This window comes from Columba livia, chromosome 1, assembly GCF_036013475.1.
Source record: "Columba livia isolate bColLiv1 breed racing homer chromosome 1, bColLiv1.pat.W.v2, whole genome shotgun sequence".
Classification (NCBI taxonomy): domain Eukaryota; kingdom Metazoa; phylum Chordata; class Aves; order Columbiformes; family Columbidae; genus Columba; species Columba livia.
Genome location: NC_088602.1, coordinates 183,742,529 through 183,814,617, shown reverse-complemented (window position 1 = coordinate 183,814,617; position 72,089 = coordinate 183,742,529). Strand labels below are relative to the sequence as shown.

Genomic DNA, 72,089 nt, shown 5'->3' with positions numbered 1-72,089 from the left:
AGGCTTTTAGGAGATACTACTGTGTACAAAAAAAAAAAACCCAAACACAACTCCAGAGAAACTATAGCTATACCACTGAAAGTTGTTTTACAAACATTCAACTAGTTTGTTAAGTGTATACTACTGCATAACATACTAATAACTGTATAAGTAAAACTTGGCACTTTCATGTTGCTTTCCAGCAAAAAATCTCATAGACAGCAATTAATGAGTTGAATCACTCAGAAATCCTGTGAAGTTATTAACTATTATTATTTGCATTATACAAAGGACAAATTGAGAGACAGAGAGTGCCCAAGATCGGAGAGAAATTCTGGGACTTGTCTGGAAATGAAACAAAAGTCTTCTAAGAGCTGTTCCTGTGCTTTAACCATTTTTTTTTTTTTTCAATAGGCAAACTGTAAAGATCCTGGCAGGTGACATTCCTGTTCTTCTGTCAGTATTGATCCAATCCTGTGTCCAGTGCCAAAAGACACTCTGATGCTGAAAGCGCCGTTTCTTTCCAATGACATATAGAAAGTAAAGTCTTAAACACTTACCCTGTGACTTATTCTCATTGCACTCATATAAGAAAGAGGTGATATTGATTTTGGTGTCTTGTCAAAATTCCAACTTGGGTAATTAGTTTATTCTTGCCTAAACTCCTTGAATTTCCATATCGATGACACTTTTCATATGCCTCCCTGCAGAAAAGAATACCTGAACTATTACAACAGAAAAGTTTGCAATATTAAGTTAACCAAACTGAAGAGCACCATAACATGTCTACCACTTTACAAAATTTTTGTAAAGGACTCCGCAGGAAAACTGATTAGTGGTACACCACTGATTTTAAAAGGTTATAAATAAAATTTAATTTTTAAAATGAAATCTTAATGCAAGACTACTCTATGTCCCAAACCTGAATTTTTATTTTTTCCTCATTTTTGGAAAATTTAGGAATTGCCTTCATGATATGAAATTTCCATTCTGATGGGTATGTTATATGTGGAAGACATGATGCAAATTCAAGGATAAATGGTGAAAATGACACATATTAAGTAAAAATCAGCTTACTGCATTTACAGCAACACAAAAACTGGACTTCCAGCAAGAAAAAAACTAAGTCACATCTGTTACTAGAATTGAACAAAATCAACATAGATTGAACCAACATTATTTTGGTCTTTGATCTCGTGGATGCTTTATGACAGAGATCATAAATCACATAATTATTATCTGATATCAAGACAGCATGAATTAACCTCTTACATTCCTAAGGCAATGAGAGGCCTCACTGAAAGTCAAAATCTGCTCGTGTGGAATAAGTAACCTTGCTGAGGGAAACAAACCCCTTTCTTCTCATTTTAGTCTAATCTGGATTTTGAAAACTTTTTAGTGGTTCAGAGGTGGAAAATATCATACTGAAATTCATTGGGTCACAGACGTTTCCTGTTTGTTTCTGGAAGCTGTGGTTACGAATTGTAAATCACATCATCACTTGGGTTCTGGCTTCTTTTAATTGTAGACTTCCTCCTTCCTTTTGCTCCTCTTCATCACTGGGGGTCAGCTCAAGATGCCTCTATGTTTTGGCTGCTGAAATCCAGGAAAATTTGGAAGGTCTTTAATTCTGACATTTCATTCCTGCCATTGATATGAAACAGCTTACATTTGCCGAGCTTCAGAAAACACTGCAGAGAATAGTACATACTTGGATTTTCTTTTTTGCAGTAGGCAGTATTGAATAAGACTGGACTTTGTTTTTTTTTTTTTTTACCTCCTTGAATAGAAAATTTCCAGGAATACCAGTACTTCTTTCTTTTTAAACATTTTAAAAATTTTTACTGTAAATTGGCCAGCAGGAATGATGGGCACATCATGATTAAAACACCTTATTTTTATGTATACAGCAGACAATCATTTGCAGCAGGAACCATACATATATATTGTGAAAAACAGGCACACAATAGAAGTTCTTTCACAAAAGAATTGTACTTTTCCAAAAGACTGATGTACCTGAAATACTGTATAACAAAAAATATAGCAGCTAGACTAATAACATCAGAACCAGGTCACATAGAACCATGACCAATAATTCAGCATTTCTAGTACAAGAACAAGAAAAGAAGACAATACCTGAGCTTCATAACAAAAAACATAACACAATAAACAGAGAAGATTCTTTTACTGGCAATATTTGGAGCTGAAAGGCAGCCAAAAGGGAGATGGGCTGAGTTTCATGCGCATCCTCACAGGAAGGGCACTGGATTAGGTAGCCCATAGAATGATCTGTGCTTGAAAAACAGTTATGTATTGCTTCTGCCCAGGCAGATGGCAGGTCCAGTTTTCAGGCAGCGTTGCACTGGTGACCCCACCACTGAAATGAAAAGCTAGCAATAAACACAAATTTGAGAATCAGGTGTTTTTTCTAATAGCATGACACCTACACTCTGATCAGTGTCTTTGTGAAAGATGTAACCACTGTTACTGTCAAACGTGGCCAGCCACTTCATTGCTCCACTCCACTTTTTGCTTCACTTTTCACTATGCCTTGATGGTGCAGCATTATTATTTATCTGCTTTTTAAAATTTTGGACTTACAGTAATAAAGATTACTGTTCAAATTTCTGGATACTTGTCTGGAATTATATACAGATACTGTACTAGATAATGCCGTCAGGAAAGCAACTGGCACCATGGGCTTGTGTCCAGCTGGATGCTACAAACTAGACCCTGAGCTCAAGCCAGCATGTAAGCTGTGCAGGGTGAGCTCCCACATGAACCAGAGCCTTAGGCTAACATGGCAGTGCAGATGTAACCAGAAGCTGAGGTGTTGTACAGTCAGGGCCATGCTGAAACAGCCTGTCTCTTTTCTGCATATACTCTGTTGGTCACTGCTTTGGCCTTTGAACAGGATTCATAAGATTTGGCAAAGGTTCCTATTGCACTTTTGTCCTGCATACATGTTGCACTGGTTTGACTGAAAATGAGTTAATTTCCTTCATGCAGTTAGAAACCTTTATTCTCCATAGCTAGCATGGTCATTATTTGGACCTAGTTTGAGAACAAGAGATAACATCCCAGCACAGAGTTAATATTTTTAATTGCTCTAGTCTGAGAGCCAAGGACATTCTGAGTGCTCTGCCCACAGGTGTGAGGCATCAAGGAAGGGGGATCTGCATGGGGCAGAGCTTGACTGATATCCAGACTGATCAATGAGAATATTCCATCCCATTAGCATCATGCTTCATATTTAAGGAGAGTCAGGATCTTCCAGTCTCTCTCTCACTTCTTCGGCTTCTTCGCTCTTTTTGTCAGAGCTGGGGGAGTTCACTTCGGGATGTTTAATTCAGCCTTTTGCTGTTTTGCAGAGGCCTCTGGGCTTTTTTGCCTTTTTTCCCTCTAATGGGATCGGCTGTTTGGGACCGGGTGCTGCTTCCTGGGACTGGCTGCTTGATGTGGACAGAGTTCATGAGGAATTGCCTGAAGTATCTTTTATTTTATACTCTATTTCTATCATATATATATATATATATATATATATATGTATATATATATATATATATATATATATATTTACTAGTAGTGTATTAGTATTTTGTTATTTTATTAAACTGTGTTCATCTCAATCCAAGTTTCTCCCTTCCCTTTCAACTCTCTCCCCTATTTGAAGGGTGGGGAAGGGGGTGGGTGAGTGGCTATCATGGTTGTATTGCTAGCTCGGGTTAAACCACGACACATGTGCTAAAGACAGAGAAAGATACATCCAGCTCACAAAACATCCAGGCTACAAGGCATTGAGTGTGAATAATACATCTAATAATTTACCTCATGTATGTGCAATAAAGACTTAATCAAGTGAGCAAGCACAGTTCACCATTTTGGGAACTGAGACAGCAAAAAGTTTGGACATTTTCCATGATATTGAAAGTTTAGTTCCACTGAGTTAGATGGATAATTCTGACATAACTACTTCATGACTCAGTGTTCCATTCTCATAACAAAGGAAGGGAAAGATAATGTACAGTATGGCATAGGATCAGGCATCAATCAATTGTATCAATGAATCAACTACATAATTGAGTATATGTATTTCATTATATGATGAGATTAAAGAGAAGCTATGCAAATTATGCTATATTATATAGGTTATTATAACCAGCACTTAAACAGACTCACTAAAAGACTGAAATCCTTTAGCAGGAATGCAAACAAAATTAAAAGATTTTGGAAAAGTTCTACCAGCACTATTACCTAGACAAGACTTATCTCTCTTTTGAGCTAAGTCCACATTTGACATATCACTAAAAATTAGGGTGAAATCCCCTGAAAACAGGAGACATATTATTAAAATCTGCTGTAAAATACAAGAAAAACATGATTTAGAGTAGAGCAATGGGAGAATGTAGTAATAGCAGCTCTGTCACGCATATTAATTGTTCTGATCAGGCTGACATTTATCAGTGCAACTTCTTCCTGAGTTCCCACAACTCTACAGAAGGGTGTTTGAAAGTTCCTAATTCTGCTATGTAATCTATGATAAGAGAAAAAAAAAAAGGAAAGGAAATATGTAGGCCGTCTGTATTTGAGTCTGTGTAATGGTAGATCTCAACGTGGAGTGTGATGCACAAGAAGCACATGGCTTCATGCCAGATTTATGTTCTCTTGAAATTGGGGTCGACTCGAGCATCAAGTAAAAATAATTTATCCTTTATGTAAATTGCATTTGGTCCAGCTATAAGTAAAAATGAGACCGAGGGCAGCATTGCTTTCTGAACCAAATATTTTAGAGTGATCTATATCTATCTCCTCAATAAACATTTTTTTGTAAGCTAAGTTGCAAATAATCAGGAATTTCATATGACTTCAGACTCCTCTAAAGAAGATAAACCCAGAGTAGGCAGTGTCTCATGATTAGAATAAGGAATTACCTGAAAGCCCACTGTAAGGTCCGTAGAAATCAACAGGAATCTATTGACTTCAGGGAATTTTAGATCAGGCTCTGGAAGAACTTGGGGAAATCACTCCTCCGGCACATCACTTCATTCATCTGCTCAGCGGCTACAACATACCTACACATTCTGTCACAAGTGAGAGCCTGTCAAATGACTCCCCCAGCATTTTCCCCTTTCATCCGGGAAACTCCTTCATTAGCGATAAGCCTCTGTGCCCTGGCATCCGTGTACCAGCCGGGAGGAGGAACCTGTTTGTAAACCAGATGCTTTGACATAGCTGAAACTTGGAAGGGAGGCAGCAGTACTTGGCAAACAAACTTGTAATAAGTGCACTTTGCTTGAAATGTTTATAATTTGTTCTTGAAAAATATGCTGAGAAGATGGGCACTAGACATACTGCTTGACTTTGAAGTTCAAGTTTGAAGGTGGGGATCCTGAATACCTCCCAAGGAACATTTGAAAAAAAAAAAACAACCTGGTGCTCTGTAAAGAATGTGCTTGTGGAGAGGGGATATGGAGAGTTAATAAGCCCCACTGTCATGCCGTCTGCAGAGAAATTATCAAGGTCCAGAGAAAGGCAGCTTAATTGTAAGCAGTGACATGTTCACACGAAGCCTCCCTAATCTGCTAGTAGGTGTTTAATACTGAGCACACAGGTATACCAAATATCCCTTCCAAACCACATTGATACTTTTAGCTTAGCAATATACTAAAAAATAAATAAATTGCAAATATGTCAAAACACAAAAGGAGTCACATTGGCTGTCTTACATTTTCTCGAAATAAGACACATAAAGGAGTTACTTTGCTTAGCTAACGTGTATGTGATGCTTACTGATGATCCAGACAATATTACTCCCAAGAAAAAAAGAGCAACTAGAGCTCCTCCTGGACACAGTCTGATCAAAGAAGAAAAAAAAAAGACCTCAGGTACTCACCAAGTGAAGGCTAACCTGACAGTTTCTTCCTTGTGACAGTCTCATTACTCTGAGGACAGAAAAGAACTGCAGGTAGAAATATTGAACATGGATGGAGGGTAACCTGAACAATTTTCTGAAATTAGGCTCAGCAATATTACGACACTTAGAATTTGACTAAATAAAAAGGGGAAAAGGTATGGCACTCAAACAGTTTATATCTTTAGAAGGAAATCAACTCAGTTTAGATATCAGGCTGGGAGGGGGTACTAGCACATGAAGGAGAGCTAAGGGATGTTAAAAACCTTCAGGAATTTTCCATCCAATTCCCCTCCTGTCAACTCTTTTCCCTCCCTATCTCCCTCCCTTCCCTGCCTTGCTCTCCTTGCTTCCTAAAAGATCTCTCTCACCTGTAAGTCTGTAACAATTAGTGCAAATCAGTGAGGAGAGGGAGGCAAATGGTGTTCGCATGGAGCTTGCGTAGCAGATGGCTGTCCAGACAGGAGACACCTCCTTGGCAGCGAAGGTGGTTCGTTGTGCCGGGGAGAGAACAGTTTTGGGGGAATGCTGTAAAGTGCCGGTGGCAGCTGGAAGGCAGGGACCGGGCAGGGGCAAGATGATTTAGTTAAGGCTGACTTGGTGGACAAAGCAATGAGGGAGTCCAGAGGACTTCTTCAGTAGCAGGACCCAGGGGAGGACAAGTTGGAAAGCTGGATTGGGGCAGGTTTGCTGGACCTTGAGGTGAAGTTTCAGGGGGGAGAATTAGGCTCCTGTACTCCAGGGATGGTCAGTGTGGCTGACTGCCTTCGTGGCAGTTGGGGACCTAAAATCCCACAGAAAAAGTAAAGGGCTGAACTGCAACAGCTCTGGAATCACTCACTGCTTTAGAGCCCAAGTGAAAAAATAGGTAAGATGGAAAGAGCTAGGGAAAATAATACCTGGGGGTTAATAGTTGCACACAAAGCAAAATAATAATCTTACAAAATTTTGTCAGTGTTTAATTAAGCATGTGAATAGTTTCATTGATGCCTAGTGGGAATACACATGAGTAAAGATAAACACACAAACCAGAAACCTGAAATAGGAAGTGGTGCATAAAACCAGGAATAATTAATATGGAATAGGAAGGGCTGAGGAAAAAAGTCAGTGGCGAGAGAAAAGAGGAGTACAAATGCAATTTTTAAAAGAGGGAAGCAAATTAGATGCAGAAAAATATGATACTTTATAAATTATTTTCTGCTGATGATTTAAATATATAAAACATGTGTAATACTGATATTGCTTTTAAAGGCTCAACCTAGAATGCATTAAAGAAAGTATATTCAGCTTCCTCGGATTAGTAAGCAGGCAAGATTTGCATTTAAAATATGAGTCCAGATCATGCACCCTCCCAGACAGGGTTAAACCAGACCAGAAAAAATTGCAGGGTCAGGGCCAAGGCAGCTGCCTGCATGCCTGTTATGTCTGTCATTGTTTGTTTTGTCTTTTTGGACTTGTAAGCTCTTCGGGCTCGGAACACTCCCCATGGGGCCCATCCAGCCTCTGCTGCCTTCAGTGGGCACTGGGTAAGGCTTTGTTTGTTCAGTGTTTGCCTGAGAGGAGTCAGGGCCTGATTGAGACTTGTAAGTTATAGATATAACACCACCAAAATGAAGCATATAGTCACTGAGACGTGGATGTGCTTGAATGTTGTTTTTTTTCTTATACTGGGATTCTGCACAGCCTTGAAGTTGCACCCACATAGAGCAAGAGTTTTTTGGGCCTTAGACAACATTATAGTTGGTCAATATAGGGGAAAAAACACCCTCAGGACAGAGGAAAAGGCAATTTAAAAGCAGTCCTTAAAAGTACATGTGCTTGTTTTCAAACTAGCTGCCGTGGCTCAAGCCCTGCCGAGCAGCACTCGGAGGAGGAGGGGTCTGGTGGCTCTTTTGGTGGACACAGATGACTTGCCGTCCCGTTTCCATGTGCCAAGAACAGCAAGTATCAGCAGAGCCGAGAAGAGCTAAAAAGGTGCGAGAGACACCCTGCAAACACTGACACCCGAGCCTCGGCACTGCCGAGTACCCCATTCTCACCTCGCCGAAGGGGCGGCCGACAACCCCTCGGCCGCGCCACCTTCAGGAGCCTCGCTCAAGCACCGCGGGCCGATCGGAGGCTCTTCCCCGAGCGGGGCGGGCAGGGCGCGGAGCGGGGCGGGCAGGGCGCGGGGCGGAGCGCGGCGGGCGGCGGAGGGAAGCGCGGCGCTTTGGTGCCACCGCGTGGAGCACGGCGGAGCAGGGCGGGGGCCACCGCCTGCTGCGCCCCCGCACCGCTCCTGGTGTTTAATTACTTCTTGCCGTATTAACGCAGCGCAGCAAGGATGTGTTGTTTGCGGAATGAGGCTGTGCGAGACGCACAGAGAAAAATTCCAGGATTCAACAGCACTCAAAAAGATACTTTATTTATTTATTTATTATTTTTTTTTTGGGAGGGGGGTGGGCAGAGTAGAATTACATGAAACTTTGGAGAGCGGGGCTTGGGGGCTTGCTAATGCCAGAGGAGGAGATGTGCCGGCTGCTGGTAATTGGAAGCCTGCCATATGAAGAAAGGCTGAGAGAACTGGGCTTGTTCAGCCTTCAGAAAAGAGGGCTTAGGTGGGACCTTATGACCATGTTCTGGTAGCTAAAGGTTGGCTACAAAGAAGATGGAGACTCCCTTTTTACAAGGAATCACATGGTGGCAATGGGTACGAGTTACTCCTGGGGAGCTTCTGATTTGACACAAGAGGGAAATTTTTCACTATGAGAGCAATCAGCTGTTGGAATAATCTCCCCAAGGAAGTGGTGGATTCCCCAACATTGGACACTTTTAAGATTCAGCTGGACAGGGTGCTGGGCCGTCTTGTCTAGACCATGCTTTTGCCAAGAAAGGTTGGACCAGATGATCCTTGTGGTCCCTTCCAACCTGATATTCTATAGTTCTGTGATTGTAACAGATTGGGTTGTCATGCAGCCCCACGATGAGGCACCACTCTCTGTCTGCGTGCAGATGATCTGCTACCAGCAGTCTCAGTTTTGCGTGGTTGTTCCTGTGGCGCAGCAGATTGAAGTTGTCTTCTTTGTCTACTTTTCTTTTTACAAACTTCATGTTCTCATTTTTTGTGAAATATGTATTCTCAGGGTGCATCTTTTTACAATCATTAGGTGCAACCTTTCTCTTAACATTGTGACAGAGGTCAGGAATTTCTTATAAAATATTATAAAACTAGAGAACCTGGAAGAAATCTCAGGGTAAATTTTGACTTCTGGAATTGGAAGTCTAGAGGCAGATCAGCTGTGTGCCACCTCCTAAGTGTTTCATCTGGAAGCCTTGAGCCTAATTCAGAGAGTGTATTAAAGGTGGTATAATCTGGACTGTTTCTGCTCCATTTATTGCAATAAACAATGTCTGAATTAAGTCCAACAGAGAAACTAGGAGTAAGTATAATGGTTGCTGGGGAAAGAAGCACAACCACTAATTTTATGCTGCCTCTGTACAAAGAGTAGCAAAGCTTCTCATAGTGCAGCCGTTTACCTGTTTGGCCTAGCTCTTCCTCTTCCTTCATGCCAATTAGTATCCAAGCAGTTTTTTGACCTTCTCTTCACAGTTAGGACATGCAGAAAATCCTGTGCGTGACTGGTTAAAGGACTATAGGGGCCCTGAACACTCTTTATTACAGACTCCATTCTTGAACCTTTAGAGTTGAACTTGAAGTCTGTGTTCTTATTGCTGGAAGTATATTTTGAGTATTACTTGCTGTGCACAAATATTTAGAATGTGAAGTGTAACTCAGGGCTGCATCTTTTTTTTTTTTTTTTTTTTTTATTCCTTTGTTTCTGAGCCATATTTTATGACTATGATCTAAATCTAAGAAAAGGCTAACTCCAACAGTACAATGTAAAAATTGCTGTGAGTTCAGTGGCAAATTTTGTTTCTGCACAGGAAATTCTGGTCCCATTGAAGCCAATGTCGGAAGTTTTAGTGTTTTCAAGAGTGCAAGAATTTCCTGCTATCTTTTGTTTATGTAAAATTGCCCAGAGAGAGTGGCAAACATTGCAGTGTTTCAGAATTACTCCTGGAAATAAACTGACCATAAATTCACAGGTGTTGTGTATGCTCCTGTGTATTATTACAATAAATGAATCATTTTTGGGACTGAAGAAAAAGGCTCTATGTGCCTGATCCTAAGGTTAAAGTTAATGCATAGTGGTGTAAAGGCTAGATATAATACTATCTCAATCCATGTGTACATCTAGCTTATGAACAGAGCCACTTGTCCATAGCAATGGAAAAATGCTTTAAAATATCCATATTGGAAAAAAAATCAAACACTGCAAGCCAAGAGAGAAAGATACCAATGCCACGTATTCGCTCCAAGTGGAAAGCAAGGGCCTGTCATACTCTGCAATTCAACAATGACCCATCTTGCGTATCCGAACATCTTCATGCTGTTTAAGATTTGGCATTAGTGAAGTCGCTTGCTACTTTCAGTTATAGCTCCCTCATAGAGAAGGTATATTAGAAAAATCAATAGAGAAATCGATACATTTTACCCAAGTTATCAGATGTGCTCCAGATGCTTAAGCTGCTAAATAGCTTTTGATTCAAATAAAACGTATTTCACATCCTTTGTATTAAAGCAAGAGTTAGCATATATTTCTCTTCCCTCCCTCTCCATTCCCAGTTGAGTAGCATTTGCACTCCAGCACCAATTTACGTGGAATTTCAATGTGGTTTTGAAATAAAATTGATTAGGATTTTCTCTCCTGAAAAACTGTCTTAACATCATCCCAACAGTTATGGACAATTAGGTTATATAAAAATACTTTTTAGTTTTATTTCCCAAATAAAGAAATAATGCAGCATAATGAAGGGTTGTGCAAGAGATCTCCAGGAGTACTTTGAAAAAGCAACAGTCAGTGAGCTGGAAAAATAAGAGAAAAAAGACTGGATTTCAGAGTAAACTGTTTCCATTGGATTTCGTCTCTAGATATTACATTGATATTTTATGTGCATACAAGTTATATTCCATGGGAACACTAAAGGGTAAATTAACAGTGTATTGCACATAGATTAGACATGCAAATGACAAAAATGGGATGTAAGTATGTAGAAAATCTATCCCTAAATCAGCATGTACTTAACTCTTTGACAAATAAGAGCATCAGGATAGCATTTGAAGACATACTACATTTTGCAGGAAGGTTCTTGATAAATAAGGGTGTTGGTAATTCTCTTCTCAAATTCTCTCACAACAGCATTAGTCTTTAACGCAAGACCAATAAGCACCTTTTTGGCAAGCTAATACTTACAGTAAATCTATGAAAAAGCCCAATCCAGGGCTGTATGGTTTTGTGGTGATAACAGGCCACAGTGTTTCACATCTGTAGGTTAGAATCACACCTTAGTGCCCCATTAGTGAACTTGCAGTGTTGTAGGAGTTTCAGTTGTTTCTGAAACTTAACAACTGTGTCACCAGAGAAAGCCACCACTTCAATTTGCTATGATGATAACCCGTGCTGACAGATCCAACCAAGTCATCAGCACTAGGAAAATCTGAGTGAAAGTTATATACGCGTGTAGTTTACTCATGCAGTAAGAATTGCATCCGTTTAAACAGGGTTGCATCCATGCAGTATAATAGCAGTGGTGTAGCTGACTGATCACTCCTGTGATTTTACTCCACTGGAGCCATCAGAGATTTAGTCTTACAGTAAGTTAGCTTGCACTGATGATTTCTGAGGTTGATATTCACTGTAAACTCTTGCCCTGTCTTGACTAGCTGGTCTGTTTACCCACATGATTTTTACTATTGCTTCATCATGGTGGCTAGAAGTTACATCTCGTGAAGTGTTGTCTCATATCTGTATGTCATATCTGTATTTATGCTTCTGTGAGCATCTTCCAGCTCCTCAATTTCTTTGTAAAAGTAGAGACAAGGAATTAATGAAGTTCAGTGGTACTCACTCAAACATTTTGGAGGAAGTTGCTTACAAAACGGTGCAAAGCCTTCACTGTGATGTCATACAGAGCTGTGCTGAAGTAAAGAATATGAAGATGTTCTCAGAAAAAGCTAAGGACTTGTCATGTTTGAGCAGTTAGTTAGACTGTTGCTGACACAGACTGCCAAGATCAGCCAGTATCTTGTTCCATACGTGATCAATGCACGAAATGATTGTGTCTCCTGTCTCAGTCTCTTGTGTCAGTCTTGTGTCACTTGCCTCCATGAAGGAGACTGGTATCAGGCACAACTTTGGATACCGGGATGTTATTGATCACCCAGACCCAACTGGGAATTTGAAAGATTGACCTAGTATCCTCCCTTCAAACCTAGTGACAATCAGCCTCCTGCCTATGAAAATATCTAATTTTGAGATGGATATCACTGTTGAGAGGACTGAAGAGCATAACTGCACATGCTTTAATTGAAGGTCACAGGTCTGACAGGATATGACATTATCTAATATATAGCTTTTTCTTCAGAGCTACATGTCACCATTTTCTGAACCAGTACTTTTCTGAGCACTGCCTCCAGTTCCCTGACTCACAGCATTGACATGATGGGTGCAAAGTAGTGATGAAACTGTGAAAATGCAGTAGCTCAGCTCCTGCACTCTTCTCACTACCACTCTTTTCTTTTCTTCTGTCTTCCTGACTGAACAGGGTTTTCGAGAGGCAGCTGGAGTCTGTGATTAGCCGGAGACTGAGCAACCTCAGTGATTCAGGAATGGACAGACGTTCTGCCAGAGCCTATCCCTCTTCACCCCACATTGTCTTTTCTCCCCACAGAACAAATGTCCTCAACCCTGCTGCAGACTTGGTGCGGTGGCTCCAGCTATATAAAAGCTTGTTTGTTAGAAGTCCTGTTCTTGGTTTCTTCAATTCTCCTTGTACTGACCATGCTGTACACCATGAGATAACTGCAAAATATTAAAAAAGAAAATACAATAGAATCTTGTGGTGCATTCTGAATCCAAGATCAAAGTGAAGAGACAACAATTCAAAGGATATAGAAGAAAGAGGAAGGAAGAAAGGCTTTTCCCTTTTCCAGGACCTCTTTGTGGACAGTTAGCCACCAGGGAAAGGATGCACCATGTCTTGGTTTTGGCTGGGATAGAGTTAATTTTCTTCCTAATAGCTGGTATAGTGCTGTGTTTTGGATTTAGTATGAAAGGAATGTTGATAATACACTGATGTTTTGGTTGTTGCCAAGCAATGTTTATACCAAGTCATGGACTTCTCAGCAAGAAGGCTGCAGGTGCACAAGAAGCTGAGAGGGAGAAAAGCCAGGACAGCTGACCCAAACTGGCCAAAGGGGTATTCTTTAATATATGATGTCATGCTCAGTATACAAACTGGAGTTGGCCTGGGTGCACATACTGCTCCTTGGGAACTGATGAGCTCTTGGTATTGTGGGCGGTGAGCAATTGCAATGTGCATAACTTATTTTGTATATTCTAGTATTATTTTTTTTCCCTTCTCTTTTGCTGTCTTATTAAACTTCTTATCTCTACCCACAAGTTCTTTTCCTTTCCCCTCTTTAAATTCTTTCCCCCATCCCAGTTGGAGGTGGGACTGAGCGAGCAGCTGCATGGTCCCAGTTGCTGGCTGGAGCTAAACCGGACCAACTACAACCCAGACTAGAGTCCTCCCACAGCATAGGAAAATGCCACAAATTGTCAGAAAGATGCTAGGGCAGTCACACATTTAAGGAAGTATACAGCTCTACATAGCAGGTACAGCAAACCCTTCATTTAGTCTGTCTTCTCTTGTAAGTCACAGAACATAAAAATTCATAAAAGTATATTTGAAAAAAATGTCTCCACTCACGTAGCCACAGAGAGACAGACATTATATCATTGCTGGCCTACACCCTTCAGTAAAATCCCAGACACCATTATTTTGTAATAGGTTTGCTTGTGTACTTTGCCTGGAAGAGTCAATTCCTAATATAGTCAAATCTTATGTATTTCATTAAGATACTATAGAGAAGCTTTCCATCCTGCAGACAAAGGGCTAATTTTGCTTTTCAGAGTAGCTGGTGTAATAGTTTGCAGAAAAAAAAAAATTGCTTTTAAAAAACAGAATTCTATTTTCCAGTAGAATAAAAATTTTGTTTCTTATTTTAGTATTTGTCCTCTGTGAGATATTATTTAAATCACAGCATAAATTCACAGCAACATCCTCTGACTATGTTAGGCCATATTTCTTCTTTGGTCTTTCAAGTGAGAGAATTCTATAGAAGTATAGCTAGAAAAATTAGCCTTTCCACTTCCTTTTCACATGTATACATCAAACTGCCATTCTAGGAAACAATTAATTGGCCTGGCATGTTGGATCTTGGAAACTTGTCTTTGCTTTTGTTTGCTAACAGATTACTTTGTTAATTCTAAAGGTTTAGCAAGCACCTTGTTTTTTTCTGCAGAGTTTCATTCATTTGTTCTTGTTCTGTATGAATAGATGTCTTCTTGTCACTGAGAGATAGGACTTGGGTTTCACATCATACATTCTCCTTTGGCTAATTGTTTGAAATGTTTGGTACCCTAGATGTACAAACAGTCATTGGCCTCTGTGGAGTTTGTCAGACTGCACATTGGCAATAGATTTAAGAAATGCATTTAGACACGTTTTGAATCTGTAAGATGATGTATTCACTGTAGTACATTTGGCCTGTTCTCTGCTGCCCTTCGCAGTCATTCACATCAGCACGAAATTCAGAGCTGACTTCTATGAGTTAAGAATCAGTCTATTAGTGAAAAAACAAACCATATTATATATTTGACAAATGGAATTCTAGTTTTTATTCTCAGAGTTATCATGACCAAAGTAGGGGGCTTTGTGTGTTGGTTTTGTTTGTTTGTTTGTTTAAATTTGCTGTTGCTTAGATTATTTTCTTAACAAGCTGCAGTGTTACTGTAAGTCTTAACATTCACAACTCAGGTCTCCAGAAGGCCAGAAAATTGTCTTGAATATGGTCCATTTTTGATTGTGGTCTGATACAAATAGGGAAAAGAATTGGAGAAACGGCATGAATGAATGAGAATCTGGCTTTGTATGTTTATGAAAGTCCTTTGAGAGGCACAGAACATCTCTGGCCCCTGATCTACTGTGTATTTAGAATAATAGTGAAGGATGTGCTGCAGCAGCAACTGCATTTCAGGGTTCCCTCCTTGCAGGAAGCTGCCCCTTGCAACTGGGCAGTGGGAACATGCAATATCTAGCTATCCTAGGACCTGTTGGGTGGTGCATGTTCCTCTAAACGGAGGTTCAAATCTTCTGAAGGTACTAGGAATGCTGTTAAATGCTTTGAAATTGGTAGAAACCAAATTTTGATTTTTAATTTGAATAAATACACACCAAAAAATAACACTTTTCTCAGCTTTAAAGTACAGCAGGTCTACCTAAGTCCAAATGCTTGTGATGCACAGTAATCATCAAGCTAGCTGCTGAATTATTTCTATACAAGATCATTTAACTTCAAAACTTCATATTATACAGGTCACATGTTCTGGTGATATTCAGAAGGGAATTGTCACTTTCAGACAACTAATATCAGTCATTCTTCTATCTATATTTGGATTGCGGGCTTAGGAAAGTGTGATGGCAGTTATTAACTGCTCTCAAGAAATCCACTTGCAAGATGGATTTATTTCTTGATTAATGATGGAGATTATTCAAGTATTAATTCCAGTTTTTTATATTGCAAACTTGATATCATCCTTGTTCTCTCCACCCTTAAAATTACTATGATTACTCTAATTGTTAGAAAGCTATTATATGATTCAGATTTGCAAAGTAATTATCAGCTAGTAGCACATCTGCCATTTCATACTAAATTTTGGTATGTATTGTTGTATCTCAATTAACAAAAGATCTAGTAACTGAAGCATTGCTGTATGAATTCTAGTAAGGCTTTCAAGCATGACATAAATTTTGTCCTGATTGATTCTGACTCTTACTGTGTGCTGTTTAATTTGTTGCTTTGCATTTCAGAATTGTGCCGTGAACCCGATGCTTGATGTTTTATACAATGATTTCTTTGTCTGCAGATGTACATCTAGAGGTTTTAAGTGATGGAGCATCCTTTATGACATCATTTTTACTTCTGATTTGCAAGTTGTATTCTCATTGCCTTTTTTCTTTGATTGTGTCACAGGCTACAGGGATTAAACAGAATTGCAGTTTTTAATCTCATCTTTCAGATGAAACTACTAACATAATGGGATAATTATCTCCACATGTCTAGCTTCTTTTTCATGAATATGAGGAGCAGTGAAGGCAGCAAACATACCAGCTATTAATACTGGAGCATCATTGATTTGCTTTTTAGAGCAGCTGTACTTCTTCTGTAAAGTGGTTCAACTTGTTGCAAAATTACAAACCATTTAAGAATGAGATTTTGAACATTCGTAAACATACACACGTGCTTGCATGCGTGCGCATATGCATACTGCAAATGTCTGCTCACAATTTCAATAACTTACAACTGAGCTGTTTAAAATGTGTCTGTTACTGAAAAGACATTAATAGGTCAGTTCATGTGCAAAGTTGCTTTCTTAACACTATAAACCCTTCTGGGTTATTAAGTTCAGCATATATATATTTTCTGTAAAAATACATCCATGACCTTTTTTAGAACCTATTATCAGACAAAATCCATTTCAAAGTGTCTGTAGGCTTTTCTCAAACTCCTTCTGCAGCGCCCAGATTTAGAATGATCTCTAATTACATTGATTTTCCTTTACAGATTCTTATTCTTGTAATTTTACTTACTGGTTTTACGCATAACAGTAGCCATGAAAATATTCTTAGAAAGCTAAAAGTTAGAAAGAAAATGAATTTATGGAATCTATATGTAGTTTGGGAACACTGGAGTACATGCTGTTTCAACTGCGTTTAATGGCTGCTTTACTTTACATGTATTACTACTACACAAGAAGAACTCCAGCATGTTGCATGTGTATCAGAATTACTAAATCATTCCCAAAGCCTTGAACAGACTAGGTTGTGATCCACAGCTTCAGAATTTTTATGGAAGAGGAACAAAGAAGGATAATAAATTTTTCTTCTATAGTGGAGCTGTATATCCCAGGCTCTAGAGATGTTGCTTTTTTTGAATTGTTATCTAGACTTTTTGTAATTTGTTGGATATTGAAATACTACAGTATTCTAATTATATATTTTTATTTTTAAATGCTTATTTTAAAATTGAATTTCATATTCTAGTATTAATAGTTCTGGTCTGAGCACAAATGGCCAAGTCTAATCTGTTTACAGTACAGAAATACGTACATATCTGTCAACATCAACACTAGAGGACTGGAGTATTTGAATTGCTTGGAACTAATTATTTCGTTTTAGACTCGCTGTCGAATCGATGTATACAACAGCAAACCACCTGAATTACATGTTAAATCAGTTTATTTAGGGTGAAATTGCGATATCTTGTGTCCAAAATTCTGATGTGTCCCTAGAGTAGCTATTTGGAAGCAGAATTGTGCTCTCCTGGGTGTGGAGAGCTGGGCTCCCCTAGAGAAGACCAGCATGCGGGGAAGGGCTGAGGGTGAGGATTTCTCAGCTCTGCATGACATTCAAGAGATGCAGCTTCTGTTACAAGTTAGGTGGCCCTCTATTTCCTTCCCTCTCTAGTTGCAAAATTAAACATATACACAGGAGGTTATTATTTTTTAAAGAATATATCTATTCTGGCTTTATTGTCTCATATCTTTACTAAGGCTTTCTTTTACACCCATTTGGACATCATGCAAGCATGGAAACACTTTCCCGTTATGCAGATTAATGTCTTTTTTCTTGCTAATGAAAGTGGGAAAGCTGTTCTGTTGCAACTCACTGCTTTAAAAGGCAAATGTCTCCTTCTCCAAAATAAAACCAATACTCTCTAAAATAAGCCTGTTCTCAGGCTATTTTCCACTACAAGTTCAAATTTATCTGATGTTTTTTCCTGGTGCTGAGGATTCCCCCATTGTTTTTCTGCTTCATTTGGAGAGAGGCAGCTGTGTGAATTTCCAGCAGGCCTGGCACTTTCTCTCATTTATTCCTGATCAAATGTTCATTCTCAGTTCTAGACATACCAGACCTTAGACACATTAACACAAAAGTAGTGTAAACCATGCACTGTCTTCAAAGAACACACAGGTCTATGTACTGAAAACACAGTACTAAAATGAATGTTAAAACAGTTAAATAAAAATCCTAAGTATTGAAACCTCCAAAGGGTTTTCAAATAGCTGACAGCTCTATCTGGAGACAAGAACTTCCCAGGAGCAAATCCTTTGGCTGAGACTTTGCTTGCTGATAAGGCTGACGCAAGTCTACTATAGATTATGCTAAGAAATCTGTCAGGGTCACAGGGAAATTAGTACAGTATGGTTTATGATAGAAATAAAGTCTGCAAGCCTGAGTTTTACTAACTTTATGCTCTGTTGATTCCAATGAAATTATTCTTGTTTACATGGTTGTTGGTAGGATCAGAATCAGGCTCTAGATCTTCTTTCTACATTGTTCTTGCAGTAGTTGTTTAAGTCTTATTGTTGAAGTCTTATTTCACTATGTTGATATAAGCTTCATTCTATCTCTGACAAACAGGGTATATAGGGATCCAGAGTTCTTCTTTGACAGTGTTGACTGAGCCATACATGAGAAGATAACAGAGTAGGGCCACAGGAGAACTTGGCGTCGGAGATTCTGAGTGGAACTGTAAGACAGCAAAGCGAACACAGACACTGAAGGACAGACGAAACACTGGAGGAGGATGAAGAGATTAAATAGTTAATGCAGCTGGCCAGGCCCTCAGTTGTACTGGGAACAGGTGAGATGCAGAGGAACCATTCATGGACTTTGTATCCAACTTCCTAGCTAAACATAATGTAAACATAGACTATAGCAGCCTTAGAGTCTGACCTCTGGCTTTCAGCCACATCCTCTGTGCCAAAGCACCACTACAGCAAGGTGGTATGTGAGGTGCTACAATGCCTTTCAGCCATTTAAGGTGGCCCTGCGAGGGCATTTCTCAGGTGCTTGGATGCTTCTGGTCAGGAGTCTGTGTTGGCTACAGAGTTGCAAAGCTTGGTTTATGGTACTAAAATTGTGTATTTTGACCCATGTCCGCATGATCAGTTTGGCACAATATTATATCTTACTAAGAGAGGTGGAATTAAATTTTCAAGTAATTTCCACTGTTTGGCATATAATATAGATTAAGAATGTTATGATTGTGTCATTGTTTTAACAAACAGGATTCAGATAATAAAAACCTGGAAAGGTCCTGGTTAAAATTACGCTTCAAAGAAGTTCAGAGGTTTATGTACAGCAGGTCATGTTTAAATCAACCAGCCGTAACTGTGTCCTGTAGTGATGCTATATTGTTCCTGTGTGATTGTGGTTGGGGCATTTTCATTTTCATAATCCCACTTCTGATTGCAACATCTCTCAAAGAGGTTTTAAGTGTTTCTTTTTTTCTTTTTTTTCCCTCATGGTGTCACTACAGGCCAAACCTGATGTATCCTCAAGAATCCATATACACAAGCCTCACCACTCTGGAAGAGGTATTTGTGCTCTGCTGTCTCCAAAGGGAGAGTTGTCTTCCATGAGCTGCTACAGGGAGCACAAGAAATGGATAACTGTTGGGTGAGCATAAATTAGTGTGTGTTGGTTTGAGTGACTATACAGCTTGGGGGCTTCTCTTTCTACAAATCTTTAATTTATGCCCCTGGACAGTCGTTATTTTCAATATGAAAGAAGACAAGGCTCAGAGTCAGCAGTTGTGTTGGGCAGCAAATGTAGCAGAAATTAAACTGTATACTAACTTTCTGGGCTTTATAGACTGAGACATTTTACTAAACTTTTAGAATAAATATTTTTATAAACTGGTGAAGGTCAACTGCAAAGGCAATGTTATTATCTGGCTTAAAATTATTACCTGTGAAGTGTTGTTACTGAAAGGTTATAATGTTCAGGCCTAGTTGTCTTACTGCTCATCATTAAGATACAGTTTATTGAAAATGTTAGCAAATGTATGGTTCAAACATAATTTCATTATGTGGAAGTCATTTTTTTTTTACTACGAAAAGAGGAGGAGAGCATTTGGCAGTATCTACTTATGACAGCACACGTGACCTCCATTCCAGCTATTTATGTCGTATGCTGGCGTTTCATCTGTGTATTCCCAAAGTAGATCTGCTGTAAAAAGATGACCTCTGTCTAATTTATGGGCAGAACAGAGGTGACAATGGTCAAAATGCTGAGATTCTGAGCTCCTGACATTTTTATCAAACCCAGTAAGGCATTTCAGCAGGAAAATGCTGAAGTTGTCAACATACAATTCTTGGATATTGTGTCCCTGTCAGATTTTCTGTAATTCAGCATTTGTAGCTGTTATTTTTACTTCTAAGGGAGTGTCTTACACCACATTTACTGCCTCAGACATTCCTGTACAAGCATGTAATTCATCCGTTTAATTTTCAAGAACCTTTCTGTCTTCTCATTAAATGGTAATTTCCTGTATCAGAAATTTAATGCCCTCTCTAATTGTAGGATGATATCTGAAGATCAGAAAATTATTTATTTTCGTATGCTGAGTGGATTGGGGGGTTTGGAATTTAGGTAAAATGCACAATTTTGTTTCTTATTGCTTTTGAATTTTTACATCAAGTTGTTTGCAAATTAGTACTTTGACATTTTCATCACAAAATGACATACTAACCCTACTCCTTCAGCTGTGATGAAAAACATTATTAAGATTGCAATGTCAAGCTTTCAGAAGCTAGGGGAAAAAATGGCATCTTGTCTAAATTGTGCATTCCTAACTTGGCCCTTACCTCAACTGAAGGCCTTTACTATATTACCTTTAATTATATGAAAACGTCCATTTTTCTCTTGCCATACTTAATATCCAAAGTAGACCTGTTTTGTAGATCAATTAGAATCACGTAATGAAGAAACACAGGGTTTTGCTGCAGAAGTTGGTGAACTTGCTTGAGGATTCTAGGAAGAAAAAGGTTTGTCTATACTATGGCAATTACAGTTTGCCTTGAAGAGATGGATTCCACTCTTTTATCTGCCACAGTATTTCTGGACATGTTATTGAAATGAAACTTATTACACATGGTCACTGGTTTCCTTCTTGCTTGGGATCATGAGGAATGTTCTGAACACTGAGAGTGGAAAGCCAGGGCAATGGGTGCTGGACTTTGAGCACATAAAATGCTATGCAGTAATTTCACAAACGTGATGTCCAAAGTGAGTGCGTACATTCAGCCTCAGCCTTTTTAAGCCTATGTTTCAAGATGTTCCTCACCTCTCAGGGTATTTTGAAAGTGAATTATATTATGGCTTTGAAAGATAACAGTAAAATAATGATTGGGTCATTTTGTCTTTGCACAGTAAGAAAGCCACAGATACCCACGCCACCATGATGAGGACAGAATAAATAGTTGCTCATTACATGAAAAGAATCCTCCTCCACTGTGGCATGCAGGTGCTATACAAAGAAACAAAAAGTCAAAACACATTGAAAAAAAGCGTAAGAAAGCATACTGACAGCTACATAATCAGACTGGAAATATCTAAGATGGGAGTTCTCGGGCTGTGGTATGTGTACCACTAGTGGTATGAAAACTATTTCAAAGTGGTCTCAAATAAAATCTGAGCATCTGAGCAGAAGAATGTCTCCTCTTGCATGTGAGTTCCTCTTATCGCATTCCCACAGGAAACTGGGATGAAGATCTGGAAGCATGAGTATGGTTTGGTTCATACCACATTTCTACCACCACCATCACTTGTATGCTAAAATGCAATTCTTTCTCTAGAGCAAACTCAAATGGTTGCTCTAGGCTTAAAGGATGGCTCATTAAGTGATAGGTCACATTACCTCAAAGTGCCATGTTATACACTTACTCCCCTCCTCCAAGTCTTATTTAGCAGGGAAGATGAAGCTAAATGTCATTGTGTCCTAGGCATATCCTCAGGTGCACTTCACAAGGTTTTGCCACGAAAGCTAATGGAGCCAGTGTTGCTGTTTTGTGTGATTTAAAGTAATTTGCTGACAGACAAAGAACTGTGAGTATTAAATTGCATCCCAGGCATTCTAGTAGATAAACTATAGCAGAGACTTTTCCCACCTGCTACTCCTTAAACCTGCCCTGACTCTTCTTATCCCTAGATTTCATTTTCATCTGAGTATAATTCCCTGGCATTCACAGTTTGTATTCCTCAGACTTCTCATAGCTCCTTGCTCAGCACGTCCAGTTATCTCTCCAGTGATCTCCAGTGTTTCCTCAGCCCAGTCTCCCTGTCTGTCCAGCCCCTGAACCCCACCTTCCCCCATCTTTGTCCAGGTCTCAAGTTCTGTCCACAGGCTCAGGCTGAGGCACAGCAGAGTCTTTAGGGCTTTACTACTCAATTCTGCATTTTCAGTGAGCAAATATTTTGAAACAAGTTTTTCTGAAAGTCTATAACTTAGCAAAAGCTGGGTGTTTTCACTGTAATGCTTGCTACATTTTTCTGATTAGAAGTTCCTGTTACAATGAGGTTGCTGGGTAGATATGTACATTTTAAAAGTGTATTTAAATTAGTACTTTATATCATAATATACTCTATAGCTATGTAAACAACAATGTATATGTATATAACTATGTAAACTAAAAGTATAGATATAAGCTTAAGCAATTTTGCGTAGGTTATGTTATCTGAAAAATGAAAATTTCTTAAATGCATTATACCCAGCTAATGGGTAAACTTGTAATTAGTCATGCTGTGATTAACTAATCAAGTAAGTAGGTTAATGAATATGTGGCTGTGCATTTAAGAACCAGATTTGAACTCAAAAACATATTAAAAATGATATTGCAGTTTTATTTCACTTGGAATATTTATTCATCTGAACATTTATTCAAACAGAAGTGAGTATCCACTTAACTGCTAACAATATATAGATATACTGTGATTTTCAGATCAATGCAATGCATCAGAATTAATGGTGCCAACTGAGTCCTAATCAATGTACAAAATTAAATGAGCAGAAGAATAACTCAGTATTTCCAACAGCATGGGAGGTGACAAGTAACGTTTCAAAGACATTCACAACTGACAAAAAAAATGTATTAATGCTTCCTATTTAATATAGAAGTAAATATATGGGTGTACATCTTTGAATATATAGTTGTAAATACACATACGTGTATCAATTTGAATCTAATAGAGCAGTAGTATACAGTAATATGATTAATATGGGGCAATTTAAAAATAAGTTTGTTGGGCAGTCAGCGCTAATGGATTTACTCTTGTACCAAATAATCTATGCACAGCCATTGACTAGTCAATTACTAAAAGCAGTATTGATTGTTATCTTTTCGAAGCTAATATACTTAGGTAATAATAATTGGTAATCACTGGCTTATATAAGTACATAAGTAAGCTCTTTTGCTGTCTTTAAACATATACAGATGTTCAAAACTCTGCAATATTTATTAATAGATGGTATCTTGACAGAGTCCCAATCTTCCTGCAACGTTACTGCACTTCAAGTACTTTCTAGTACTTACAGATGAGTTTGAATGCTTTGCTGCTGTTTTTGAGAAGAGAAGGGAATTAGGGAAAGTCTGTTGAATATTCAGGAAAATATTCTGCTGCATAACTGAAGGAACAGGAGATCCATAAAACCAGTCCACAGAAATGCTGTGCGGTTTGTCAGTCTGTAGTGGAGGTGAATACTTCCCTGTGATTAAATCAGTGTTTACATTCCATTTTTGGTATTCATGCATAAAATGCTGTCTGTCAGCATGCAGCATTTTCCACAGAGGATTCAGAAAATAAGGTGTTTGGTAAAGCCAGTTGGGTGCTGGATAGGAAGGATAGTGTCCCCATGGCATGAAATAATTCACAGCAAGGCAACGCTCTAGCTCCTTTTGACATCTTCGCTTTCGCGACCTTCGATGTTGTCTGAAGTCCCCGTGAACAAAGTCATTTAAGTTTGATGGATGAATACTCCAGTAGTTTCCTTTGCCATCCTCACATCTTCCCACCTTGATGAAACAATCGTTTAGTGAAAGGTTGTGCCTTACACTGTTCCTCCAGCCTCGACCTTTGTTCCTGTAGAAAGGAAAATTATCTTCAATATATTTGTAGATAGCAGCTAAATTCAGTTTATTTGTAGGGGAGGAAAGAATTGCCTTTGCAATTAAGGCTATGTAAGATAGGGGTGGCTTTTCCAGAAATCTTGCTTCATCCACAGTCACAGAAAGACCCTTCGTGACACGTATGTGAGAGCTGGGAATTCGGGTTGCAATCTTGTGAATCAGTTTTTCTTTCTCTTCTCCTCCTACTGTACAGGTGTCTAGACTTCCTTCATTGTTTTCAGAAAAGTCTTCACTCATTATAGCTGCACAAAGTCTAGCATTTATTTTAAGCGTCCTGATATTTTACTGCAAGTAGTCTGTTGAATAATTGGTTCACTGACTATAACCAGCAGGAGAACAGAAAGTCGGTCTTTAAATGTGCTGCTCTCAGGTACCCAGATTCCTATTTTATACCCTGTTAAGTCAACATCCTTAACAATGAAAACTGAACTGCCTATGTTTACAAATGTCAAGGTGCAAGTCCTAGCTGAATGAAAAAAATACAAAATAACTATGTTAAGTATGAAGATAAACAGACCATGACGTTAGCCTCTCACTTCATTATAATCTGAGAAAACACCCTTCAGTGTTCCCCATTGAAACATAATGATTAATGAAAAATTGATGGTTGCTAGATAGAGTTGTGAAAGGATTAGACCCTCCAGTGATATGCAGAACAAATTGAAACCAACATGTATGTTCCTGTGTTCTACACTTAGTCAAACATGCTGTATTTAGTACAATAAACATTTGTTTTACGTGCTGAAAGAAAGTATGTGGAATGAAACTTGCTATCAAATTTTGTAGCTGAAGGATACCTATTCTTGGTGAAACTGAATTTAAACACCAAACCCCCACAAGTTGCTCCCTGTTTTTCTGATAAACTCCCTGATCCCAATTGAGCAACTAGTTTTCATGCTGAACATGCATGTGACCCATCCTGCTGACCCAGGAGACCACTTGAGGGAGCAAGTACCACTCAGAGCAAGTGAGCGCTGTGCTCTGGGACCCTCAAAGCATGAACTGTTGCTTGAACTTTGACATTGCTCTCAGCCTCCTGAGGTCTGACACTTTTTTGGACAAGATACTCATCTCATGTGATTTGTCAAAGAAGGTAAATAAATATGTTTAAATATATTCTAACACAAAACAAAAGAAAGTGGTAGAAGCTTTGAAAGAAGACGTATTGTCCTCTCTTGGGTCACTTCTGATCTTCAAAACATGTATTCCCAAATGAGATGTGTTTCAAGACATCAACAACAGCCTCAAAGATTCAACATTATGAGACTGAATTTTATATTGTTGTTCAGGCTCTGATGGATTTTTAAAATAACCCTTGTTTGCTTCCTTCAGATGCTATTTGTGGCAAAGAGAGAGAGAGAGGGACTAGGGCACTCATTAAACTGATCCCTTTCCCTCTGAGCTTGAAGTTCACATCCTGGCTGACCATCTTGATTGGGCACCTGCAAGCCTTTTCTCTGGCTTTCAAATCCACCAGCCCATTTTTCAGTTGGTAGACACAATGTTTTTAGATCAGGAAACAAGTCTCATAATGCTATATTTCACATGGATTATCCAGCATTTCTGTGTCAGGGCAGAATTGTCACCTACTTGCTTGCAAGATTTAATAGAGGAATTTTCTGCTAACCATCGGGAATGGGATGTACCTGGTATTTTAACAGCCTTGGCTCTTTAAAAGTCCTAGTGATGGCATGATGAGCTACTAATTGTCTCAACAATTACTTCTTTTGAAGGCATCCATTTGACCTGCTCTGTCCCTACCAGAAATTGCCTGCCTGGCACATCCCAAAGTTGCCATCTTTCCATTACTGGTGGCTTTTCATAACCTTCTGATGACTAATTTACCCAGTTTGTTCTCCTTCTCTCTTATTTGCAGCTGAACGGTTGCCAGATCATAGCAGAAATTGTTGAGATTAGCTCTGAAACGTGCGATCTGGCACTTTAGACTATTTATTACAAATCATCCCGTTTCTGTTGCTGCAACTGTAAGCAGGTCATGTCTAAAGGGGTTCCTAAAATAATAACATCAAAAGTTTGATTTCAATTCAAAATACTGGATTTGTTATAGATTATTAGGTTATTTCTACTGAGATTTGGATTTTTATGGAACACTGCAGTTGCAAACTGGAGAACAAATGCCGCTCACTGTGACAAGGACTAGATGTTCCTTCTCCTGTATCTCCAACAAAGAAACATAGAATCAACCACGTGTTCTGCTATTTTAGCAATGACTTTGGAAATAGAGAGGATTTTATAGAAGGACTAGGCACAGAGACAAGACTTTGAGTGCCTACAAATATCCAAATTAAATAAAGAATAAGCAAAACCAGCTTAAATTTTTAAATTTAAGTGTAATTTTTTTAAATTTAGGGATTTTGGATTTTAAGGGTAAGTTTTCAGAAACTGGGGAAACTGAGGTTATTAAAGGGAACCAGACTGAAGTGTTCAGAAAATTAAATGTATTAAAGGCCCAAAAGAAAAAAGCACAAAACTTGAACTCAAATCCTAAGCAAAAAGAAAAAATGTGTAGCAAAGGGTTCTATACATGAACAGATGAACAATCCTTTCAGTAAGTAAAGGAAGATTCTACAGGATGATCCAAAAGAGCTACATTTGGAAAAGCTGAAAGCCCTGATCTCCAAGAAAAACACCCTTTTTTATCAGATAAGCCGTCAAGGAAAATATTAATCTTACACTTCTGGGCATCCTGCTTGTTTCTCCTTTCTCTGCTTTATTTCTGGAATTAACTTTTGTTTTCCTCTGACTCCTATCTTTAAAGGCAAAAGGGTTAAAAGCCCTCTCCCCAAATGAAGGTTCCTTCTAAAAATGCCAGGCAAATTCCCTGTTTATTCTTTGTGGGAATCTCTTTGTCACTGCCTGAAACGTCTGCAAAGCTTTCACATTGGAGGGACAACCACCTTTACTTGCTCAATGTCCAATTTTATCCGAAAAGAAGAATCAGAGGCAGGGGAAGCATAGTCTCCTCTTACTATCCAGACTTTTTCCAACCTGGTGAAGCAGATTCTTCTTCAAATATCCACACACACCTTATTAAAGCAGGTGTCCTTATGAGGACAGGCTGAGAGAGTTGGGTTCGCTCAGCCTGGAAAAGAGAAGGCTTCGGGGAGACCTCTTTGTGGCCTTTTAGTGCAGGGGGTTGGACTAGATGACCTTTGAAAGTCCCTTCCAACCCAAACTACTCTCTCATTATATGATTCTCTAAAGCAGCATTTTTGTTACTGCTTCTCTGCAGTGCTGCTAAAACATAGGATGGTCAGAAATGTAAGATTTCTCACAAAACACCATAACAAAGAAGGGGCTAGCTTTATCAGAGAGACTAATTACATTGTTTATGGTTTTGATTTACCAATAAATCAAACGCTTTGAAAAGAAGCAGAGCATTTGGAAACTCTGTTGCAGTAATGTAATCTGTTCTAAATTTTCACTGTGCAAAGATTGTCTTTTCCTCTGTCAGTGTTTGATCCTCTGTCATCAAGTTAGGTTAAAGAGAGTTTTATCAATGACTTAGCCATGATTGTATGAATGCAGGCTATGCCCTTGCAATAATTCCAATGCATTGTTGTTTGTGTTTGGTTGTTTGTTTGTTTTGTGTGTGTGTGTGTTTAGGGGGTGTTTGTTTTGGTTTTGTTTGTTTTTTAATATTTACTAATACTGCAATTTTTCTGCTTGGCACTGTGAAAACAACACAAGTTTTAAGGAGTGAACTTGTTTCTACTCTGGGTCACAGAGTAAACCAGTTGTAGTCATAAAACAAGGTTTTGTAAAAAAGAATTGACACTGCGTAGAATCTGTAACTAAGAGCAGAGAACAACTGAAGGTAGCTTTTGTCCTCACTCAGTCTATATTACTGATGTTTAACTTCAATCATGTGAAAGTTAAGAGACAAAATCTTACGTGAGTGAAATGCTGTGCTTTCTTCCTTAGCTCTACATACTTTAAGAAAGAATTGCTGTTTCAAAATACCTCTTGCAATATGCCGGCAATGTTTTTTCCTGAAGGATGTAATCTTTAAGATCTTTCTTCTGCCTCTTGTTCAGCACTTTTGACTGTTTGACAGTCAGCTAAAATGGTGTTCTCTGCAAGTAGAAAATGTTTTTATGCCTTTTCCTAATAGATTTATTTAATAGCAATAAAGTAAGTAATACATCTCATACATTCAGCTGAAGAAGTGCAGTTTTCTAGGGCACTGGGGAATACACTGTTAGGAAGCCAAGTGGAACCAGATTTTGTACTGCTTTTCTGTAGTTCATGCTTAAGACACAGTTGTTTTTCAGTTGACACAGTGTGTGTTCTTTCTCCTTGCAGTTAAGGCCAAGAAAGATCAAATGGACAGTGCTAATAATATATATGCCAAAAACATAGACAGGTGCAAGTATTTTTTAATTAAAGGTCTATTTTGCTACTGCTTTTGTTGTTCTGCTGCATGTTTAATTAAGCCCCAAGCCTGCCAACTCTGTGACGCTCTTCCCTGTAATGTTTATTACCCTCTTTAACAGAAAAGCTATCTCATATAGACCTGTCTTATTTTCTACACAGCCTTCTTAAATTCTACTTGCTGTTTCTACTGTTACTTGAACAGTGTTTAAAAACACCTGGAAACCATTTGTCTTCGTTCAACTTTTGAATCTGATGTGTTCAGAAACAGTAAGGGGGATGAGGCTTTAGGAAAGAAGTGATTAGAGAAGCTGTCCCATCACAATGTTCTAAAATTGCCTAGTGCTGTTACAGCCTGGAAGGAAATAGTTACTCTGATGTATCACTTAGCTATTTTTGAGCACCATTTTGTAAGATGCAGAGAACAAATGATATTATTTTTCATTACAATATTTTCACAGTGTTAAAGCAATTCTTATACGTATAATTATGCTTGATTTGGAGTAACTCTATTTTCACTTTTGATAAAATACTTGCACTGTCATGAAAAGTTTAACCCGGTACAAGCTGTCTGGGCAAGTCCTAAATCAGGTGGAAAACAGACATAAACCTCTGCCTCCTTGCACTGAAGAAAATTAAGCTTATGGATAGGAAATTCCTTTCGACAAGAGTGTGGCCTTCCCCTCTTCTCAGCTATGTTTTTGGTCTCCACCCTTATAGCCACTGGTATTTCTTTCTTGTGTGAAGGCAGAATCTTTCCCTCTTTTATGTTGTTTATTTCTCATACAACATTTTTGTTTCTTATTTTAACTGACCTAACTAAGTACATGCTGCTTCTCTCACTAGATAATGTCACCAGACTGAAGACTCTTGCTCAGTGGTAGCACTTAGGCTAAACTGCTAAATAACCCTTTGGTTCCCAGCCCCATGTTTCTTTAGATCCATGATGGAAATAAGAGGTTTGAACTCAATGAATGGCCAGACAGTTACAGGTAGAATAATCTGAGTCAATTAAAGTCACTAATATTACTCGGTTTAAAAAATAAACATTTGAATACATTTTTGTTTTCAGAACATCCTGCAGCCTTAGTCATGGCATATAGTGATTAGATGACTTGGACAGAATGTCTAACCTAGTACCTGCTAGAGCCAATTGAAAGAGTTTCCTTGACTGAACTGGTGCTGGACTAGACCAAGACAAATTACTGTTTGGTTTCACCAAGCATTAAGAGAACAGAAATTACAACAAAAAATAATCAACAGATCAAAACCCTCTTTAAGTGGACTTCAACCTGTTTTTATAAAGTGTAGCAGCAATACTAGTTTCCATAGTTTTTCTGCTTTTCTCCTTCTATTTTCAATTGGAAATAAACCCATTCTCAAAGCATGCTTTGGTCTGAAATACACCTATCCTTCCCCCAAGTGCAGTCGGTGGGCAGCCCTTCTCCTTCCTGCATCTCTTACCTCTATGACCCCCCAGAGTCCACTGGGGTAGTTACCTTCCCATTTGCATTTGTCTGTGTAGTTTTTTGTAAAGAGACATACAGAATGAAAAAGGGGAAATGGCTTTTCACATAAATAGGAGTAACCATTACGGTAACAATGTCATAAATAAGTTCTCCTTATTTGCACAGTTAGTAAGTAGTATTTTCTTAGATTGTGTTGACAGAAGAAATTGAGTTGCCATTACCGCAAGAAGCTTCATTTGCCAAACTCAACCTAATTCACACAATACAAAGCCAAAACGTGCATGCAGCAAATCAGCTCTGCAGCTATGTGTAGAGCAGTAAGCAGGAGTAGGCAGAAGTGATGCTTCTGGGATGCCACCAAGTGAAACTGTGGACTCTCTTTTCTTATACAATCATGAATACATGGCTGTATAGCACTATCATCTATTTTTAAATAAGAAATCTTGAATGCTTTTTACTGTTGGGCCTTGTTGAAAAGTATGGCATCTTACAATACTGGTCCAAAATCAGTGATATCCCCAGAGTTTATGAGCTGTGGTAGGCATTATATAGTTCAGAGTAGAAAGCTATTTTATAATTCTCCCCTTATATGCCATTGTCTCAAAGTATGATGGTACTAGAGAAGTGTCAACATTTTTACAGTAGCAGATGGGACAGCTATTGAGAGGTAAAGAAGAAGCAGCAATGGAAAGAACTGGAGATGCTCTCATGGTGTGGGAGGATGCCTCGTTAGAAAAAGGGATTCAAGAAAGATGTGATTCACCTTGCTGTCTGGTAACAGACATACCCAGATCAGCTTTAAAGTTACCAGTGTCACCCTAACAACAGGGGAAAGTATTCAAGGTGACCTGCATGTCCTGAGCCATTTGAAAATATGTATGAAGAGTCAGGTTTCTAACCTGTTGCTGAAATCTGTGATGATGCCACTAATGCTGTCAGTCTCTGACACGGCTAATTCCAAACAAGTCCTGTTGTATTTCTTACCTTGTATTGTGCTATTAGGTTGTAGTGTAGGTGTATCCTTTGAGGCAGACACAGGGGACATAGGAGAGGTTAAGCAATACGAAGGAAAAAAGTGACATTTTGAGTTCATGATCTTTGTCCCATAAAGACTGCATATTTCCATGCATGGAATGCCATAAAAGTAAAAGCCAAATGTCGGCTGATTAAGTTGATTGAAAAGCCAGGGTTTCATTTCCTATCATGGGAAGGTACTCCGCACAAAAGTTGAAAACCCTTTAAACAATATAGTGTGTTTCTTCCTCCTGTTTACAGCTGTGTGGCACAGGATTTGTGTTTCAGGGTTGGCTGCAGAGATTAATTCTATGAATGGCTTTTCTCCCCATTTGGCTGGGTGATGCTAAATGCAGTCTAGCACTAGATGATTTCATAATCTAATTAGTGGTGAATTCAGTCATATTTACAATGGTGGGTTACAAGTTCATCTCCAGTGTACTCACTTCAATGTTTTAGAGCATGCCTGCTCCATTTAGATTGTGATGGCTAATCTTTAGTTAGAAAAAGCTGGCATAGTCCTAGGATCTGGCCCATTGAGTTAGCATGGTATAAAGCCAGGGCAGAATGTGACATCGCACTTTTATATCTGAAAATATTGTAAAAAAAGGGCCTTGAAAATTTATGCAGGAATAGTTTACAATATAGAAACTATTTACCTAATGAGGTATACACGCTAATCAGAGATGAATAGCTCCTCATTTGTGTAATATGCTGAATTCGTTGTGCAACATAAGTTGATCAACTAAAATAGCTCAATTTCTGCAGTTTAACAATGCAAAGAAGTTAGTTTTTAAATACTATTTTTCTTCTTAGCATGTAGAGACACATAAAAATAGGGAATGCAATATTCGAAATGTATCGTTGAAATTATAACACCTAATACTGTCAGATGGAGAACAGGCCAACATAGCTCACACATCATAGCATCTATTAATAGGCCTGACTCCCTTTTGCAATGTCAACTGTAACATTAATCCTGTTTTAAACCACAGTGTCTCAAATATCAGCTGCTACTAGCTGTACAGTTGTCTTTCAGTTTATATCAGAGAGCCCAATGGAGTCTTCTGAAGGACCTAGTCAGGTTAGCAGGGCTAACTTTTTAGAAGTCCCCGCTGTTAATGATTTCTCTTCAGAGGATGAAGATGTTAAACCTAGCATTAAACTTCGTTTCTCTCCACTTCCCCGAAGGAGGAATTCTGCTTCTTCAGACGAAGAGGAGGCAGATACCCCCACCACCATTGCAAGAAAAGTTTCATTTGCTGATGCATTTGGGTTTGATCTTGTGTCTGTTAAGGAGTTTGATACCTGGGAAGTTCCAAATACAGGACAAAATGATGAGATAGAAGATGAAGTTTTCCCTCAGGAGGAATATTATTTCTCTCAACTGTTTACGTTACCTGCTTCACAAGAAGAACTTTTGCAAAAAGTTCGAGAGCAGAAAGTCCTTTTGGAGTCAGTTGTGTTCCTGCCAGGGATTACCTGTATGAACGGCATTATACGAGTCCTCAATGTATCCTTTGAAAAACTGGTGTATGTTCGAATGACACTGAATAACTGGCTCAGTTATTACGATATCCTTGCAGAGTTCATGCCTAATTCTTGTGGTGATGAAACGGATCAGTTCTGCTTTAAGATTTCTTTGGTGCCTCCTTACCAGAAAGATGGAACTAAGGTGGAGTTCTGCATACGCTACGAGACATCGGTTGGTACCTTCTGGGCAAACAATGACGACAAAAATTACACCCTGATTTGTCACAAGAAAGAAGCTGCACCGAAGGTGGATAATAAACCACAAAAAGAGGTTACTGATAGACATCTTAAAGGATGCCTAAAGACATCACAAAGCAGGTGAGGTTACACCTTAACTTCAGTAACTTACAATATAGATGGCTAATTCTAATGTTCTAAGTGTGCTTGCTGGAACTAAGGCTGCCTATATTTTTTTCTTCTTTTTTTTTTTTTTTTTTAATAATGATAAATTAGACGGAGATTTGTTTGCAGTAAAGCTCTTATATATATAAGCCAGTAGTTTTCTTCAAGCAGATTTGGTAGTATCATAGTTTTAATATACGGCTTGCATGCCACTCATTTGAAAAGTAATGTGAGGGTATGTAAATTATGTGTTGTGTACCAGATCTGATCTTTGTAGGGTATAAATTGAGCTGATATCAGTGAGAGCTTTGCTCCAGACTTAGGTAGCTGTACAATTAAAATGCTTTACATCCACTTCTTTGGTAAGTCAACAAAAATTTAAAAGCAAAACAAATCCTGGGTTTTCACATGAGTTATATCATGGTTCACTCCCTACATGCAATTACTGAAGCAGAAATGGCACTGGTGGTTCAGGAAGCTGACAATTCAGGGAAGGATCCTGTTAGCAATTAGAATAGCTGGCACAAATTTTTCTGCAAGTTGTTGGGCTATTCTGCGAATTGTATATTGGGGTAATAATTATTTTTTCCTGCCACTGGTTAATGTTCCTATTTCACAAATAGTGAAATTAATAATGATCTATAAGGCAGAACTGGTAATATATTAAAGAAAAAAATATATAGAATATGTCCCATATTATTCTAAGTAAATGTAGGCAAGTACCATGTTAATTATAAAGTAAAGTGGCATTAGTTAACTGGTAACTTAACCACACATGAAGAGGGACTCTCAGGAACAGTAACTTTTGACTTCCTACTCTGTTTTTAACTTCCTTCTGTAAGCAAAGCAATATTGCCCAACAAGATCTAAGTCTCAATTTTTTGTTCACCAAATTTGCTGTAGATCAGTTGGAGTTCTGCATAATCATATCTATATTTTACCTGCAGTATCCTTTGCAATACTTAGATCCAAGCACTAAATCCATGTTGAGTTTTTAGTTCCTGTACTATTTCTAAATAACACTGTGCCGTGTGATTTCCCTGGTGCTCTTCCGCTAGACTGAACTGGTGGGGAATGGGAAACAAAACCAAACTGCTGCAGTGGAGGGAGCTTAAGGAGGAGACAGCCAGGGCTTCCCCTGTGCAAAATTTCCTTCCCAAAACCCAGACTCAGTGCGCTGAGCCTTTGCCAGCCTGAATCACACGTCGATCCTGTGAGGAGAAACGTTCAATTAGCATTAGTCCCTGTATCAGCACCATGGTGTGAGGAGCAGCCTCTGCTAACCCGAGGCATCGTTCATAGCCAGTCCACAAAGCTCTCCTGGTAAGCGTCTCCTGGGCCAGCCTTGGTGCCACCATGATGATGCTTCCATGGGTGAACATCCCGGTACGTCAGAGCGAAGGGAATGATGCCTTTACATGCCGTGTGGTCAGATCCTGACATTTATGCCCAGGTCTGTACGTTGTATCTGTCCTTTAAGAAGTGTCACACGACCCATTCTGGGTAAATAAGATAGTCTGAAGTGCCTTGCAGAAGGGCTGTGATATCAAGTACCACAGGCATATGCAAGCAGTGTGACTTCAGCTTGAGTTCAGGTAGCCCACATGAAGCAGATGATGGACATGGAGAGCTGACTCTAAATTTAGTGGGTCCTGGGCTTCCAGATGCTTTCAGGGCTGACCTGCAACTTTAGATATAATTGCGAATCTAAGGTCGAATGACTCCTAAGAGTTTAGTTCCCTGAAGTCTCCTGTAACATGCCTAGCGCTAGCATAAGTTGTAGAAGTGTTTCTTCTGGGAGATCCACTGTTACATCTATATGTTAAATGTACTACATGTAAGTCAGGCAGACAAGTATTTAAAAAAATGGGAAAGGAGATAACATGTCTGCTCCTCAAGATAAAATTATTTTGTCTCTAAACAGAATGTAGAGTTGTCTACCTCCATATCAGGCTGCAGAGGAATGTCTATATGTATATATGTGTGTGTGTGAGTATATGCATAAATATATATGTATACGTACACATATATGTGCATATTTGTTCATATATTAACATACACACATGTATATTTGTAATATTAAAATCAAAGTGGTCAGATTCCTGTTTACATTAAGATCTGTCACATGTGTTTGGGAAATGGTTAACTAACATGCTCTTTCAAGACCTTCTTTAGTGGCAGAAGGATGTAAGGAGACCTTACAGAAAATGCAAAAATGATCTGAAAGTATTTTTGGAATATGGTTTCAGTGGTCGCCAAGGCTTCTAAAAGACAGTTCTGGCAGATTGTAATCCAGGACCAATTTTATGCTACAGGGACTTCATTGACTTCACAGGAGTTACAGCTTTCACCAGTGTAAATGAGGTCAGCATCAGGGCCTCTAGTTTCAAAAGAACTAAGATGCCAACCTCCATTGCTCACTTGTTTTTCAAAGTGCCTTTGTACATGTTGCCCCTTTGAGTGAGGAGGAACACCCTGCAGACATCTGCAAAAGTACCTCATTATTCTCCTTCAGACCCTCATTAAAACTCCTTTGCTTTGATCTCCAGAAAAAAGCGCAAGAAAAACAAACCCCCCAAAATTGGCAAAGTGAGGTTGCTGATGTGCTATGACTCCTTCATATCACGTTGAACACTGCTGCCTGTTTCTCTGCTCTTTTCCATCAGCCTGTCTCTTTCTCACCTCGTGTTTTATGTTCGGATGATAAGCTCTGCAGAATATATATATATATGCTGTGCTGAATGTTTATAGAACATTTAGCGAAGTGGAGGTCCTGGACCATAACAAGCTTGTTTTAGGAGCTGCAGCAATGCAAACAGATATACTCAGAAGTAATAACAATTTTACCTGTGATTTACACAATAAATATGCAAATAAGGAATATTGCTATCCATGCCCACGAGCCGGACAACTTAATTTAAATATTTCTTCATAATAATCTGGATAGAAAGATATTTTAACAGGATTATTTAGGCCACTATTTAAAATTTAGAAACCTGTTATTTTATTTATTTATTTATTTATTTATTTATTTTAGATCTTGGCTCTGAGATATTTATACTTTCTCTTAAAATGTTCAATTTACCTCTTCAGTTAAAAAATAAGACTGTTAAACAATTGTGTTTTTTAAGCAGAGAGTCTGATCCACTCTAGGGCATACTTGTGTGGCTCATTAAATGTCATTAGTGAGGATTAGTTGCGTTAGTTAAGTGAAAGGAATAATATGCACTTTCAGAGGAAGTTACTGAGGAAACACAATATGGCTATCATGTTACCCTTCAGAATATGAGCCAGAACAAAATTGTGTGAATGAGGGTGATGGGGTGGCTTCTAACACCATTATTAAGAAATAAAATAAAAATGGACTTAACTCTCAAAAGCTGCACCTGAAAAAAATCATAACGAAAAGCAAAACTGCATGGAATAATTAATGCTGAAAACTGCCTAGATTTGGATATTCAGAAACGCATGACTTAAAATCCTGCCTATTCATTCCATGCCTTATTTGCTTGTGCTTCTATGTCTAAGCATGAATAGAGTGTATTCTCTTAAAGTTTCATAAATTCTTTGCTTCTAACTGTATTTTTCCAAGCCAAAATTCTTTCCAATATAAATTTTAACAATTTTTGTGTTTAAAAAAAAAACTTGGAAGGATCCATAGGCACAAAATATATTGTGAAAAAAATAATGTATGAATTAATTCATTTATGTTTTAGTCTATCTGAAAGCGTGCATTTGATTTATACATACTTGTAAATATATTTTGAGGAAAAAAATTGATTCCTAAAATTTTAAGGCTGTCACTGGAGAAGAGAGATCTTCTGCCAGTAAACAAGCCTGATATATACACATATCTCTAACCATTCAAAAAAATGTATATGAATTGTATCAGCTCCACTCTTTTATCTTTTTTTGTTTGACTCTTGTGCTTTTGGGACATGGATAATGATTCTGAACACAAATTTTTCCTGGTCCTCAGGTTTGGACCAGATGATTTTGTTGTGGACCCCAGGCTCCTGCATCGGTCTGATCAGACAGGGACTGGTGGGGTGTTGCATGAGGCAAACTCCTATAGATCATGCTGCATGGCACAGTGATAACGACCTGCAAACCATTTCCCCCACCACTGTTGAGGCTGCGCCCCATTTCTGTGCTTGGTCCTGGTTTGCCATCTCTCAAGAGAGCAGCGGAAGCAAGAGCAGAAGGAAAATGGCTGATAAGCATGAGAATGGTTTTACAAAAGGGTAAAACATGTATTTGGACTCCTGACCTCTGACAAGGAAGGGGGAAGCTAGTATTTTTATCAGAACTGTTAGAGTTATCGGCCTCTTACCTCTCTTAGCCCACAAGTGATGAACTGATGTTGGTCCTGTGCTTTTTTTCATAATTGCCAGACTGTACCTTTCTTTGAATGGTAGTGCATCAATTCACTTCCCTCCATGATGCCGCTTGGAAAGAGAACACAAACTAGGTTATCACGGTATCACAGTATGTTTGGGATTGGAAGGGATCTCAAAAGATCATCTAGTCCAATCCCCCTGCTGGGTGATGTCTCATACAAGAGCTGCTCTATGTACAATGCATGATAGGAAGAAAGAGGTTAAAAACCCCAGGTCTGTGGGCCGCTGATGCCAGCTTCGGCAGCATAAATATTGAATGGTCTCAAAGCAATTGCCAGTGAGAAAATTTCTTCTGTGCATAAGTACTCTTCTGTCTTCAGCTGCTGTCTCATCACCTTTCTGATGGAAGGCAAAAGAAGTAAGTTGCTGAAGATCCAGCCTGGCAGGACTGCACTGTTCTCGGTCAGTTTTCCCTGTGCAGATGGCAGACCAGTGCCTCGGTTGCCCCAAGAAGTGCAGTTCTGCATCAGCACCTCTCAGCTTTTCCCACAAACCCATGATGCGACTAAAAAAACCAAAGACTTTTGAGGAGGTGTTTGGAAATAGCTTCACATATACTTCGCTATGAGGAACAACTGTGTAATTCCCAGCTGGTCCATTTAAAATACAGCATTTAAATTATATTCCCTTTTAATCCTTGTTCTTTTGATTATTGCACATCATAATAGAAAAGGGAAAAGGAGAGCAGAAAAGGTGTTAAAACACACATCTTCCTTGTGTACTGCTATTTAATCTCAAGGTTGTTTCTGACATCTCAAGTCACAAGTTACACCTTGATCAGCATACAGATATGGGATTTGACTAAAGTTTATGACTATTATTAGGAAGTGACTGCAGTCACTGTTTTTACCAGGAGAGCAGCTGCTAGAGAAGCTATCCATTCACAGAGAGCCAGCTAAAGGCAGCATTGCTCTGCTGTTCAAGCTGACCTAGTATTCCCAGCCCTTCCCTTGCATCCTGGTCATTGCCAGTCTTTGTCAATTGTACAAGTAGGTAGCACCAAAATAAGGTACTTGAGGACCATGATTACTGGGGACACAGGATAATTATTTAAGGTGAACTAAAATACATTATTCAGACAAGCAGGATACAAGCAAGCTGTGGAACTGAGGCTATTAGTAATGTTTCTTAATAGTGACCCTAGAATTATCTTTTAAGGAAATTGCTGCATCCTTACTCTCCAAAGTAATTTAAAATAAGCTAACTTTAAAAATGTTCTACAGGGAACAATTCTACTTGGCCAGGAACTACGCTCAATGTTCTTTTTTCTATGTGTAACCATAATATTTTAAAAACTGTCTATGCTTACTATTTGAACTATGAAATATATTAAAGACCCTAAAGATAGATATCTAAGTTAATGGCATGAAGCTTTGAATGTTATCACAGAAATACTGAAGAAACAGGTGGAAGTTACTGATGAGGATGCTATGCACAGAGCAAATCAACACCCATTAAATATGCTTGTGGTCTCCTAATTGGAGAGTACCTGAAGACTGAAAAACTTTCTCATTTTTGCATTTGGTGGTTGTGAACTGTGCTACCCATGTTCCATCCATTTGTTGCACTTGAAGTATGAAAGAAGTTTCAAAACTTTAAAGTAACAACATATGAAAATGTTGCTTTACTGGCAATCTCAGCATAGTATCTACTCTGGATCTTATTGTTATCAGTGTTTTCTCATTCACTTCCATGGTCCACCTTAGAACCTGCTCTTGCCAATGTTACAGAACAGAAATTTGTGCTCTAATGTATGGGAAATATTGATTGCTATAAAGCTTTTTCACTTGTTTGCATAAAACCATATAAAACTGATACTTTGTAATCTGTCATCTCTCAATCATATGATAAGTAGTATTTGTAATTATACATGCATTGATTTGCTTTATACTTGTAAGATTTTTCTTGCAGTTACTACAATTTTATCGACTTATTTAAATATATGCCAATACTGTAACACTATTACAACTGACTCTTAGAGATCCTTAATTCAGCAACTGGCTTGATCCTGCAATAGGCACAATAAATAATTTAATGAACATCAGGAGTCTCACTGAACTTTGTAGAACTCTGCATGTGCAAAACTGTCCTCGACTGTTAATATTTACAGGACTGGAGATTATTTCTATGCTCTTTCTGATCACTGATTAATGACCTTCAGGCACATAGAAATTTATTGTTAAATGAACTCTTGTATTCCGTTGTTCAATGACTCTTTTGCTTAGGAAGATATCTGTTTCGCAAATCGAACCAGGCTGGTAATGACCATTTCAATACGCTGTCTCCTGTCCACTCTTCAGGTATCACAGTTCATAAATGTTCAACTGGGAAAAGAAAAAAACCAGTTCCTTTACATTAACCTTGACTTGGCTAAATGTTAGTCTTAAAAAGAGGTTTAAAGTCAGTGAAACATTAACTGAGAGCACTGGAGTCATATTTAATCAATGCATTCACTACCAGTGTCATTTGAGCTGTTTATTCTGATTATGAACTTTAAGCCATGATCCAGTCACAGCACTGCAGCTCTGAAATCGAAGCAATTGATTCAGCTCCAGTGTAAGTCCAGAGAACAAATTGCCCACTGTATTTTTAACACAAAATATAGATTATCTTCTAGTTACAAAAGGTACAAAAATGGTCCAAACAAATACTTTGCAAGTCAAACACAGTCCCTGCTTTAGGGCAAAGGAAGAGATAAGACCTTTTGAATACCAGGGGAGCATGGTAGAAGTGGCTATTTGATCCCTAGGCTTTCAGTGACACACAGGAAAATATTACTTGATATGCCAAAGCATAATGGGGGGCTTGGTTTTCTAACTATGTCTCCACTCTCCTCCTAATCTGTGGAACCAGCTGATACTCTGACACTAAACCCAGAGATTTATTACTGCTGGTTACTAATAGAGTCCAAAAGAGCACTGAAGAGCACTGAGCTACGCAACTGAATATGAACTAGTTGGAGCTGACAGGTCCTTCTTTCCTTGCACGTAGGTACACCAAATGGATTTGCACTTACATTTTGCTTTGATGGATAATTATTGTCCCTGCAATAATGTTTATGGCTGCTGGACAATAAACATAAGTTGTCCAAACTTGGACCACTTCATATTATGGTAGAGGCTCAGGGAGTTTGTCAGTATTTCTTTCTCTCCAGCTACTCTAGTAAATCTGCACCAGTTCCTCCTAGGTTATATTCCAGATCTTCTTGATGGAAATATTGATACCTATCACACAGCTGCCTTCTCGCTATGTGGTAGTAAGACAGCATGTGAAATAAGAGATTATAAAAGCCTCCTCTTGTCATGATAACACCTGGGAATTTTATCCTCTTCAGGTACTTGTTGAATTTACAATTGCTTTCCAAGATTTAGATCACAGTCGTCTTCTCTCAAGAACGACTGGCTAAGGCTTTCTGTGGTCACCCATTCTGTTCTCCTCCCCACGGGTGGTATCTGTGTCTTAGTCTCACCTGACTGCCATTTATCTATCTACAGTCTCTCTGAGGCATCTGTCAGCTTCTTGCCTACATGCCTCAGCATATTGCAATCAACCTCTAGGAAATGAATCTCTTCTGACATCCAGCAGGGAACTACTTCTCTACTTTTTCCGTGTGAGATCCAGGGAAAGACCAGGTGCCACATAAGCTAAGGTCTTTTTACTCTCAGACGTATCCAAAACTGACACCATCTTGAGAGAAGTACAAGACCTGTTGATGGTACTTGCTTTTCTCTCCCTCCATCTTTTAAAACAGTGGGAGAAAAAGCAAGAGAACAACAGAGCAGCCTGCCCCCAACTTCTTTCTACAGCACCATTTTGATACTAGATCATGCCCCTTCCAGACAAAATAGCACCTTCTGAAGCATATCTTCTGACCTTAGGCCAAGCCTAGCCCTCAGGAAATATGACTTCTCATTCACCTTTTCCTCTTTTTCAACCAGTTTGCCCAGGAGATAGGTAATGTTAATAGTAAGGTCCTGCTTTACTAATGCACAATGGAGTTGTCACTAGATCTTTTATCCCTGTCCAGGGGAATCTTTCCTAAAGAAAGTCTCTGTTTCTGAAGTAGTTGGCCCATTCTGTTGAAGGACTTAAGCTATTTTCTGATCAATCCATGTGTAAAACAGTTGTGTATCAAGACTTCTAAACTGGTTTCTTTTCAACATTGTTATGTGGATGATGTAATAAGGTACAACAATCATGGCAGAGGTATAAAAAGTTGCTGAAAAAAGTTGCAGTATTTCTGTTCATATTTGCTGTAGATTAATTTGAGGTGTAACAGACTTATAATATGTTTCTTTGCAGTCTTCATACCTATACTAATGAGATTTGGGGATAGATAGGGCTATATTAATGGTTTGAGTCTGACACAAAATTGGTGTTCAGCTCCTAGTTCAGACTGCATAGCACTAAAGTCTTCAAATAGACAGATATACATTTATATTAAAAAAAAAAATAATTGTATGAATGTTTTGCCATTAAAACTCAAGGTCTTTTTTAATGAGCTAGAAAATAAAGACTAATTTCTTGGGACTCTGTTTGCTTTGAGGCTATGATTATTCTCATCCCAAACCAGGCCAATGCATTTTGTTCTGTGCCACCTATGTCCCTGCTTCAATCATAAACTAAGACTGAAAAATGAAAATATTAGTAATTGGAAAATATAATCCCCTGGATAGCACCAATCCAATAATCTTAATAAAAATAGGTTTATTACAAACATTGCCTGAATCCTACTGGGAATTATCTTTTCAGAAAAAAACACTCAAATTCCCTTACAGCTTCTCTCTTGATCAATTGTCCCCCTCGATACTATTAATCATCATACTACATACTGCTTATTCTGAGCATCTTTTTCCGTTTCACTTTCCAAACTGCCTTTCCAATTTCTCCTTGTTTAGAAGCTCCTGGCTGTCCTTTATGGTCCTTTTGCAGGACCACCTTTTCTTTTCTTTTCTGATGTCAGCTCCTTTACTTAGATGAGATGCCCAAAACCAAGGGGAATTTCCTCAAGGTGGGAAATACCACAGATTAATATTCCCTTCCTGATATTTCAAGCATTTAGCTAGAGGTTCGTCGTGGCTCTGTTTTAATGCAAAATACTTGTGAAGGCTGCTAGACTGACTCTCCGGATAATGCAGCCTTATATTCACAGCATAGTTTCAAAATGGCAGCTGCAGTGCAGGCCTCAATTGCCACGGCAGCGTGCGAATATCCTCACCCACTGCTCTAATGATGAGCGGGTCACTCCGTCTCCCTGCCTTCATCCTCTGTGTCCTGACTATCAACAAGGGAGCTAATTAGTGTCAGTCCTGTTTGTTTGGTGGCACTTATTTACTAAGAACTGGATTGAACCTTCTCTAACACAGTTGGAAATTGAAGGTCATATAAGAAAATCAATCTTGCCTAGATTTGCAATAAGGGCTCTGATTTGATGTACATTTTTGTTCTAATAGGATCACTTGTAATGGCATAATATTTTAAAACATTATTTAGTAATTTCTACTTAATGTTCACACAGCTATTCATTTATGGCTGTTGATTTTCTTTGCAGCTTTTGCTTTAATTTCTGAATATTTTCCTGCATGGTCTGTTCAGAATTTCACAATGTAAATTAAATTATTGGTTTCTGCCTTGTTTAAATTAAATTATTTTTCTGTTGTGCTTTTATCTTTTAAATACTCCCCGAAAAAATGAAACATATAAACAGAAAACAGTGATACTGCCACAGATGACATGTAATAGCAGCGTTGTGGTTCAGGCACACATAACATGACATCTCCATAAGGCGGGATCATTTGAAGCCGAAATTCTCTTAGGTAGGAATTGGTCATATTTTCAGGTAAAGCCATCTGGCAAGTAGAGGTCCAGATGTGCGCGTTAGGAGCTCAGAACTGAGGAATGGTGCTCACTGAGCTTCAGCCACTGTTTGCTTTTTTGCCATCATGGACAGCAGTGCTCCACGCCATGCTCACACTGCTCTTTGCAGCATTGGTCTGTCTGTAATTTGTGCAGCTGAGTTGGTTTCTGCTGCACCTAAGGTCTAGTTCCCAGGCTTTACCTTGAGTTTTCACAGAAGGCAGTTATTTTAACCCATGGACACAGCCAACTGCCCAGGCCCACAGCCCAGCCGTCTCCCCAGCTCTGCTCCCCAGCACCTTCCTCAAATTCAGCCCAGCACCATCAGCTTCCAGCACAGATATGATGCCCCTACATAGCATTAAGATCAGCTGCCCTTAACAGTAGAAAAAAGCCTGGAATTGACTTAGAGCATTTCCCTGAAAGGAAGGTGGTGCAACCGAGCACTTAGTTTTTTTGCAACTTTCCTTCAGAGCCACTTTACTGCTTTTGTTTTTCTCCTCTCTACTAATGGATACAGTACTTCAGAGCTCACACATGCTGCAGCATTGACACCAAATGCCTTTTGCTTGTTGCCATCTTTGCTCTGCTGCTCACTCTGTCCTCTCCTCCAAACCTGGGGAAATGCTCCCCAGTTCTGACTTTATGTGCCCAGCGTATCTGCCTTCTTGACCAGTAATAATTCTGTGTCCAGATGTTTAGTGCTCTCCCTAAGGTCTAATATTTAAATCGTATTTACTTGGGTTTTATCCCTATGTCCCATCTTAAAAGAACAGAGGACCATTTAATTTCTCATGTAGTAATGTCACTTTTCCTGTATTTTCTTCATATCTACCATAGTCTATCGCAACATATCTCCTTGTTGGGTGCCTGCCCTCTTTTGCACACTCTAATCTTCATATCCTGCAAATCTGGTTTGAATGATTGAAATTCTTTAGCAATCATGAAAAACTTTACTCTGTGTTTAGATGATTCCTAAGAAAAAAATGTATTTCCTTAATTGCTAGCAAATTCTTATCAATACCTTTATATACAAATTGTTATGAAGATAAGCTATTCTTATCTAATGGTTTCTAGGAGTTTAAGACTGTCTCAGCAGGAGTTGCTGAGGGATGAAACTTCTAATGATGATTTAAAGCAGTGAAGTGTGTAGGCTGAAACTGAAATAATTATTGCTGTAACCCTCTAAGCACTCTAAGTTCCTCAAGAGAAAATACTTTATTCAGAACAGACCCTGAACAACAAAATGCTAAAAAAAGTAAAATAATAATAATAAAAAAAACCCCTTGGAGCAGGATGAAAATTTAGAACTAGAATCAGTATAATGTGAGGATGTTCTCAACAACTGCTCACAAATGCATCAGACATCACAATTAAAAAGGAATAATAATTATGGCCTCATTCTAAAGTAGGTAATATTCTATTCCATTCAATAAGCCATGAACACTTTAAAACCATCAGTGTAATCCACAAACCTATATTTACAACATTAAACTGGATGTTCTGCCTTTTCAATAACTGTCATCTCATCTCTATTATTTTCACCTCAGACTCTAATTGTTTCTTTTATAGGAGCTAACCTACCAGTGTCCTTGGCAGTACAGTTTATGGCTCATGCATTTACAGTAATTGTTTGGGCAATTTGCCACACAGTATAACAATCTTCACATCACAATCAGTTTTTATAATAAACAGCATTAGTTGTGAAAAATACAAGTGATGCATGATTCTTATAGTGGATAAAGGGCACTGAAGATGCCCTTTAGAAAAAGAAATAAAAATGCTCAAGCCTTGAACTGCTTGAGAAAATACTGATGTCACAATAGAGCTAATTAATTTGATGGTACAAACAAGAAGGGGAAAGGGCCTTACATTCATTAGTGTCAATTCTAAATGAGAGCAAACCATTCATAAAAATAATATTCTGCCTTCATTTATACAAAATGTGCAGGTAAACAAATTGGAAATAAGCACCAGTTCCTGTTGAAACTGTGATTTTGCTCCTTATCTTCATCAAGGCACATTGTCTTCTTTAGCCACAGGAAGCTCAAAGCCTGAGTAGGTACAACTTGCAGGTAGACCTCTGGGCAAGGACAGATCCTGCTGCCCACCAGCCTGGCTGGCTCCAGTGTGGTCAGCACTGCTGCACACCACTGGGCACTGGAGCCCCTGTGCATGAGTCTGCTCCTGGGAAGCTGGGCACACACTTAATGGCTTCTCCATAGGTGGTTGCATGTAAAGATGTCCCACCACATGTGGGTTTGATGCAGCCGTTTTGTGGCTTCTCAGTTTTCAAGCACCCAGAAATAAGCGGTCAAGCATTGCTCAGTGGAGAGGCTGTTTGACACATCTCCAACAGGCACAGTATTTTCTGGCAGAAATTCTCCGGAGGAGAAATAAGGTATATGTCCTCTTACACCAGTGCACAGGCAGGCAATCCTCAGCCTCCTTGTCATCTCCACACCACCTCATGGACCCTGGCTTGTGCCACTGTGAGGGAAGGACCCAGGAAGCACAAAGGTGGCTTCAAGCCAAGGTTGTACCTCCCCTTCTTGTGCTAGGTTGTGAATTCTGTGGCAGCACCAGGTCTTAAGACTAAGAACCACATGTGATAAGAAATTGCGAAGTGATTGTATTATGACACTATACTTCAACAGCTGATGACATGAGTATCAATTCAAATCAGTACAAGACTTGTCCTCATAGTGAGTTTTGGACTGAGCCTTATGGAGTCAAAGAATGAGTTTATCCTTACTCGTTAAATATTTAGTTCATATATTTGGTAAGAGAGATAGTACGGAGACACCATCACAGGAGAAGTCAAAGTCTGCACTTTGAACATCCACACCAGGATCCTTGATGGCTCCTGAACCCCTTTCATAAGTTGTCAAACAACAACGGAGAGGTCAGGACACGTTTTGGATCTAGATTCCAGAGGGTGGGAAGGTGTATCTTCAGTGGCAATCTCACCATGATAATGAGACCAGAATCAAGCTTACTTTTTTATTTTTTTTCTTATAGTATCAGGTTTTTTCGCTTCTTGCATTTTCTTCTCTCCATGAATCGGTTTTGCTAATATTTTCTCCGCTGTCTCACTGATATTTTAAGACCATTATAAATAGAACAACCTTTAAAATGTTGTTTTCCAGTAAGCCAACTCTTACGGGAGGTTATGTTTGTAAAAAAAATTGGATTGAATTCTTACTCTACTGAGTTGTACAAACAATTTAATAGAACTTTAACACTCTGTTTAGAACTTTACACATACGCAGTCTTTCCTACTGCTTTCCAAAATTCCTTCTTCCTTAGAAATTTTTTTCTGCTGCGTGTTTGTGGGTTTTGAATAACATTGCATACAATGTTACTGAGGCTCAGAATTACATGTGAAAAAAACCTTTATTTAGTTTCTCATCAATGTCCTTTTAACTCAACTTCTCCAAACTTTTTACAGGCTTTCTGCTTCCAATGTACACATAAGATTTTTTAAATATTTTTTGTTGTTGCTTTTTATTATTATTTTTTTTTTTAATAAATGCAGCTATTTCCTTCCCTGCTTCCTTTTGACATTACACCTGCTGCTAATGATACAAAAATAACCAAACCAAAGTGTCAGCCCTTCCCTCCCCTCGTGTCCCTCCTTTCCCCAGCTCTGTGGGGTCACAGTTCTGTGCAGGATGCCTGTTTGGCTCCAGTGACATATCAAACCTGAGCACTTATCTGCACTAATTTACTTTTTGCTCTTCTGCTTCTCAGTAAAATATTGCAGACACATTTAACTACATCTTTTCAAGGATTTTTTATCTTGTTTGCATCCCAGTTGCATCATTCTTCAGCAGGGCTAGCTATTATTTGCATTAGATCCAAAAGCAGTAGTTGCATTGAAGGTTGCCGCTGTATTAGGCTCCTCTTATGTTTAGAAATCTGAATTGAAATTAAAATATAATTTTTATTTAGTTAACAACTTCAATCTTGCCAGCTTCTTTCATGAGGACATTTTAGCATCAATTAGAGGGCAGAAGAGGATTGTTTTGATATTTGAATCCACCTTGAAGTAAAAACCAGAAGCATGAAAGATTCTGTGACAGCCTAAGCCTGTCTGGATTTTAAAATAAAATTGTATTGTAAACTTTTCCCCCCTCTTACATGTTTTTAACTAAATATTTGAGAAATACGTTCTTCAAATACTTTAAGGTCTCCATACCTCTTTAAATTTCAGATTAAAATAATACATTCCCACATTTTCATTTAAATATGAGTTAGTATAAAATTGTTCAGGTTGCATTAATTTCAAGAGTTTTACAGGTACATTTTCATCTTTCCATACTCTGTACTCCAACAATTTTAGCCTTTTCCCACATTCTGTAAAATAAATATCTGTGATTTAGGTATTCAGATCTAGCATAAATGGATATAACACAGAACAAAGTGAACAGTGCTGCAGGTTATACAAATATACGGACACAACTTCTGCCAAATATTGGTGTGTGAATTGAAACCACGACAAGCTATAACAACCTCACCCATTATGAAGAGATTAGTAGCTCCTGGCTATAGTCTCAAGCTTGTTTCAGGCCAGACCAAAGCACCTGCTGTTCCTTGTGAAATATGCCCTCCTGAAAGCATAACTCTCAGGGCATATAGCTACATAGGAGCATTTGAAGTAGGGCTGGACTGGGAGTATGGGACCATGAAGTCTTATCCCTTGGGAAATGTGTTGCATAATCCTGTTCACAAAAATATATCCATGTTTCCATATCGAGACCTTCTCAGTTTCAAGTGCCTGGTACTTGCACTGAAAGAATGCAGGATATACTTTTCTAATGTTTACAGATCTTCTTTTAATTTTCCACAACATTTTTTTTTTTAACTTTTTCTCTTAATATCTTAACAAAGTCTTGCTGCTTGATATCTCTTCTGCCTTCTCAGTATTTACCCCTTTGCTATATTAATAAAAGACATTTATTTCTCCTCTCAACTTTATTTTGCTAGGCTGAAAATAGAAATACTCCATTTGTCTCCTTGGTCAATGCACATTTTCATCCCACCAGTCTTGTAGCCCTCTTCCGCACCTGTTCTAATTTGAATTAATCTTTCTCAAACGGCATATACAAATGTTCCAGAGGAGCTCTTACTAGTGTCTGGTGCTGCAACACAAATATTTCCTGGAAGTCTTTCTTTACTGAGAATGCCTTTTCTGTCATTTCACTGCAGAACTCTCTTTGCCTTGTTGCCACAGCCAGCTCACACTGGTATCTTGGAAACATTTTCTGCAAAAAACAAACTCAGATTTTTCTTGTTCATCTCTTTCTTCCAGTTCCTGAGCCCCCATTTTGTGTCGGAAATTCTTCCTAGTCCCTAAATGTGTAACCTGGCACTTTATAATTTTGAATTTTATCCCTTATCTATTATTCTGATCCTCCAGGCCACCCATTTCTTTCAATCCTCTTCTGCATTGGTGGTGTCTCCCAGCATCCTATCTGCTACAGATTTAATTTAACTTTGACTTTTTGTGCCTTGGTCTGTAATAACATGACTGACTAAGTCTGATTACATGACCGGTCCTCTCCAATTCCTCGGTGATATCTGCCAGCTCCACACAGCGCAGCTCATGGGGCCGCCCCACTTGGCACTGAGCCCCTCTCCCACCGCCCAGCTCTTGTACTCATCTCCCTCTTCTCCGGTTTAATTAATAAATTTCCCTTGTGGCTCCACAACAAATGCTTTAATGGAGTCCAGATAGAATAGATAACTGATTTTTAGACAAGGGAAATATAGTAATCTTACCAAAGACAGATATTATCAGGTGAGATCGTCATTTTTATGCAATTTTCCGTTTATCTGTATTTATTATCTCATTTAAGTTTTGTTCTAAATCTGTTGTGAAAACTTTTTGAAGACACCTGAGCATGTAGTTGCCCTGACACTACTTCTCTTCTTTTTCCTAAATATAGCTACTATTTCTCCTACTCTTCTGATACTTTTGCAGTAGTATCAGCACCAATTTGATAGATTTGAATAACAAAGATTTTAAACTAACATGTGATTTCTTCTATTCCATCTCTCAGTATTTTGTGTTAGAGATTATCTGCTTGTCTTAACTGGAGTGTATTTAAACACCAAGTTCTGCTTCCAGACTGGATAAAACAGTATCATTTTCTAAATCTCTTTTCCTCTGAGTGATGCCCTGTAAGATCTCTGTTCCTAAAAGATTCTGCCCCACTACTAACACTGTGGTAGGAAAGTTTAGAAGTCTTTTCATTGTGGGGTTATTAGTACGTTATCTGAAATCTTGATCAAACCTCACTTCTAAAAAAAAATCCTGTTTAACTTGTAAAGATGCAATCCAAATCCTTAGCATGTCTTACTATAACCCAACCCTTCCTGAAGTCAAAGCAATATTGCTTATTGCTCCAATTAATCTTTTTTTTTTCTCATCACTTAGATATTCTTTATTTACTCGTCACATCTTTAGCACTCAAATTCAACCATTTTTCTCTGTTTGGGTTGCAAATTCCAAGTAACTTTGGGATTTCTGAACTTCTTTGTATAATGTCCATCAACTTCTCATTCCTCTTAGTCATATTAACTATTCCCTGAACTTGCCATTTTTTTTCTACCTGCAAAATTATTGTGATAACCTGTTTTTATTCTTGATTTCTTTTTATCACTCAGTCCAAGTGAATGTCAGTTCCATCAAGAATTAATCATATGTGCTTAAGTATTTTTTTTGAAGCTGGTAGAAATTCTTAAGTTCCTGTTGCTCATTGTAAAAATGTACCCCATTCATCTGAAGGAGAAAAGGCAATTGAACTTCTGCAGGTATACAGGTACTCACATTGGAGGGAAACAGTGCCAGCTAATATAATTAATTTTTACAGATTACATTGTTAGAATACCCAGCTCACTAAAAAATTAAAAAAACAAAACAAAACCAAACCATTTTTTAATTGAACACAAATCTTGTGTCTCTTACTACACAATATAGGTGCATTTAGACCACCCCCACAACACAGTGAAATGATTGATTTTGGAAACAAAACCTGAATTAATATTATAATTAAAAATCTTACAATGAAATGCTGATAGTGAGCTACAAGTTTTTCAGAAAAAATGTGAAGAAAAAACAGTCAGTCAAAAAACGTGCTAACTAGACAGATGCTTTCCATGGACCACAAGGGGAAAGCCCACTGTGGAAAAGCCGTGATCAAATGATGATCTGTTTTGATAGTAGAGTTTTTCTCCCATCTAATTGTTACTGTTTGATGAAAGGGCAAGTTTTTATTGGCTTTTGGGGAGTATTTAAGTCTTTAGAGTGTATATGTATGTTTGAGATTGTTCTGCAGTTGTAGCTGCCCACAGTCTCAACATCTTCATGCCACTTCTTAGATTACAGTAGTGCTGTTAAACTACTATTGTTTTATGGTCCTTGTGATTCGCAAAGACTGCAGTAGCTGTATCCTCAATTTAAGTTAATTTTAGATTTCCCACTAGAATAATTATATGAGGGCAGATATTTCTGATGTAGAAGAAAAATAAGGAAAATAACTGTTACACTGACTTTCACTGTACCCAGGTATCTGCAGGATAGGCCTGTGCAAATACTGAGCTATAAACCAGCGACCTTTATAAAATTCAGTGCAACGTTCAAGAACTCATGTTATAAGCCCTACAGCATGGGTCCAGGCCATCAGGCTGTATTATCATTGCTATTTATTACCTGTGTTGCAGTTGTGAAAATAGACTTGAGGACCAGGTCTCCAGATGCTGCTAGAACAAGAGTTAAGGACAAATTGAACTCTGATCACAACAAAAATAAAACTGAGGGACTCAGACTGTGCACTCTGTGTTACACCCCCAGCCATTAAAACTCAATATCTAGGTTCCAGTTTGAATTTAGAGTTAAAAAGTGGGATTCACTCAGCCAGTTTCAGTTATCTAAAACATATGGTTCCAGCCTAAGGCAGTCACTGTAGGTTCCCTTTATGGCCAATCTCTTCCAGAGGCAGAGAAGCTCCTTTGAAAGATATGTCACTCCATCTTTCTCGTGATGTCCTTGACAGAGGGAATGAATCTCCCTTTGGAAGCATTAATCTCTCACAGCTGATGATAGGGGTGATGCACAAGACTGCCTGGGCACAGGTGCTTAGACAACTAAGGGTAGATAAGGTAAACACCATGCCGGTACACACCCATAAGCATCCAGCTTGAAGCAGCTTTATACCTGTTCATTTAAAGGTTCAGAAAACAAGTACTCCTTAGCACCCTTCTTAAAAGAATGGGTCTATGTTTTACACTGAAAAGGAAAAATAATCACTGGATAGGGAACACAGGGAATCGGGGACAGAATCGAGTTTCTCTTTTCTGTAAGGAATGAAGAGTAAACTAGAGAATATGGATCCTGCTTGTACATCCAGCTTCCAGAACAGTAGGTAAATCTGCCCTCCAGTTTCTCCCTGGATGGTCTGCATCCTAGTAATTTGGGTAATTTTTGGATGTGTGTGCTGTGGTGTTTTTAATCACATCAGGGCTGGATAGAAGCTGAAATTGCCACTCACGTTGGATGTGAGCTCTTGCTACCAGTAGACTGTTATGATAGATATGAGCATCAACATCTGTCCCCTTCTTCTGGGAATGCTTCTTGAAAGAAAAATACGTGTCGAGCTCCATACCTTTAAGAAGTAGATGTGGGCCTCTTCTAGCAGCAAAGGATGCTATCCCTGCTTCCCAAAAGTTGCATCCACATGGCTGAACACTGCAGGTAGCCAGCTACCTTCAAAGAAAAGCTTTGACACATTTTTTTTTTTCTCCACTGGATAGCAATAGAAGGTTTCCTGCTATGCCCATGTGGTTTTGGGATCATTATTTTGGGGTGACTGACTCAGCTCATGTGTTATGTGTGACTTGGCTACTGATTTGGGGGTTTTGCAGACATTGTATTAGCACCTAAATGCTTTAATGCATCTGCGTCATGGTTAATCCCCAACCTACACAGTGTCTAGGCTTATGGAAGGAGGTGGGTGAAAAAGATGCAAAAGGGCAGAAGAAAATTTCAAACAAGGTGTAACTCTAAGGCAAGCATTTGAACAGATTAACAAAATAAAAAAGAAGAAAAAGATAACAATGGTGTATAAGTAATAAGCATTAATGGTTTACCTTAGAAATCCCACAGATCTACTGAAAATAGGGACGTGGCTCTGCCTGCCTTTTCAGGACGAAATGCAGTTTATAGCAACTGCTGACAGGGGAGAGTAAATCTTGGTGTGAGTAGGAGGGTGAGAAACGTGTGGAGGCTTATGCATGAACCAGAATTCAAGTGTGACACGACATTCATATGGATAGCAAGAATATTCAGCATTATTGCAATTAATGGTGAAAAAGAACTGTTGAGAGGGTGTTAAATCTTGTGCTTCAAGGACAGCTTCTAGCAACAAAAGGCCAAGAGGAAATTTAATAGGGTAGTGCAAATTACTCCAAGTGTTTTCCTGCAAGAAGTTTACATTTTCCCCTGAAGTATCTGGTGGTGGCCAGTGTCAGAGATCAGATGCTAGACTGACAGCATCTTCTGTATTCTTTAGTCTGGCATTCCCTAGAAAGGCTGGATTTTAAAAAGTTGGTGACAGTCGATGTCTAGGTTCTTTTAACAGAGTATAAATTTAGCAACCTCCTTCTGAATTAAGCATTTAGGTGGCAGAGTTAATGTTATATCAATTCAAAGGAAAGACACTAAGATAAAATAGAAAGGGAAAAGACTAATATTTGAAAATTAGAAAGCAATTTTCAGTAACAGAGGTGGACGGCTGGTTGAAAAATGCATAGATTAAGACCTAGAGAAAAAAAAAATTGCTCCTCATAGAGAAATCATTAGGAGTGATATAATAATTTACATTTTACGTAAGTGACATTCTTTTTACTTTTTTTTTTCCTATTCATCTAAAGGTTACATCCCTATAACCTTGCGATTCAAACTGCTATCACTTTGCATTGATATTGATGAGGACTGTAGGCACTCAGCATCTCTCTGCAGATGTTTGTCATGTTGGACCTGGCCTTTGTTTTCACAGCCAGCAAAGCAACAACAGAAATTACACCAGCTGCAGGGAAGCAGAATTCATTCCTGCTGGCCAGGCACAGCTTAGCAACAGGATTTATACTGTATACACACAGGGAGAATCTTTTTATTTATTTCAGGTAACAAATACATATTTTTCTAGCAATCTCTGTATACATACAAATATTTCAGAAATATAAGCAAGAGAGAGGCCCGGTCTCTTGAACACATATATCCTTCCAGACCCCTGCCTGACCCTAAAGTTACGCTCTCCTGTCACTGACCCATCTAATCACCTTTGTGCTGCTTTCTCAGAAAAGGCCTGAGAAAACCAATCAGCTTTGCAATGTAATCTGAAGGTCAACACATTTTCATTTTCTTGGCTGATTCTCTCTTTAACCAAGACTTAATATCAGGTCACCCAAAAAACTACCTTTTATAAAGCTGTTCTTTTCAGAATATCAAACAGCATTCAAAATGTTGTGTAATTAACTAGTAGTCTTTATAGCTGAGTCTAAGAGGAATTAGAACAATATTTTTTTTGCAGAATAACACAGGAAGTTTCTTTTTGTTTAACAGCAAAGAAGAAATATTGGCAACATCTGACAATGACACATGGAATAATTCAAGGACTTCAGGTACAACACCCGGTTTAATTAGTTCTTCCTTACTGCACATGTTAATTAAAAAAAAAATAGTGTGAAAAACAACCTCATGTAAATGATTCAAGTATGTTTTTGTTAACTCTTCAGATGCAAACATCCCAGAGATTGTTTATTCACAAGCAGAAGACAAAGACACCAAACCAGCTAATGAAAATATAAAAGATAAAAATGCAGAATACAACCAGGATGATCATGAAGATGATGAAAAAGAATTAGAGTTGCTGGTAAGTGTTATACAATTATATCTACAGTATTAAATGATATGAATCCATTTACGCTTCAAAGCTGGTGAAATGCTCCCTTTTAACAGAGCTGACTGATGTACTAATTTACAAATGTAAAGCCTTGGTCTCTACTTTCATTGAATCTCTAACTGATTCAACAATAGAAGGTGCTCTGATTTCACTATAGTGCAGCAACTTTTTCTAGTCTTAAATTAATTACTTCTCCCTTTTACTCCTTTACCAGAGGCTCTAAATGACAGTTTGAAGGAATTAGAAGAGTAGCATTTCAAAAAAATCTCTCCTCCTAGTTTCTAGGATAGGAATATTCTTCCATAAATGCTTGGTATTTAGTAAAATTCTCATATTTATAGTACTGTTTGTTTTGGGGGTTTTCAAAGGATAACTATGTAGCATGCTATATGAGCAAAATAAATATACTTATATTTATAGTAGCAGATTATTCTATATCAGTATTTGACATAAAATTTGTTAAAATAAATTTCACACTCAGTGAACACTCAGTCTATTTGGATTTGTGCATGTGCATGTGTGTGTGAGGTTTGGCTTGCATTTTTCAGTATGGAAGAAAAAATGGCAATAAATGAGACACGTACAGCAATCTATTCTTCTCAGTGTCTGTTCTCAGCTCATATCATTTGGGTGCATAAATTCATAATCATAGATTATAATAGCTATCACCTGTGAAAATGTGAATGCTGAATCAGACAGGAGAGGAAGATGAGAACCATTCTTTTTTTTTTCATATTGATAGAGAATAAATTCCTCTTATTTGAATATAATTTTTTCTTGTCTTTTACTTGAAAAAAGTTGAAAATTGTTGCCTATTGTGGGACTTTTCACTGCCTGAAAGTCAATGTCTCCTTTTTTTTCTTTTAATGGTGAAACATTAAAAAGAAGATCTCTAAAATTCCTTGTTGTTCTCAGTCCACCCTTTTAGAAAAAGGAGGATCAAATATAACCATTTGTTTATCAATTGCCAGGATTGTCCGTACAATAAATGAAGGGGGAGCTATAATTTAGATGTTAATTTGCACTATGTGCCCTTTAATGAATTAAACAATGAAGGCTTATAATAGATGGAAATACAACCAAATCTTTGAAATGCGCAGGCATTGGCTCACAAGACAGCTGTGCAGTTGACAAGTAACATGAGCCTTATGTGAGAAGAAGGGGAAATCGTAAGATTTGCATATAATTATTGAGATCATGCAAATGTCAGTTATGAGGAGGGGAAAAAAACACAGGCATCTCGCTGTTAAATCCTGACAGTTGGCATCACCGAAGAACTCAAATACACTTGAGCACTGGTTGGCAGAGGGTCATTAAAACAGAATTTGCAGAGACATTAGTTCCCTCACTTTTCTTTGAGTGACGTTTTACTATTAATAGTTTGCAGAGGCTTTGCAGAAAACATATTAATAAGAGAAACTGTAATGGGGTATCTACAGCAAGTGCAAATGCATAAAGGGGTGCCCAAGAAGCTAGCCTCTAATTGATCAGCCAGTGCTATCAGTGTGACTGTGCTAAAGTGAGAAGAGAGTGCAATGACAAGCAGGCATAGCTGAATAATACAATATCATATTTGGGAGCTAGGAGGGAGAGTGATTAGTTTCTGGCCTTTTACTTCGCTAATCTCATTTCCAACTCATGTCTTACCAGATTGTCTAAAAAACAGTCTGGTTTGAAGCCTGTAAAATGGTCCCTGGGAGAAATGAAGCACAGATAATCCTTACAGTATTTGTCAGTGTGAAATGTGTCTTTGTTTTACTGGACAATACTGTACATTACCAGGCTTTGATGTACTGTATCAATGCCCTAATTTAAGTGCCAATCCTCCCCCACTCACCTCCCTCTCTCCAAACCTAGAACTGCATGTGTAGAGAATGAATTAGCCTCCCTTTAAGGGAATATTCTCTTCAGATTTAATTTGTATAAAATGCACTAGCAGCTTACTGAACTCATGAATAAAGAGAGAGGGTTCTGAATGCTGTTTTATTTCCTGCTCCTTTCAGCACCACCATAAAGCTCATTACCTATGTTAAAAAATACATACAATGCAAATTTTGCAAATGGTTTGGAACACGTTTCCATAAAAGCTTTGTTACTGAAAACAAAACTTTCCATAACAAAATCCTGCCTCCTTAATTTGGCATATTTTTGCAAAGTGCTTTTTGATCATTCTTTCCTATTCTATTGTTTCAGCTAAATCAGCACTTCACAGGAGCTAGAGGTACCTCTTCCAGAGATGAAAGGAATTTATACACAACAGAACCAGTTAATTTTCCAAGTGAAGCTGAAAGATTGGAGAAAAAGCTAACCTGTATAGAAAGCAGCAGTGACTTACTGAGACACCCTGTGCCCATCAGCTCCTCATCTGAAAACACTTCACGAGCGACAGGAGGAGAATTAAAAGATAAAGTTAAGTATTCCCTAAGAGATTATGATACTCAGTCATCAGGGAAGGAAGTAGCTGCTGGCTTGGTAAACAGCGGTGAGCAGTCGTTGGATCGTACTGGTACCAGTGAAAGCCCTTTATCAGCAAAATATTTTCCTGGGACAAAACAGAATGAGGCTATCAATACTATGACTACTGTCTCAAGCCAACAAGGAGAGAGCCAAACAGATATGTCAAAAGGTAAAACAGATAGTGCCTCGGGAAGTAAGATGATGGAGAGGTTATTCATCAGTGAGGATGCTGCTGATGCCTTGAAAGGGGCCTATGAAACGAGACCAGAAACCATTTCTCCAGAGCATGATGAATCCATGCAATTAAATGCACGCGTAGCAGGGACGCTGGATGGCAATGCTAATCCAGCTCCAGCACACCAGGTGCCACAAATGTCTCACCAAACTCTGGATTCATTGTTGTCAGACACTGACAAAAATGAAGGAAAAATCGAGATGATTGAAAGCAAAGATCGGGTACATTTCAGAGGAGATTTATATGCTGACACTTTTGCACGTGATGATGCCTCTATAGATTCTGCAAAAAGCCGATATACACAAAAAAAAGGAGTTGGTGAAGTGTCAGCAAAGAACTGTAACACTGATGCAGGTAAGGAGAAGAAAGTAATTGAAGTAGCAGACTTAGCACTAATCGGTGAGGAGGAAGCACCCAAGTCTTTCAAGTCACAGAGAAAACACGCCGCCAAAGCGTTGAACACAACGCCTCTGTCAGCTGAAGACAACAAACAGGCACCCTGGCCCGCACAGGCAGATCCCCCGGCATCCCCTCCGTGGGATGAAAGGAGAGCTGAAGACACTTGGGAACACAGAGGATTCACAAGGTTAAAAGACAGAGGAAAGTCAGGCAACACAAACGAAGGAAGACTGATAGGAAAGGAAAGGGAAGCAAACCCCACAGAGCAGAGGTGGCACGAATGGGGTAGTGAGGTTCGGTGGGAAGCAAGGGGGAGCACAGGGGCTTGGGGTTCAGCTACCACAAAGGAAAAGTCTTCTGTCTCTGAGAAGGGTATCACAGAGGAAGCGGAGACAGGTACATCTTATATAATTAAAACAACATCAGAAAGTGCTCCAGAAAAAATGTCTGCCAGTGAAAAAGCAGTAATTGCTAAGCTACCTCAAGAGACTGCACTAAGTGACAGGCCCACAGAGGAAAAGGAAACAGCATTTGATACACATGAAGGGAGAAATGATGGTTCACATTATGCTCTTTGTCAACTCAACACAGTGGGTGTATTATATGACACCGAATTTGAAAAGGAATCAGTTTTAGGTATTTATAATGCACGTGTACATGAGACACTGAAAGGAGAAACGATGTCTGTACGCAATAGCAGGGAAAAACGTGCCAAAGCACAACCAGACATTGGCAATATTCTACCTGGAGGAGAAGCAGTAAAGGCTTCTAGTACAGAAAAGAAAGCAGATTTGCAGCAAGGTTTATATTCAGAAGTATCTAAATATCCGCCAAGCGTCCAGAAGCATCTATACGGTGAGGAAGCAGAAGTGCTCTGTAGGGAAGAAAGCCGTGTTGGCACACTTTCCTATTCACGTGCTGAAGCTGAAACAAAAATGCCACCTTCTGGTACAAATGCTGTGCCAGGTTACCATCATAAAAGCTCTTCAGTGGCATCTTCTGAAGGGGCCACTGTGGCAGGAGGTAGGGAGCATCTGTATAGACACTTTGAATTCAAAGTCATTGACAAGGTTGCTGCTGAGTCAGGGTACAATTTAAGTGTACCGAATGAAATGACATCTGTTAATAAAAACATCTCTCCTGAAGCTTCAGACATAGAGATTTCTAGAGAAGGAAGAGGAAGGAATATAGGTCAAAGTTTCCATCAAGCAGAGTTCAAAGAAGAGAAGTCATCAAGGCCAGAGGTTTCAATTAGTAAGCCTGCTGAAGAAGCTGGAGGGAGAAGCTCTCAATCTGACCATTTAATAACTGAGCGGAAAACGCTAAACTGGCTTGATGACTCACAGAAGGAAAGCCAGCACATTTCCGATTCTGCAGATGTTTCTAACCAGAAGAGTGAAGCACTTAAGTTACCTAGTGAGCTTCCAGGCTTAAAACACATTGCTTGCAAAATATTTTATTTCTTCTTCTTTCTTTCATTTGCTGCAACACTCTACCACTATGATTTGATGGTTTGTCTTGCACTCTACCTGTTTTCCTTGTATTGGTTATACTCCGAAGGAGGAAGAAACAAGGAATCTGTCAAGAAGGAATAACATTGATTGTCAACTGTGCTCAAGATCCATGGTCAATAGTCTCCAACCCCTCCAAAGCATTTTCACTGTTAAAGAGCTTATTCATTTTTAGAACCAAAGCGAGTTTTCCACTGAAGCATCTTTTTAAAAGATTACATATGAAGTTGAGTCTTCATGTAAGTAATTATACTATATAGGACCATTATGTTTGGATCATTAAATACCTATATGAATATGAATTCTGAAGCATGTCAAGTTAAAATCCAATACAGCTGTTGCTCCTTAGCAGGATATGAAGAAACAATGCTTCATATCTCTTTAGTACTTAAAACCACCATTTTCTTGCATTAATTTCTATTGCAGTAAAGCTTCATATTTCTCTGGGATTTTTTTTTCTAAGGTTTTGTGTCATACATAACACAAGGAACGGTATAAAAACTAAGTCAGTATTTTGGTATTGATATTACGTTTGATAATCTGCTAGTGTAATTAACCAATGCTCTAAGAAGTATGACATCTGTTGATAAGTTAACATTTTTTTCCAAATTTTTATTTCATTGTTTTGACTTAGAGCTCCAGCTGTACCACTGTTTGAAAAATGTAAGGCTTTGACTTTGGTAACATCATGTAACTTTCAGGATGTAACTGCATAGCAGAATAGATATGTTGTTTCTACCCTGAAGAGGTTGAAGGCCACAGCCACAGGCGTCTTACCATTCACTCACATGCACAAATGTTTTTGGTTTTTGTAAATGAGGACTGTGTAACATGACTGATAACTTCACTGGATTGTTATTACAGACAAAGCCTTTGAATTACATTTTTTCATCGTGTTGCTTAAGCATATCTACAAAGCATTAAATAAATTTTACAAAGGAGTGCCATGACTGTGTTGAGCATGTCTGAATTAGGTTTACTGCATTTTTCCATGGCTTGTTAGCTGAAGCTGATCAAACACCAAGAGAAAATACAGGGAATAGCCCTGGCATTCAGTGAGGCTACTTTGTGTGGTTTGGGTGAAGCAGGAAAGCCTGGTATCTGCCCGCAGGAGAGCCCAGGATGATCCCACGGAAGAGGCAGGCGCACGGGCGGCTCTGGTGTTCCATCATCGTGGGTCTCCCAAGCTGGGTCACGCACCAAGTTTGTCCAGAAAGAAAAGAATAGATAGATTATGTTACATTTCAGCAATATTCTGAGTGATAGCCACAAATGTCATCGTAGGTAGTCTGTTAAAAGAAACACCAAGGCTACATAATGTTACTGACAGCCTAGAATTTAAGAAGGAAAAAGTGTTGTTTTAAGCTATATTTGTTTCACTGCCACTGTGAAATACCACATCAACTGTGAAAGTTTTAGTTGCAACATATAGCTGAAGCTACATAATAGTGAAGTTTTTTAGTTCTTTGCTTAGCTCTGAAATATTTTACAATAGTTCTAAAATTTATTTACATGTTTCAGGCTGTTAGGGAACTCTGATACACGATGTATCTTGGCATTTATGTTCTCCAGGGGGACAGAACTGTGGAGCACACTGGCAGCGGTGCATTCAGCAGAGTGAGCAAATGTGTGGGTGTTCTATTGCCAGTGCGCATGCTGATGGCTGGATACCCTGAAAACTTTTGACAGCAGTCCATAAATGACTGATAGTGTTGGGCTAGAAACATTCAGGAGTGACACAGAAGGCTGTGATACTGGTCCAGATGTTCAAAGGTGTATAGGAGCTAAATGTTAATTGAGATAAAGAAATTAATTAAATAGGCATTAGGAGCTAGATCCAATAAAAAGCTTAGGCTTAGACTTAAAGCAGGGTTGATGTTGAATCTGTGTAAGTCCAAAACAATGATCACAAACCCTTCTTTACCTGAAGACCACAAATGCTAAAAGAACCTAGCCTTTTCTTGATGCTTATAGGCACTTTTCAAAAAAAAGCATGACATTCCCTTACTGATGGTGGTTCACTCTCTAGAGTGTGACAAGTCCCTGGTCTAAGTGGTTCAAAATTTCAGCTTCACTGGGACAGAGATGTCACATATTGCTTTGCTTCCCAGTACAGCGTGAGCTCTTGAGTAGTGTCTGATATATTCTGACAGGATCAAGGTCCTCAATTGGAGAGCCCAAAAGGTGAAGACAGCACCCTGCATATGTCCTACTGAAATTGTCAACATGCAGTCAGGTACCAAACTCCTGGGACCAGAGAGAACAAGCACATGAGACACATTTTAGTCTAATAGTTAAAAACACCATGCCAGTAAGAAGAATATTTAGATTCGGTTTTCAGTTCAAAACCTTCTTCAATCTAATTTACCTTATTAAAGCAAAATTCATAAAATTCAGAGCAAGGACCAAAAACCAGGTTCCTGTCCTCTTAGGTAAATGTTATATCTGCTAAACCACAAGATTTGAACCCATGTTTGAATATCTTCAGCTTTACCAAACCTGGCTCTTCCATCCAGCAGGATGTAGTTTAATCATTAGGCTACTGTTGTTGTCAGGAGCATTCTGATCCCCAGGGCTTGCAAGGACCTCTGTGTGTATGTGGGTTCCTTATTTCTCAGCTTAATTAAGCTGAAAATGCTTCTCTGCTCAAAATAATAGCTTGTGTGCTTTCCATTTGAGGGTAGATACTTTTATTTGCAACTCGTATCTGAGGGGAGTTTACTTCTGCCAGAACTTTGGTCCTAAAAGAGACATGTAATGTCTATTTTTCAGAGAAATCTAAATCAGACATAGTCCAAATGCTTAAGCATCTGAGATAGATAGCTAAATAACTTTAAATATCTTGAACACAGGCCTTATTGCAAGCAGAGCTTAGCAGTTCAGCCACCACAGAAATGGGAAAGCCTGGTTGTGTTCTTAATTGAATCTTGGGGACTCCAGGAAATGTGTGCTTTGAGGAATCTTTTGTTGTTCTCTTGTTTTATCTGTGAGTCACGACATCCTGGAGCCATGAGAACCTTTGTATGGTGGTCCTCTGTATGCAATGTGCAAGTTGGAAGTGGTTTCTTTCATTTATTTCAAGCCAAAATATTTGGTTGGTTTTTAAAGACCCAGCTGAGCTGACTGGACAGCAAGAAAAGGGGTTGGGGTAATTGATGGGCCCAGGACTGTGGGTGAAAGAAAGTCATTGAATTAAATCAGCCTCTCGAGAATGGCAGAAAAATGTTACAGAGAGCCCAGGAGAGTCCATATGACCTGCAAAAAGAATGCAGAGGATAAATAGAGAGGATCTATTAATACAGACATTCATTAAAAATTAGTGGGATTTTAGTGTGTGTCATAATATACTTAAACCTGTTGCTAAACATCAACTAAAATTTAGCTAAGTTACTTGATTTTCTACAGAAATCTACCTTCAAACAGCTGTATTCCTGTGTCCAACAGGTTAAACATCTGGGTCTGTCATTTTAACACGTACAGTCATTCAAAGTCGGAATTTAGGGTAAATATTTGAATATTAGAATAAGCATATTTCATCTACATACAAGTGGAATACTGTTAGCATTTCTCAGATTTGGAATGGGATTTTATGTTCTATATTTAAGTTATTTAGCCAGCATATCGTATCTTATGATTGCAAAATAGGACTCTAGACTGATCTGTGAACACAGGTGCCCGAACTTGTAAGTATTTATATACTTAAAACAACAAAGCAAATAATTTTATCTTTTTTGTTTATAATTTGATAAGCTATCTTTTAAAAATCCTCTTACTTCTCTTTATAGTATGAAAACAACACCTTTAAAGCATTGGCAAAATATTCGGCTTTTACTTACAAGTAAAAGGGAATAAGTGAGGTGTTGCATTTTTGCAATGATTCATATTTAGCTGCCTACTAAGCCTCAATAGCATATTTCTAGCTAATACTTTCATTCCTAGTAGTTTCTAGTTATTTCTTTAAGCTGTGCAACAGAAAGAAGGTATGATCCTAGGTGGCAGGCCCATGGTCATGAAAGGCTCAACTCTGATATAATACAGAGATTAAAATTAATATATTGGGTTTGCTTGTGTTACTGCAGTTATATGAGGCATACACATCCCATACCATGAGAGATGTGTCCCATGGCTATGATCTGAACTGTAATTGCAATAATTACGTTAGTTTTCATATTGTGGCATCTGTAATCTGTTGAATGTAATAAAACCTAAATTTGTGGCAACAGGGAGAGGAGTGGGAGGAAGTTCTGTACCCAGATACCTTGCTAGGAGACAGTGACAACAGGCCACATCGTTAATGCTTCAAATATTTGTTGTTATCAACTTCTTGTTCCTTCTTATCCATCAGTGACTTTTGTCTTGACAGTAGATAGGCTACAGAAACAGGCTACAGGCTTTAAAGGTCTATTTAACATTGGAAATGAAAAATTAGGATGACAGAGTATGAACTAGATCCCTAAAGGTAGGATAATATGGTAACGTTTGGAGTCACTATACTAAATTTTAGGTGCTTAGTGGCACCTCTGAATAAAACACTTAAACTCTCTAGTCATCTGACCTGCAAATGAGAATTGAAAGAGACAATATGTTGAATAGGGACCTGCCAAAGTTTTCTAATAGGAAACCCCAATGACTGAGTTGGGTTCTATACCCTTCCCCTGTCACAGGGATTAAACACTTAATGCTGGGTTGCAGGGACACATTTTTATCAGGTCAGTTTTCATATTCTGCAGCTCTCTTGTGCACTGAGGAACCTAATCTGCTGCTTTCAAAAACAGAACACTTTGCAGAAGACAACCCCAGCATTTTGACACTGGAGTAAGAACAAGTTTAACCCCTTAAACCATAGATTGGGACTTGTGTACTTTATGTGAAATTCTAGTTAGATAAAACACAAAACTGACGCCAAGACCTTCATGTCTTCTCAGTGAGGTCAGCTTAGTCTATAAAGTCACTCTTCCAGGCCTACACCAATGCCTCATGAACCAGGACTGAAGAATTGTTCTAGCCATTAAGGTGTCATAAGAAAAGGGGTAACATCTCCCATGGCTGAGCCCACTGTGCTTTTTGAAGAACTTGACCTTGTAACTGTACTTTTAGGTCAGGCACCTACTGATCAAGCACCATCAGGATTGCTCTGCTCGGTTACATAGACTGGGCCAAAGAACTGGATTGGCAAAATGTGTAAATGTCTAAAGATACGTGGAATTTGTGGATTTCTGTCTTAGACTTGGAAAGGTGCTTAAATCCCAGCACAGTCTCACCTCAGACAACTTTGTCATTTTGTGAATCTCAGCTGAGCTTTCGAAGACTTGCAGCTCTTCTGAGAGCACTGTCTGCAAAGGAAACATAGAGGTACATGGATAATGATGGGACTGATCTAAGAGGTCTTGATGCTTCTGAGGTTCAGAGTTGCACTTCAGGGTTGAGGTGGTAATCCAGAGCTTGGATCTTCTCTGGGTATCAGTGGAGTTTATTTGACCAAAACTACATATGCCCAAGTGAGGATAATATTTATGAAACAGTGTGAGTAGGTTGAAATGGAATTGATAATTTCTGCATTCTGAGCAGGCATGAACTAGGTAAGCTGAATCATTTAACGAGGGAGATATGTATGACTTGGTGGTACACTTGAGATATGTGCATATGTGCACATGTGCATATGTGTGTGGATGGCACTAGGACAAGTGGGTGGAAAGGTGAGAGCTAGATTTCAAGGGTAAATGGAGAAATAATAAACAGAATGGTTAATTGGAAAGTTTCTTAACAGCTTTCTCTAGAGAAGTGAAAGTTTAATAAGTTCTGAGTGGATTGGACAGATGATAACACAAATACAGTACTAGCTACATAAAGTAGTAAAAATTAAAGTATATGCTAACTTCTTTTTGTAACTTATCAATTACTACTTAATTGAATTATAGTGGAGAATATCCTGCCCTTGACCTTAATATTCAATGATTCAAGATTGGAGCATTGCTCTGAGGACGAGAAACATGCGCTCCTTCTCAGGATGCTATAGCCCTCCAGGGAGAGACAGCCTCTAGTTGGAGCCACGAATCTGCCTTGAGGACATTAATACAGGTCAGTCCCCAATGGCATGTGCATCAAGAGAAAACAAGAATACATGTCAGCCTGCAGTTATTGGTGCAGAAATAAAAAAATATATGTAGATAGTTAAGCTCCCACCACGCCTGTGGTGCCTAGTATAGGTTCCTGGGACCACAGTACATGAGCGTGCCTTGCATATGTGTGATGGCAGGGAGATCACAGGACATAGATGAGCCACTATATTGGCTGTATTTATTTGGAAATTTATTCTCCTTTCCACTAGGGGGTCTTTCTGGGGCTGAGTGTGCCAACTGCTTGTGCTCCTGGCACTGCCTTCTCCAGGGAAGACAAGACAGCTCCATACTGCCATACTTGGTGTCTTTGAAGAGGGAATGAGAACTGCCAAGTGACAGCCAGTGAAAGAGCCAGCTTACTAATTAAGGCCTTTGTATTAGAGATGGATGCTTTCAACTCCCAGGGCAATCAGGGATACTTAGGAGTAGCCTGAACTCTTTAAATACAACAACAGTGACCTGTTTGGGGGAAAGTCCTGATTAAGTTCCTCAGAAACTCCTTATGTCTTTGTATAAACTACATGCCTATCTGTCCCTCTGTACTATGGATGAGCCAAGATCCATGACTGATAGATGACAAGGGTAGGAGATGTCATGTGTAGGTTTCTTACCTCCTTGAATAATCTTGGTTGTTGAATAGCTTGGGGCAATTAGATATGGCAGGCAACGTCTTGACCACCCTCAGAATTAGGCAAACCTCTGGGAAATGCAGCAATTACAGGGGCACTTGGCTTGTACCCATCATTATTTCATGTTATGAGGGACAGAAGTCAGGCTTTTATGAGAGATTATGTGTGAAAGAGAAATACTGGTTGATAAACTACTGGTTTATCCATGGCAAAGTATTTGCTTAATAAAAGTACTAACTAGAACTTTTATGCAATTTTGTTATGTAATTTTAGTGTCTAATCCTTTCATATAATGGGGTATTTTTGTAGAATTATGGTAGAATAACTAATAAAACTTACAAAACAGAGGGAAGAAAAGAAGAGACAGAACTGGAAAAGAGAGAGACAAAGCAAGAAGCAAGCATGAGTCTGCATTGTTCCATAGTAGGTAAGAGATTCAGAAACTGGAGAATTAACTTCTTCCGAGTCAGGTTGAACTTGTAATCAACACATCATTGTTCTCTAAGACATGCTGCACTCCAGGAAAGAGCACAAACCCAGACAAGCTTTTTCATTTCCCCCCTTGTATATTAGTAATAACAAAATAATCAGTAATAGAAAGCAAATTAATGAAGGCTTTGTTCCTGGGCGCAAAGGCAATGCCCCTGTTACCTTTGCAGGGTGCTGTAAATGCAGAGTATTTGGATGACGTGGTCAGGACGTGCTAACAGCGGCTTTTCTGGTATTCTGCTTCCATGTTTCACACACACTCGCTCATGTGATCATTATTAATCACTTAAGCCACTTATGTACCAGAGCGTAAACACTTGCCATCAATCTTATGCTAAAAGATTATGGTGAACTGCACATACAGGAGCACACTGTCTTATTCATTACATGATATATAATTTGACATAAAGAAATGTTTAAAGAAGCTGTTATTATCTTGTACTTGTCAAACATTGCAAGACATAAAGTTCAAGAAACTCAACACTAGCAACTGTGGCTGCGACCTTTTAGACTAGCTGATCTGGACAGACATACACCTGCAGCTGTACATCATCTTTTAGTATAGACATATCAAGTGAGAAGCAAATATTGTGACTTTTCAAAAGTGTGTTGTCTGATACTGCATAAGGCAATAGCATGACTTGCCATGTACTTTCCTTTTAATTCTACAAAAGTCAAGGACATACACATTCAATAAACATTGATTATAAATTAGATTAATGACAACTGTAATCTTATTAATTGACTTTTTAATAAACAAGTGCTAAACCATGTTCTATTGTGTCGATAAAAAGCTACATTTTTTTGTTATGCACTAGGCATCACAATTTTGATGTTTATTTGTCCTGTGAGATATTTAAGCCAGTCATACTGTTGTGGACAAATTTTCTTCACAGTTCACAGGGCTTGACCCAGGGGAGGGTTCAGGTGCCCACCAGCTGGGAGTGCAACCCAGACCCCTGAGTGAGGCTTCTGAGCTTGTTATCCAATACAATGGAAAATGAGTTGTTTCAGAAAGACATCTCAAAAACCTACTGACTATGGACTCACCTCTCTTTTGAACAGAAATTCACCTGGTGAGCTTAAATAAATCCAGAATTAGGTAGAAGCCGTGGCCGAGTATACACAGTGGGGAAGAGATGACAATACTCTGGAAAGTCTTACCCCCAGAGAACTTCCTGGTCAGAACTTGAAGCTGGGGAAGACTGTGCTGCCCCACCACTCCTCTGCGCATCTGTTTCCTTCTCTGGCATCACTGAGAGGAAGGGACACCAGGGCTAATGTCAGATCTCCTGATGAGAATGACGAGGACACCATAACTTGGGGCACACTGTGGACCCTGGCTTACAATGGAAAGCCATCGTGAGTCACTGGATTATGACTTTGACTTTACATAACTCAGCTCCACCTAATTCTTGTTGCAGGCACCTGAGACCTTTATTGAATACAGGCTAATGTTATTCAGCCTTGGTGCATGAGAACAGACAATATTTTTCAATAGAATTTAATGTTGCTCTTAATTAAATTAGCAATAAAACCTTGCAGTTCCCGTTCAATAACTACCTTGTTTCTGTCTTGACATCATGGCTGTAATTAAGAGAACTTCCTTTTCAGGTGCCTAGTTCTTTAATACTTAGGTCCTTTTAAACGTCCATATTCCACAAGCACTCCCATTCAGTTTGACATTATGGAGACTTCATTTGGCTTTTCTTACATCTGCTTAGCACAAAGGCATATTTATACAAAGATATAGCAGATACTTTATTCATATGCAAATAAACCCCATAGGATTAATTCATTAAGTACCATTACATTAGTGGTAAGCAAATCATGGCCCAAAATGGACAGGTGCCAGGTGGGTTGGTGCTGCAGTCAAGCAGATAGAGCTCTGCCATGGTGAGTCTAGACAGAAATGACTGCAAAAGCAGAGAAGTCAAACTCCTGACCCTGCCACGTCTGTTGAATGGCTTCTTCTCTAAAGGGAAAGAAACCCTTCCAGTATTACAGATCCTGAAGATTTCAGGGAGAACCCCTCTAACCACAACATTAAAATTGCAATCCTCCTTCTAGTAGCTACCTTGTTGTGTTCACAATATTTTCCCTCCTATTTGTCATCAAAGGCAAAGCTGTTTATTAATCATGCTATAATTCCTCCTCTTGGCATGAAGGCTCCTGCAGCAGCTGATCTGTGACTGTAGGTATGTCTAAATGGTACACTGCAGGCAGGAGGGGCTTGGTCAGCTCATACACTGGGTCAGCACAAGGCTGCTCTTCTTCTGGGCAAAAATGGTCAAGCACACTGCCAAGTGTGGCTGGTGAGCTCTCCCTGGGATGAACTACTCTGAACTACTGAGATGTAAAATGGTCTTTGATTGGTGCAAATTTTGGCACAATGAGCCCACATTCGCTTGAAGTAATGGAAAAAATAGCTTATATATTGACTGGGTAATGGTGAAGGTGCCGAGGAACTGAAGGTGGCCGAAGAGGCTTAAAATCATGCCAAGTGAATTATTCTACAAATTCCAATCTGGAATGCCTGAACTTTAGACAATTTTTTTACATGGATTTGCTCTTATTGACTTCTTCTACATTTAAAAAATGTACAAACTAGAAGTTTTATCGTGTCGCTTCGCAATGATACACTTGCAATTTCAAGAAATTGATTAAAATTTCACAGTGATACTTAGAATCAATTCTCTCAAAGTGTTAGTGGAAAATCTTTCAGTAAAAATCTGAGCATTGGACAGCACTGACAAAAAATGCTTATTTAAAAAACTACGTGCGTAGGACACAACCTGTAGAGTAGTTCTGTGTTGCCTGAGAGTGACTGGAAGGTCTAACAAATCATACTGCATGACTTTTGAGGTAATTTTGTCTGCAGCCTTTGTGACATGCTACAGTGAAAACCTATTTCCTTGCATCATATTAACAACACCTCCTTGCTATTATTAGTTATGCTCTGTATTATGAAGACCATGTATTTTGGGCTGAATATTTTCTCATAACAACATACTTGAGACCACAGCTACATGTTCGTCCCTTGAAACTGAGGGGAAATTAAAAATGCTGAATAAAATTACAGATACAACAAGGAGAGTTTCTGAGGATCCTGCCTGCTGCCTGGGAGCTGCAGTTGCCTCCACTGAGCTGTGGAATGAGAAGAAAGCAGAAGAGAGGATAGAGAGGAAGCAGAAAGAAGCCATTGTGGCACAGTCCCTTTGTCCCCTTGTGCTACCTGACTTATAAGTACTGTTTAGACCAGCAATAACTCCTCTGCTTAGGATCTATACTCATCCAGTGCCTGGAGGCTGGGAATAAGGTAGGCTGGATTTAGGTGATGAACCCTCAGACTGGCTCTGTCCTTTAGTGAGCACAGGGACATCCCCTGGGCTCCCAGTTCCTCTGGTTATTGAGGTGAGAGGCAAGTCTAGTCGGCAGTCCCAGACAGAGCAGCAGGGGGTGGAATACTCAGGGCAGAAATGGGGAAAATTCTGCACTGGAGTGGAATTTGGCTCACTGCTTTGCAGCAGGTATGTAAGCTATTCATGCCTGGGACAGTGATTAATTCAGTATTTGAACAACTCTTGGCGCAAAAAGGTCCAAATATTTAAGTCTAAGAAGAAACAGCTGTGTTTTTAAAGGTATTGGGGTAGTGAAATCAATGAAAGATGGCTAAAACACCTCTTAATTGGGCTCTTACATCTTAATAAAATATGTGGGATAACTTTTTCTTTTATAAAACATTTTCAGAGCAATTACTATATTATTCTTATTCTAACAAGTAAAGAGGTTTCCAGGCCAGGTGGAGGGCTGTACTAGGGGCAACGTGACAGTTGCAGACCAAATGGGGGCAAATATCTCTGAAACTTGCTGGCTGTTTTCTCTGCAGGAAAGAGGGATTGCAGGCTGGTGGAGCCAGAGCTCAGGGATTTGCTATGTGAGTGTCCCAGGAGCCGAAATGTTCTTTGACATCTCTGGCAAAAAATGACCATCATTATTATGATCTCCTGCATAGCACAGGTAGTGGAACTTCAAATAAATGACCCCAGGATAAGAGATGGTGTCTTTTAAAAACAGACCTGCCTGTGAAAGAGGTAGCTTTTAAAGAGGGTGAATGAGAATGTATCATATCCTTTGATAGTCTTTCCCAGCGGTTAATTATTCTCACTGTCAAAAATGCATGCCTTTTTTTCTTGTTTGGATGTATGCTAATTTCAAACAGGTGTTTGATTTTGATTGTGCAATTAAAAAACTGTGGAGAAATCTACAAGGCACTTTAAACAAATGGAAATTCTGAAATAGTTCTGTATTAGAAAACTTCATAGTTGTATAATTACGATAAAACATTTTTTTCATTTATCTCTTTAGCTGCTTATAATGATTTTTGAAATAATTTGGCATTTAAAGCTGTAATTAGGAAGTTGCAAGACATTCTTATTTCTGTAAAACAAATGTGGATTTTATTTTAACTGGGAAAAACACTCTAAGTTAGTAGTTTATTACCAGCTTAACTATACGGCCACAGCTTTTGCCAATCAAAACAGAACTCTACTAAGTGTGAGACACACCATTCTGTGACAGCCCCAAAATAAAGCTGGTCTCAGAGTCTCAAAGGATAAAATGGGGAAAAAAAGAAGTTACAACGAGTTAAGACCCATATGCGTTTGCTGCACTGAGTACTGAGTCACAGTACTGCCTTACCCACCTCTCTATGGCCTACGATAGCCTTTCCCTACATGCATGATCTTACAGAACATCTCTGGCTGTCTGAGAGTGGGCTCTATGAGCTCTTGGCAGTGATGCTGCTGCTTGTCCACACACAGCCCGTGGCACCGCATGTGGCTGCATCCAGCTCTGGCCAAAGCAGCTGCTTAAGGGTCAGAATTATGTGTGAAGGATCAGCCATGTGTGGTGGTGATGGTGGTGGCGGTTCAGCCTAAGGCCTGCACACAGCTGGAGCAATGTGGGCCCACGTGATGGGAAATACATTTGCCAGTAGCAGCATGACATCAGCCCCTGCCTTCCACAGACTGCAAATGGGGAGATGCTGAGGTTCAGTGTGCTGTTTGAAGTCTTTACTATTATGGCTTCCTTCACCAAAGCCCAGCTTTATGTCCTCAAGCGTATATCCTAGCATATCTCACATGAAAGGTCTGTGTGGATTTCCTTTGTTCTTCACACACATTGTTAGCAACGAGATCTTGCAGCATCTAAGAGCAGAGCAGAACTCTGTGAATATAGCAGAATCTTCCTCTTGGGATTTAAATCAGTTCTGGACATATTGGACATGTAGTTTGGACTAAATATACTTTGTAATGCTCATCTCTTTCCTTGCAGTTGCTCAAGAGGTAGCAGAGAAACAACAAGCAGAATGGGAAGAAAAGAGTTTGCTTGGATGGATGTATTTCTTTATTGAATCTACTTTTCTTCCGTGGTAGCTTAGACACGCTGCAGCACAAGCTCTTCTAGCAAGCTGCCAGGTCAAGATGTGACTTTAAGCTGGCCAGTGGGAAAAAATGATAGGGCATCTGGCAAGTGAAATGTCAGTAAAGAGGCATAACATTTGGCACATTTGTGAAGGTGCTTTGTGATTTTGGGTGCTCAGCTGAAATAGAATATGGACCAGGCATCTTTGATGGGCACAGGAGCTGCTTTTGGAAATATTAGCTGTGATGTCTCACACATGATGTAGTCACGTTGTAGTCAGCAGGGCACTGTGTGTCATGACATAGCGCAGAATTTGCACCTGCAGTGTTAGCACAGAAGGGCCCACTGCTGTTCTAACACCTGTGTAAATTAAGATCCTTTCCAAGAGTTAAGACGTTGACTTGTATAAAATTAAGACAAATAAGATCACGTAGTGAATAGCGATTGAAAAATTCTTGAATTATTACAGTTCACACTAAGACATAGCAGCATAAACTGAAGTTTGCATCAGTGTTTTCAAGGCAGTTTGATCTTAGATATTGTAATTACTAATTCCACAGTAAACCAAGCTAAATGAGAATGAGATTTACAGATGGTTTGTTTAAATGTTAATTTTTCATTTGATGTTATTTTTATTTCACAAATTATTGTTGCATCCTGCAGTGCTCAGAAACTTATTTTATGAAAGAACACTTGTTACTGTGAGATGTGCTTGTGAGTCAACAATGTTATATTTGTCAGCCTAGCAGCACTGATGTAGCTACAGAACAGAGCTGTGTCCCAGGCATTGCATGAATCTTTAACAAGACTATCAGTACTC

General features: G+C 38.8%; 1 protein-coding gene across 3 annotated transcripts; it reads left to right on the top strand.

The window, feature by feature from the left end:
• Positions 1-19,349: 19,349 nt before the first annotated feature.
• PPP1R3A (protein phosphatase 1 regulatory subunit 3A) lies at positions 19,350-59,552 on the top strand. Of its 3 annotated transcripts, XM_021288293.2 has the most exons (5): positions 19,350-19,519; positions 32,097-32,756; positions 53,664-53,722; positions 53,837-53,973; positions 56,197-59,552. In XM_021288293.2, exons 1-5 carry the CDS (start codon positions 19,365-19,367, stop codon positions 58,687-58,689), a joined length of 3,504 nt encoding a protein of 1,167 aa, XP_021143968.2. In that variant the 5' UTR covers positions 19,350-19,364; the 3' UTR covers positions 58,690-59,552. The 3 variants fall into 3 exon arrangements, with proteins under 3 accessions (XP_021143968.2, XP_064904814.1, XP_005503010.2); XM_065048742.1 differs by lacking the exon at positions 32,097-32,756; XM_005502953.3 differs by lacking the exon at positions 19,350-19,519 and having other exon boundaries at positions 31,917-32,756.
• The last annotated feature ends 12,537 nt before the right edge of the window (positions 59,553-72,089 follow it).

Coding starts and splice junctions, on each gene's coding strand:
- PPP1R3A (XM_021288293.2), top strand. CDS start 19,365: ATGGTGTCACTACAGGCCAAACCTGATGTATCCTCAAGAATCCATATA. Junction 19,520..32,096: donor AAGAAATGGATAACTGTTGG/GTGAGCATAAAT, acceptor ACTTCCCCGAAG/GAGGAATTCTGCTTCTTCAG. Junction 53,974..56,196: donor AAAAAGAATTAGAGTTGCTG/GTAAGTGTTATA, acceptor CTATTGTTTCAG/CTAAATCAGCACTTCACAGG.